Source organism: Cebidichthys violaceus, unplaced genomic scaffold (genome assembly GCF_023349555.1).
Source record: "Cebidichthys violaceus isolate CVI_PGR_0920_01 unplaced genomic scaffold, fCebVio1.0.p SCAF_100, whole genome shotgun sequence".
Lineage (NCBI taxonomy): Eukaryota > Metazoa > Chordata > Actinopteri > Perciformes > Stichaeidae > Cebidichthys > Cebidichthys violaceus.
In genome coordinates, this window is record NW_027176264.1 from 212,352 (window position 1) to 284,440 (window position 72,089).

The 72,089-nt window shown below is 39.4% G+C and overlaps 1 protein-coding gene across 1 annotated transcript; it reads right to left on the reverse strand.

Annotated features, from left to right (window-relative positions):
* Positions 1–18,824: 18,824 nt before the first annotated feature.
* Positions 18,825–60,401, reverse strand: LOC137886380 (chemokine-like protein TAFA-5). Its single transcript, XM_068728841.1, has 4 exons — positions 59,752–60,401; positions 43,182–43,331; positions 32,766–32,893; positions 18,825–21,937 (listed from the first exon to the last, which is right to left on the reverse strand). Exons 1-4 carry the CDS (start codon positions 59,840–59,842, stop codon positions 21,929–21,931), a joined length of 378 nt encoding a protein of 125 aa, XP_068584942.1. The 5' UTR covers positions 59,843–60,401; the 3' UTR covers positions 18,825–21,928.
* Positions 60,402–72,089: the final 11,688 nt, after the last annotated feature.

Here is a 72,089-nt window from a genome sequence, read left to right on the forward strand (position 1 = left end):
CTGAGGTTTGGACTTTTTAATTATTTTCGATTAATAGAGAAATTAATCAGCAGATTAATCCATAATGAAAATAATTATTAGTTGATTGAAAATGAGCTCGGATCACGAGTAAAATCAGTAAAACAACCGAAAAATCCTGTTTTTTTTCCAGAATGCACGAGTAATAATAATCTAATGGTATAATAAATAATAACAGTCACAGGGGACATGTTTCTACTTTTATTACTTTAGGTGCATTTTTCTTATTGTACTTTTGTGGTTTTACTTTCGTAACATTTTCAGTGTACTGAAAGTGTAAAAGGGTATTTTCACAGTAATAGTACTTCTGAATACTTCCTCCAGCACTAGTTTAAGCTCTAAGTTTACCGTCAGACACCTGAACTGTTTGAATCGGTCTCAACGTTTGATAACTTGTGTGCGTCCGTGAAAGCAGATTAATATTGTGCTGCAGATACGTCTGCCTGTGGTGTTAATACATTATATGTGTGTGAATGTAGTGTGTGTGTATATGTGTGTGAATGTAAGTGTGTGTGTGTGTGTGTGTGTGTGTGAGCGACGGCCCCCGCTTATGATCTACTAATGATAAATGGATGGAACGAGCCTGAGGAGCCCTCGATGGGGAGCCAGCCGTGTGAAGTCAAGTGCAAAATTGATATTTGAGGACAGCTGATGCATTGTGGGAGCCAGGTCTGCTCAGTGTCATTGGCTCGGTGTCACGGCGATGCTACACTGACTCTGTCTCTATCACTGCTTCATCCAGAGAGGGAAGTGTCTCTGGGAAAATACTCCCACAGCCGCAGGGAGGATGTCCACAGCGCGGCGGAGAGTTTAGACTTAAGAGTAAAATGACGGAATCGCTGAAGCGACTCAAATTAACGTTTGCATATAGATGACCTGGAAAACCGTTGTAACAGAGGCTTCTCACCCGGAAGATCGAGCTGGAAGCCGACGTGCAGGAGAAGCTACAACGAATAACTGCAGCATTTCTGTTTGAAAATGCAAGTTTTCTGCTCAAGAAGATTAGAAACATATTCCAGACTCTTGTTTTATCGTCATTTAAAGATCATTTTCAGTGTAATCTGATTGCTTTTGTGTTTGTTGAAGCTTTTCTACGAGATGAAATATATTTGTGACATCTGCTGAAACATTACCCGGCAATTTTTGGTTCATATTTATGCTCCAAAGTTATTAAGCGATTGGTCACTGTCAGTGGGTAAAAATGACCAACTATGTCATAATGTTGACTTCAATTCAATTGAATTACACTTGATCGTCATACTTGTGCACAAAGAAACATGATTTAATAAAAAAGTATACAACACAACAACTGTATTGAAACAAGGTTTCCATTTAAGTTGACGGATAACCGAAAACAGAAAAACGTATAAAATATGAATTTCTCCCTCCCGGTTTCTGATTTTTACTTTCAGACAGGAAGTGATTTACAGAGCAGGATGCTGCAGCAGATAAAGAAAACTATACAATTTCAGTTGGACAACAGGAACCATGTCATGTTTCACCCCACAGACCACTTAACATATTTGTTTCAGTTATTAAATCAGAAATAAACACAAAAGTGGTCTTAAAACACACGTCATCATTATGAGAACCTTTTCATCTTGACCTAACAAGTCATAAAAGACGACATAATCAAAACATTAACCATAATCACTGGGCTCGGTATTTTATGATCTGAAATTAGGACATTAGGACAAAATAAGGACACGATTCAGAATTAGTATGGTCAGAATTGCTAATTATTAGATAAGAAGACACAACAAAAATGTATGTAATTATGTATTATGTATGTATTTATGTCCGCAGTGTGACTGTGGTCTTGTGTGTGAATACATCTTCGTATGTATAAACACAAATAAGTAAACGTGAAGTGTTTCTCCTCTGAGGTGAATGATGGCACTAGATTAAACCTGGTTTTGTTGGTTTTTTTTTCTCCAGCTGATAGAATAAGAACACGTTCTCGGTCTGGATCCTTCGCGTTTCCAGCGACACTGAACGATGAAACACAAAACGTTTTATTCATCTCAGGAACCCGCGTCCTTCTGCTCTGTGTGGACTTAAACAACGGAAACCTTGCAGCGCCGGGGCGCTTTTCCTCTCGGGACCAAAGCAGCAACCTGCTGCCTCCCATGGGCGGCCGTGATGGATGGCGTCGGAGAGCAACGGGACACAAATCCCAGGAGGCCGAGCGTCTCTCTCTGCAGGTTAAACAGCACTCAATACAGAGCTGCTCCACAGAAATCATCTCCGACAGTTCAGAGTAAAGTCTGTTTGGACAATGGCAACAACACAGAAACACAATGAAGCATAAAGTAATGAGAGCAAACTTCACGCCTAAAATGACTAAAAACCCTTTTTAAATCTTGAGCATTTTTCCCGCATTCTGGCGACTTTTTATGCACCAATTTATGGTGGAAATGTTTTTATCACGGAATACAATGCAGGGAGGTTCTCAGTCGTCCTTTATGCTTGCAAATATTAATGTTCTCCCTCCTTTTTGTGTGTTTTGTTTACGTTCAATTAAATTGAATAAATTCATGACCCTCTGGACGCTGATAGTTCACACGTGTTTCACCAAGATTTCCGCCCATGTTCAAAACTCTCTGCACATTCAAAACACGTCCCACACATCTGAGGTCTAGAGAGATGCTGCTCTTCATCGGAGGTGGAAAACCGGAACAGAGAGAACTTCTGACCAGGCGTACGTCCCCCCCCCCCCCCCCCGTTGAGAACCGCTACATGCTAAACATCAGCTAGCTTTGTCATTGTGAGCATACTAGCATGCTGGTGTTAGCATTTCGCTCAAACACAGAGCGGCTAGCAGGACCTTTAGTCCCCTAATCTTGTTTATTTTTATTTATCCATTTTGTCTTTTTTTTTGTTGCTTCATCTGTGGAACTACAATAGTTTTATACGTTATTTAACTTCACTGTTGAAATTATAAAATAACTTTTCCACTTCAAAAGATTAAGACATAACTAACAAATTAAAGGCAGAATATACTGAAATTAATGTAAAAACCTGATCGGGCAGAACTCTAAGATCAGCTGTTAAATATAATTAAATAAATAAACCCGGCCGCGATTTGGTTTCACTTCATCAGTTCTTGACAGCGGTTGGACGACCGGCAGCTCACCCACACCTTATTTATTGATGTGGATTTATTTCCATATGTGATGTGACATCAGTTCACATTATCCTACGGTCTGATGAAAGAAACACATTTCCCCTTTTAAAGGCGGACGGACTGAACTGGACTCCTCGCTGACCGGCTGTGAAGACGAGGCGTGAATCATTTATGTTTGCTTCAGGTCCATTAGCACATTTTCACCACTGTATGATCCCGACAGAGAGGATGAAAACAGATGTTAAAGGAGGGAAACCTCACAGAGCTCAATATTTATGGTTTTTACTTCTTTTACTTTCTTAAATGTATCTAATTTTTTCCCTTTTTCTATTCATTGCAGGCTTTTCTTCCTGCTTTCCTTCATTTCTTCCATCATTTTGTTCCTTGTTCCTTTCTCTTTTACTTCATTTCATTTCATTCCTTTAATTTCTTCCTTTCTTTCCGTTATTTCCTGTCATATATTCCTGCCTTCATTCCCTCCTAACTTCCTTTTCCTTCCTTCCTTTAATTTCTTCCTCTTTTCCTTCTACCCTCCCTCATTTGTCCCTCCTTTTCTTCCTTGCTTCCTTTCATTCTTGATTTAATTTTTCTTCCTGTAGTTTCTTCCCTTCTTTTTGTTCTTTGTGGCCTGTTCTTCCTGCCCTCCTTTTCTCTATTCTCTCTCTCCTTCCTTTTCTTTCAGTAATTTGTTCCTCATTTCTTCCATTATTGATATAATTTCTTTCTTTTTCTGTCTTCCTTGATTGTATTTCTTCCTCCTTCATTCCAATCCTTGATTTCTTCCAGTCTTGTATTCATTCATTTCCTTCCTTTTCCCTGGAACTCATCTTTCCTTCCTTCCATTCTTCTTGCCCTTAATAACTATATCTTTGTTTCATTTTACAATTTTGCATTTGTTGCATATTTTCTTTGCTCTTCATTTCTTTTCTTGCTTTAATTCTTCCCTCCTTCCCTTCCTCTCTTGCACTTCTTGCATTGCCTCCTTCCTTCCTTTCCTCCTCCACTGCCCCTCTATCTTCTCTTCCACACTTTCTTCCTTCTATTCCTTCTTTTTCCCCCCTCAAAAATAAAAACAGGTTTAGTATTTTTTGTTTCGAGGGATTTATTGTCTTGAAGTCGTTCATTTGCTTCTGGGACACGCTTGAGTGAAGAGAAGGAAGCAGACAACGAAGTGAAGCAGAGGAGTAAATCTCCTCAGCGCCGACGTCCACTTCAGACTCTCACTGTGTTGGATTCGCGTTTGACGAGTCGCTGTCAGACATGAAAATAAAAGATGCATTCATTCATCACATATTTATAGCAGTTGTAGAGAATATATGTTTCAGTCTGAAACGATATTGTCTTTAGATTTCCCATCTCTTCGATTTATTAAATATTTAGTCACGGCTCAGATCTGCATGCAGCTTTCTTTGCACACCCAGAACGTATTTCATTTCAAAAGAGACAGATCGGTTTGAGTGACATGGAGAAATAGTCCACATAAAGAGAAAGTACTTTTTTACTCTAAACAAACATATTAAGGCCTTTACACACCGAGAGGAGAGAAATAAACAACATCAAAATGCAAAATAATCACCTGCGATTCTGCATCAAAACTAGTCAAACAGCCAGCTATGAAAATTGACAACAGCTGCAGCACTTTTTCAATAAAAGTTTTGAAAAGATTTGTGGTGGCAGAGGACCAACTACCAGGATCAGCGTCTGTTAGTCTGTCTGAGGTAAACTGTTGTACAGCCTAAAGCTATTAGATATTTTATTGAGTTTCCTTTTAGCAAAATGCTCTGAGTGAATTCGAGTTCCCTCTGGTAAACAGTTAAGCTGTGTGTATGTGTCGAGGGCTTTTATTGTGAAAGGTAGGAACAGAGTGAGTCAGCCTTTGTCAAAGTTGAAAGGAGTGATAACGTCTGACGTCTTAGCTCAGACTAAGGTGTTGTTGGACACTACAGCGTTCTTTTCTGTATATGTCTGTTTCCTACGACGTGATTGGTTGATGCTCAAGAATATCTTCCTCGCTCCGTGAAAAATGACGACGCTTTTAAGTCTCGTAATATTCGCTTTCTGTGTGAACTGTGTATTGACGTGCAAAAAACCTCCCGTCCACGGTGTGAAAAGGCCTTTAATTAGTTTTACAGGTGCAGCGAGGTGAAACCTACCTTTAGACTGAGTGAGGCTAGCTGTATCCCTTTGTTTCCAGTCTTTATGCTAAGCTAAGCTAACCGGCTGCTGGCTGTAGCCTTATATTTTACCGTGCATTTATGACAACGGCGTCGTTTTTCTCTCTCACGTTTACAGCAGAAACTTTCTACATGTTAACTGCACCATTTATAGACACAATTCCCCGAAATGCAACCTTGAAATCGTCCAAACTTCAAAATAAAAATCAGCATGTTTGAAAGAAGTTTGGACGACTTGAGTCTTCTTGCTTCTTTGTCCTGTTAGATTTTGTCAGTCAGCTTGAATTTCTTTTGCTCAATAAAAAGTCACTGCAGCAGCTCAACAACCGTGTCCTTTTCCTTCAGTTGTGATGTTGTCAGAGTCCTTCAGGGTGGAAGAGAGAATCTGAATGACACCTGAGGAGATAACTGGAGCTCATCCAGCAGCAGTAAAATGAATCACAGCCTGTTCACACAGTCACATCTGAGAGGAGCAAATCATTCCAGCTGTTATTTGTCTCTGGTGTTTATCGCCGCTGGGCGCCGTTCTCGTCCTCAATCCTACCGCAGGAGAAAAAAGCTGCGTTTTAAAAATCCAGTGATGTCAAAGAAGCTTTAATTAAGAAAAAGGAGACATTCTAAATGTTCAGATGATAGATGTTTCTGGGATCTAATTTAGCACATGGAGGCCAAACTGAGGCGGAAGCAGCTCCGGGGAGACGAGTGTGCGGCTTCATCTGCGGCCTGCTGGGAGTCCTTCGGGCGACTCGCCGCTTGCGTACCTGTCCGCAAGGTGTCATGGCGGCGTGCTGGGACCGCCGCCAATCCTCAGCCGCCTCATCTAACCTTCAACAAACAGCTCTGACCCCGACATTAATCATCCGCCAGGCAGCGTCGGCCCTCCGCTCCCCCGACGCGTCTCGGAGGGACCGACGCGTCGTCCCCGTCTCACCGGCGAACCTGTCGTACTTGTCGTACCTCCCCCTCCCCGGAGCTCGCCTCGTTGGCCCGTTAACGTCGACCCTCCTCGTCCTTCAGGGCTCTTTGACCCGTCCTGTCTCTTTAAGGGGGTCACCAGTTTTTTTCAGACGGATCTGATGATGTCACGAACTGTGTTTTTGTTTTTATTGAAAACTTACTTTTCTTTGACATGGAAGATCAGCAGCCGTGACACATTCAATGATGAATGAAAACAAAACTCTCTGAACTCTGATTGGTTGGCTCTTGTCCTGCACCGTCTCTGCATTCTGGCTACAGAAGAGTCATTTTGAAGTTTTGTTCTTTAGAGGTACTTGTACTTTACTTGATGCAGCTTAAGTTACTTTTCAGATGGCAGTTTTTCAACCCCTTCCTGTCCAGGTAGAACCACGTACCTCCAGATGTGTTGATGTTGAATGTTTGTGATAAACTGAAGGATGAAGTGTTCCTTTATGTGTTGATGTTGAATGTTTGTGATGAACTGAAGGATGAAGTGTTCCTTTATGTGTTGATGTTGAATGTTTATGATAAACTGAAGGATGAAGTGTTCCTTCATGTGTTGATGTTGAATGTTTGTGATAAACTGAAGGATGAAGTGTTCCTTCATGTGTTGATGTTGAATGTTTGTGATAAACTGAAGGATGAAGTGTTCCTTCATGTGTTGATGTTGAATGTTTGTGATAAACTGAAGGATGAAGTGTTTCTTTTATGTGTTGATGTTGAATGTTTGTGATAAACTGAAGGATGAAGTGTTTCTTTATGTGTTGATGTTGAATGTTTGTGATAAACTGAAGGATGAAGTGTTCCTTTATGTGTTGATGTTGAATGTTTGTGATAAACTGAAGGATGAAGTGTTTCTTTTATGTGTTGATGTTGAATGTTTGTGATAAACTGAAGGATGAAGTGTTTCTTTTATGTGTTGATGTTGAATGTTTGTGATAAACTGAAGGATGAAGTGTTCCTTTATGTGTTGATGTTGAATGTTTATGATAAACTGAAGGATGAAGTGTTTCTTTTATGTGTTGACGTTGAATGTTTACCGCCACAAAGCTGAAAACAGGATGTTTGTTCTTTATAGAGATACGTGGTTCTCACAGGACCGAGACGCTACAAACACATGAAGATCTTATAGAATATGATGCATTGATGTAGAATAAAAATGAAAGATAGACATTAATGCAGCATTAATATTAATCCAGAAACATCAGATATAGTAGTGAAACACCGACGGGGAACATTTTACTGCACTATCAATACTTTTACTTCTCATACTTTGTGTAAATTTGGCTAATAATTCATACGTTTACTGAAGTAAGGTTTTGAACACAGGACTCTTATGTGCAGTATTTTCACAGTGTTGTGGTATTTGTACTTTTACTCAAAGGGTAACTTGTTAGGTATTGTCTGAGTGACTAATGGGAATAACAGTTTTTTGAAATGTCTCAGCATTAAAGGAGAACGCTAAACGGACTGCAATGTAATCACTCGGGTCAACTCCTCACCATCAACGTACGTCCACTCACATTGCTTGTTTTCACCACTGACCATTATACTCAGTGTCATCCAAAAAGTTTCCATTTGAAAAGTGTCATTGCTGAATATTTTGATGATTTGAACAACGTGGATGAGACGCGAGGATTCAGAACACAGACACACAATTACAAACAGACCGGATCAAGTAAAGTTAACGGTTTGATTTATCTGTAGGGTTCTTCCTATAATGTAGTCAGACACCTATAATAACGAAATGAGCCTCTCAGTGGCAACAACAAGCACTTTTAGTGGTGGTGCATTGATTGTGGAGAGATATATAGAGATGACAATACGTTGTTTAGAGTCTGCTTGGTCCAGTATTGGACTCCATTCGTCACTTAGACACAAACACATTGGAAAATAGATTAAAAAACAAACAAACAAACAAAGTAATCCTTTCAGTAAAGGATCTGACTATTTCTTCCAATACTGACAAACACACAATAAGAAAGAAAGTGTGAGCGTGTTTCCACATGTTCTGAAGCTCAGTGAGAAGTAGAATCATAAGCAGAACATCCATCAGGTAGTTCAGTCGACGGCTCACTTCCACTCTGGTAATACAAACCAGGTTTTTTTGTTTTTTTTCCTCTGGAAGTCTCCGTGACCTTCCATCCTGCATGTCGGATAGTAACCCCCGCCTCCGGGTGATGGAGGGACGGGTGCAGCGGAAGGTGCAGTAACAGGATTACAGGAGGCGGACGTCTTTGGTTGTGAACCTGGCTGCTTGTTCCAGAACGCCGGACACCAAAACTGATTGATTCACAAGCCGAGCGGAGATTCCTGAATGTCACCTTCCTGTCTGCTTCACCGGACGTCAGGGACTCTGAGAGGGAGGAGACATTTCAAATTTCAATAACTGTAATTTAGTAGTAATAATGTGGAGGTTTGGACAAGAAAATGATAATGTAAGTGAGAACTTGTAGTACATTTAAAATGCAGGACTTTTACCTGTAACAGAAGAGTATTTTAACAGTGTACTACATAATACTATGACTTAAAAACTTGGTCTTGTTTTGTCACAGCATTTCAAATGAATATTTCTTGAAGCAGCACACAGCAGCCACAGTTGGAGTCACTATAGCTGCAGGAGAAGGATTTCAATTTGAGATATACCGAGGATGTCCTAAGGAAGTACTAAGAAACACGACCTTCAATCTTATATTGAATCTTTTTTTCTTTCCTTCTTTCTTCAATTAACAGTCAGGTCAGATCAGGCTTTGCCGCTTTTCTCCAGGTGAATTGACAAACAGATCGTATCAGCTGTCGTTAATTAACGGTAATTCTGTGAATAACTTGACGGCAGGGCATCGGGGGATGAAGGACGGAGTTCACATCCTGTCACAGACCTGCTATTAAATTCATTAACCGTGAGCACAATCTTTTCCTCCAATCAGTTTTTTTTTTTTGGCAGTGGAGAGAGACTAGAGAGGATTTACATGCAGCAAACTGTCCGGCCCGGGAATCGAACCGGTGACTGTTTGAAGGACACACCCATAATTGCTCAGCAATCAGGAGCGATATATTTGGTTTGAAACTACAGTCATGAATAAAAGAAGTTTCAACTTGAGAATTTATTCCATATGGAAGGAAAATTGCTTTTATATATATATATATATATATATATATATATATATATATATATATATATATATATTTATGCACTGTATATGTGTCATATATCAAGCTTCCGTGTATAAGTGTGTGTGTGTGTGTGTGTGTGTGTGTGTGTGTGTGTGTGTGTGTTTGTATACAGTAGGAAAATATGTGCATCACATCCTGCAAACATGAAGCTCCTGAGCTTAAATAATTCAACTAAAAACCTTCCGATACACACACAAACACACACTCACTCACTCATACACACACACACGATACACACACACAGCGACACACAATATATATATATATCTATATATATATATATATATATATATATATATATATATATATATATATGTACTGTGTGTCGTATGAAACACAATTTAAGTTAATGGAAAATGGCATTACTCTGCTGTCAGATGCCTGCATATGTTTGATAAAGTGCATGTGTGTGTGTGTGTGTGTGTGTGTGTGTGTGTGTGTGTGTGTCCCATCATGCTAATGTTACATGTAGGATGAGAGTTTAAGGAGGAAACTGCTGCATTTTTCATGTCTCCTGCATCCATTACGGCTCTCCGCTCTGAGGCCGATGCGACTGATTATCAGCGGCTGATTTTTCTTTTCCCCGCCTACAACTATGTGTTTTACAGAACTGTCACAGATATGCTTTACTTTTTTTTTAACAATCACATCTTGCAGAGTGAAAGACGGAATTAATAAAGACATCTAGAGGAGAAGCAGGGGGAGAATCATTGGACAGTTTCCATTTTTTTTTGTTCATCTTCTTATACCAGGACCAGTCTTCAGGATATTTTACTCTTCTGAGACGTTCAGAGTTGTCGATCAAAGAGTCATAAATTCTTGCTGTGCCTCGGCAGAGGGACACACTGGACTTCAGGTTGGACTAAGCAATGCTTGCAACGTATCCTCGGTTTGTACAATATCTTACAAACACGTGTCAGTTTACGTGCATTGAGTCATTTTCAAAATGAACCTTAGTTCAAGTTAGTTTAGGCTACAAAAGTACTTAGATTTAGGAAACGATCGTGAAATAGTTAGGTTTAGTCAACAAAGATACTTCGGTTCAGGCTACAAAATACTTAGTTAGTTTTAGGCAACACAACTACTTAGTTAAGTTTAGGAATAGATCGTTTGGGTTATTATAACTACGGAAGTGTTGTTACCTAAATACAGAAGTTACGTGACAAATAAAATAAACTCTGACTTCTCGTGTCACGTGGGGCACGAACGGCAGGCTCCTGTGGCACATTCACAGGTGATAAATAAGTTGTAAGGGAGCGACGGTTCCATCTGGCAACAACACTGCGCCTCTTTCTGCCACACAGAATTACAACAAGCAACTTTAGCTAACACGGTTTCACATCACAGCTTCAGTTTCAACTTGGGTTCTGAAGCTCTGCTCAGCTCTCTCTCTCTTTTATTCCTGTGTGTTTTTGCCAAGGTTTTCAAGGACACAAAGTTACTGTACACTACATGTTTGTTTGTGTTCCTGCAGGTTATATGTTCACGTGAAGGACTATGAATATGTATATGACATTTACATTTGATAAGAGGTTCGCTTGCTGAACATTTCAAGGTAAAATTCATCGGGACACAATTCATCAGCTGCTCATCGATTCCAAAAAACGGAAAGAGTCGTTCGTGAACAAACTGCTTAACTGAATTATTTTTTTTGTATTACTTTTTCACGCTGATGATGAATTTGAAAGTCACTCTGACCTTAAAATGTTCTCAGATTCCTTCTTTGATTTGTCACATTTCTCTCTGAGCTCTTTCAGTTTGTCTCCTCATGTTTTTTAATGAACTCACTGGAAGCCTGAATAACACGTACATATGATAGATATTATTATTTACTTGAGTCTAATATAATCTTCAGATTGCCCTGTATTTGGCATTATATTGAATATATTTTTAATTTGCATTATTTGCACCTTATCTTTTACTTTTACATTTCCATTCTCTTTATATACTGCACAACAATTTCCCTCTGTATAGATAAACTCTCATCTTTTAGGTTCATGTTTGTTTTCTGGCAGATGCTGCAACACATGTGGATATTTTTTCTCTTCAGATTGAGCTCATCGAAGATCACATTTTCCCTTTCCTTCTAGACTTTAGGCCTTTTTCAGGCCTGGAGGAATGTTTCACCAGAGATGTATATCAACATTTCTGCAGACATACACAGAGAAAGGTGTTGTGGGTAGATTTGCATGGTCCCAAAGAGCCAACATGTACACCTCACAAAATGTATCTGTGCAAGTAAAATAAAGAAAGAAGTCATACAAACGTTCCCAAACAAGCTGCCTGGAGATGTTTTGTTCCGGCCGTCTACAGTCAAGTTTACACCCAAGAAAAATGGTTCACTTGTACTTTACTGGAACCAAGAATGGCCATGCTAGCATAGTCTTTGTGATATTTCAATATTGAGTTGCGAAAAAATAGATAAATCCTGATAGTTCATGAAGGATATTATTTTTAGTTGAGGCCATCTCTGAGACACAGAATTATCTTTTCATATACCCTTTGTGAACACCTTATTTTGAAAACCTTCATTTATGTCGGTTCTATAGAAAACAAAATCCAAATTTGAAAAGCCAAGATCGTTGAAATAATTTCACGGCCAACATAAGTGTGGTAATACGCATCAAATATCAAGAAGAATTTTAAAGGTCCTTAATTTCCTAAACGAGACTAAGCGTCTCAAGAGCTACTGGCTCCGTGAAGCACTTGAACGCAGCAGTGCTCTGATTTATAGTAGCAACATCCAATTTACTGTTTTAATGTTTAACATCCAAGCTGAGCACATTTGCTAATTAGTTAAGAAAGCACAACTGAGGCTGAGGGATTTTGTTTTGAAGCTATTTAGTCGAGGACTATTTTACATTTTATGACAGCATATTAGGACCATTATAGGTGAAACAAATAAATAAACCACAGAGTCGAGAGAGGACGATAATATTCTGATAATATTCAGTATGAAATTTGATCCCGCAAATCCCGTGGGATCTCATGACATGAATCCAGTTGCCGGGCAAGGAAACTGAGTATTTCCTTATTGCTATATGAAATTGAAGTGTTGAGTAATTTTATTATAGCATCCACCACAGGCAGAACACATGGAAACCTTAAATAGTGGAGCAATGTGGCTCCTTGACAACCCCCCCCCCCCCCCCCCCCCCATTTTTCCGAGATTTAATATACTTTGTTGATTTTTAAAAAACATCCTCTGGGGAACATGAATGTCCGTACAAAATTTAACGCCAATCCATCTAATGGTTGTTGATATAAATCAGTTTGGACCAAAGTGGTGGAGCAGCTCTCGATCATCCAGATTTTCAGATTAAGAGTCTCCACTTTGTGTTTCTCTGACTGAGCTGAGCTGAGTTCTCACACTGAGGAACACTGCAGGACTACAAATGTGAGGACGCACACACACACACACACACACACACACACACACACACACACACACACACACACACACACACACACACACACACACAGCTCTCACAACACGGGTCACATTTTAATGGCATCGTGTCAGTGGGGCTGTCGGGGTTTAATAGAGCTCTGCTGAGCGTTGCCAGGTCTGGTTTAACATTCACAGAGTTTACATCAGGACTGCGAGGCTCCAGATGAAAAACAACTCTAATGTGTTTGTGAAATCTTGTTCGATAAAAATCTAAGTATAAAGTGACAGCACAGAACAATCTTTATTCATTGCAGCGAACACTCAACGGGAAAGGATGATTCTGGTTCATTATAACTCTGGTTTTTATTGGCCTTCCATTATTTCTATCAATCATAATGACACCAAGTTAAAGGCGGTCACACCAGCATTTAAAAAGATTTTAAAAAACAACTGTTAATTTCCATAGAATTTACTTGCAGGGGTGACAAAAATATCTGCACATCTTGGGATTGTTTTGGTGTTGATCTAAATTCCTTCTGACAGAGGAAGATAATGTAAAAAAACAACAACAGACTGTCAGTTTACTGGGATGGGGTTCAACTCCCTGCAGTGTCCTGCTGATTGTATTTGGACTTACATGACAGTCAACAGAACAGTAGTGTCATTTGCTTGAACACTTTGAACACTTTAATTTAACACTGTTTTCATTTTAAGCTCTTCTGTAACTTTAGATTGTAGTGTGAAGCATTCATTGTAACATTTAAGCTGATTCTCATGTAGAAGCTCTGGACTGATCATTTATATTAATGCCCACTGACATGGTTTGAAAACCATTGTTATCTAACTTTTGCTCTCCAAGTATCTTAGTTTGCACATATTTAGATCAGAGAAGTCTTTTTCTCATGGTGTGCCCACGAACCCTTTTAGTACCTTTTAGTAAGTTTTAATCGCTAAGGTCTTTAGATTGTTCTGACCAAATTCTAAGCTGATCAGATTAATTCCCTAAGAGGAGTTAGTACTACAGCACCTGGAAATGGAAAAGAAACACAATATATTCATAAAAAATTAAAAATGGCTGATTTCCGGTTGGGTTTAGAGCATGGACCCCTATACTTTTTTTAAAGTCTACATGTGATACATCTGCATACTAAATGTTATACATCTAGGTGAAACGTACTGCGAGGGCTGCATCTTCAAAATATTGTAGGGGGCGCTATCGAGCCGACTTACCACTCTGAAGCATTAAAATCACATCAGACAAATTGTCTCAAGAGCGTGATTTGATGTTAGCTCATGAAGTAGATTTTGAAGGGCTTTAATTTTGAAATGCTACATCAGAATGTCCTGGTTCCTTATTTCTGGCGACCTTGCTCGAACCATACCCAGCTTCAAACTCATTTTGATCTGAACTACACACCTGTACAGGTTTGTGACTGCATCTTAAACAGTCGTGACGCTATCACAGTGACAACATTCTAGCAAACACCTGGCAAAGTACTTAAAACCGCCTCTGTGGTAGTTTTTGATACAGTCGGCGTCTCCAGGATAACATTCTGCCATGATGACACATACACAGCGTCGCTACCACAGCTGGCAACACATAGACTCTGATCACACCTAAACGTGTCGCAACATATCCATATTCATATCAACCTTTGGTCTGCATTTGTACATTCCTACCATATCTACCGGCATCAAAACTAGGAAGTCAGTGGTACAGTAGCAAAGTCCGCCTCTGGCACTAAAAAGTTGAGAATATTGATACTTATATACATGTCTATAAACAGCACTCTATCCTGTTATATTGCTTTACTACACCATATATCATATTATACTACCTTACACTATATCTCATATCCCATTAAATATCATCACTTAACATTATGGTATTATGTCACTGATCATTTTGCATCATATTCCGTATTATATGTATATTATGCACTTATGAGGGTCATAAACACTTAATCATATATCAGTCTGATGTAGTATGTGAACATAGACTTGCTGACTCTGCTGCTATTAATCACACCGCTGTCACATTAAATTACAATTTTTGTCTCCCTATGGTCATGTGTAGTTTTCTATATTTCAAATTTTCATTTATTTTAGTTTTATACACCTCCTTTCATTCATTTTCTCTATTTATGTTTTTGTTTCTGTCCGTGTGCAGCTGCAAAAGACAAATTTCTGCTCCAGGGATCAATAAAGGTTTATCTTATCTCATCTTATCCTATGGGTTACTGTTACATTTCATCACCATATAAAAGACCTCATGCAAGAACATTTTGGTATTTTTACTTTTTCTCGAACTACTTAAGATTCAGCAAACGCTCAAACGCTTCAGATAACTATGTAAATGACGAGTGTTAAACATGAATTTAGAATTCAGTGAACATTAATTCGAAATTAGCATAATATACGGCTCTATAATAAGGCTAAGCTTTCCTATATTTAAGTCCTGCTTAACAAAACGTAACAACATAACAACATCCCGCAACAACCTAACGCAACAATGTAACACAACAATGTAACACAACAACGCAACGCAAAAACATAACCTAACCATCTAACGTAACAATGTAACATAACAAGGTAATAACAACGTATCGTAACAACATAACAACATACCGCTACAACTACAACGTAACGCTACAACATAACGCTACAACGTAACGCTACAGCGTAACGCTACAGCGTAACGCTGCAGCGTAACGCTGCAACGTAACGCTACAACGTAACGCTACAACGTAACGCTACAACGTAACGCTACAACTTAACGCTACAACTTAACGCTACAACGTAAGGCTACAATGTAATGCTACAATGTAACGCTACAATGTAACGCTACAACGTAACGCTACAACGTAACGCTACAACGTAACGCTACAACGTAACGCTACAACCTGGGTAAATGAATAAAACCTTTTTACATAATGTCACATCACAGTTGTAATAATGCCATGTAATAGTCGAAAAGTCAACGTTTACCTTTGGTTCTACACAGTCCTGTTTGTTCAATCCTCAGTGGACTTTCTTTCTTGCTATACTTGTCATTAAGCCACATAACTTTCAATAACGGTCGCTCCATATACTACATCACCTGCTTCGACCAAATGCAAAAATGTTGACATTCAATGTATCCGTGGTATCCCGAAACATACAATGCCAACATTTTTAAGACTACAGACTCTGGTACCATGAAATATTTCCAAATTAAACCCTATAGACTGATTGTTTGATCTTGATTATTACTACGTTGTTTTATAATGTCATATCCATATTGCTGTAAATTAGAGTGAAGTCTGCAATCTAAGAATACTCTCTGCAGAAAGTAGTCTTGTGGCTCCTTGGGAAGTTTGCAGGAGCAGGGAACTCCGGACATTTGAAACCATATGATTCATATCAAAGAAATGACACAGTTCGTTAAAATTAACCAATCCTTAGGAGCACTTTTCTGGTGATTTCCTGTTCTGAGAGTAAAAAGTGGGCTAATAGTGCTGAGGGAGGGAAGTAGGCCAGGATATAAAGTTAATAAATCGAAAAGTATAATGTAAGAGCAGTGAAGCCTCAGAGAGCTCAGCCTACATTCCGCTTAGTATTTTTAGTTCATCTGAGGTCTGAGAACGGATACATTCAGTCTCTGAATTCAGCAGGAAAACATCTGAAGTCTTCAGTTTGACAGGGAGACGACCTGATTTACATGAGTGTGTTAATGTGTACATCCACAGTAAACCACATCTACACTGTAAATTAGTGAGTAATGATTATCTTTTTGTGACTTGATAATGATGTTTAAATATCTTGTCATGAACTGATTTTGAAAATGTGGCATGGTACGTTCCTGCAAAGCACGGATAAGCTGAATGTGGACCTCACAGAGTCACGAATGTCACGTAGTATAGAAAGTGTCTGTTAGTGAAACGTGATATAATAAATATAACAAGCGATATAGTCCACTAATGGCAGTGTTCATGTGTTTCAGGCAGGAAGAAATTATCTGCAACATAGGTCAACATGTCACAGGACTAACAGGACTCTGTTTACTGATTGGCTGCTGGTACTCTGACCCCAATTCACTGCTGAAAGTTAAACTACCAATTACCTTTAGTTTGGCTGTATTTGGCGGTATTTCGGCCGCAGCTTTCCATAAACATTGCATTGCAGCTTGCTTCATTTCGACTCCTTTCAAGACTTTCATGTGAACAGATTTTTGCTGCACTTACATTTAACACCTTTTATAACTTCACTGGATCGTTCCACTTTCAGTACATGCCACTTCAACCTCATCCAACACCTACACTTAATGAAATGTCATTAACCTGACACTTCAACTCCTTGTATCACTCACACTTGAACTGACATTTCAACTGTCTTCAGCCCTTCGACTGACACTTGACATATGCATTTTGACATCTTAAATTCCCACAGCACTTACATTACAAACTGACACTTCCAACACTCCTTTTACTGCTCTTCCTTTAAATTAAATTTCAACTTCCGTAAACCTTTAGACTTCAGTCCTGGTTGATTGGGTTGTGACGTGGTGACTCATCGAGCACTTGCTTCCCAGTTGCTTGTTTACAATAAAATCCAGCTGAATGCTTTTAATGTGAAGCAGCAGCAGTAGGAAGTCCAGTGAGCATTAGCAGTTACTTAAAACAGCTCTGACTTGACTGTAGGAGAGAGACCACTAACTTGTAATTTATAAAAATATTATATTTAAACCCAACATCTGAATGGCGGACTACGCCACTAACAATGAACACTATTATAAACAGAGGTAATTACTGAATGAATCATTAAATAGCTATACTGAAGAAAAGCTGACCATAAACGGTATTACATTGGGGTTTGATTTCATCTCTACTCGCACATGTTTCCACTGACCTTTAACTCCTTTCAGCCCTTTTAACGTTGATGTTAAAAGGGCTGAATTTTTGCTTATTATTCAAATAGGCTTAATATAATATGAAAATATGAATATTTAGTTTGAAAGTTGAAAGAATCAATACCTCGATTAGCGCTGCTTTCAAATGGATCTTGAGAGGTTTCAAAGTCTGCTGTTTAACTGGTTTACTTATGTTGTTAGAATGTTGTTTTTACCGGAAAAACAATTGACGTTGCCTTGTTCCTTTTCCAAAATGGTAAAGTATTGTAGAAGCAGAGCTTCTGGCACCACTTCTTGTAGTTGCAAGGAGAAAGAAAAAAGTTTGAAGTGGTCAAAACTGCAGCAACACTTGTAGTATACAGAACAACTGTGAGACCTCTGTCGAAAAAAACTTGATCCGCTATATGGATTATGAAAACGCCGTTGACAAATAAGTTCTGACATAACAAACATTTAATTCACATAACTGATCTGCTATATCCGCTTTCAGTGTCTTCTCAAATAAATGTTTATATTGTCTTCGGACAGCATGAAACATGGCCAATACTAGCTGACTTGAAAAAGCTGTTGAAATTCGCCCAATTGAAAGAAATTCCTGAAGACCTCTTTCCATTATTGTCTCATAGATCAGCCAAGGCGAGTTTCTCTGTTTCTGGTTCAACACTCTTCTACTCTGTACGTTTTATTGGCGGATTACAGCCATGTGTTAAGCTTGACCTAAAGCGCCAACATCTGACGAAACTACGCAGCCTACTTTTTCGCTGCAAACCAGTTGATGGAAACACAGTTAATTTGAAAAGTTTGCGTAAAATTTGCTTGACAATTGAATGGAAACATGGCTAATAAAGCCCCAACAATAAGGTTGCTCTGTTCTTCCAAAAATAGTAAAAGGACATCAGAGCAATCAAATCTTCCCATCAATAAAGTCTTGATTACGACCCTTATGAGTTGATCTCATGAACACTGTTCAGACACCTTGATATTTTATACTACTTACCTCCTTTTTGTCTGCCACACAAAATCTGACCGTGGAACAAAACCTTTGAGATGAAACACAGACAAACTTGTGTTTTCTGTTTAATGAAAAATATGGTTCATACTGGCAGAGAAAACAGAGACGGTGAGTTGATCTCCTCTGGCTGATGGAGACTGAAATAAGGCAATGACCTACAGACGCACTGCATTCTGGGATTTGCTAAGCTACAATAACTGAAGAAAAACTCAACGCCACTTTCTCATAAAAAAGATTTATATGTTGTAACTAATGATTTTATTGTTAATTCATTATTTATCAATGCTAATCCCTCCTCCATCAAGACACTTGATTATTCTGCTTGGATCCTTAAATCAGTTCTCTGGCATTCTGTTTATTAATAACTTATTAACATTTACAGCTGCAGACTTAATGCATTATTAGAATCAATTTATGAAGCAATTTATGCAGATTTTACCAAGCCAAAGAGTTTTTTCACTACCTAGCAAAACAAAAGTTTAGGTATTAACAGTTAATTGTGCATTACGAGGCAATAAACCATTAGTTACAACTTATAAAAGCTTTATAAAGGGTGTACTATCAGAAAGTGGTATAAAAACTCTTCTGCGTCAGCAGCAATGTGCTAAATAAATGTTCTCTACAAAGATACAACATATACAATTGTTAAATATAGAACTTTAGGCTTTTGAAAATACACTTAATGCTTCTCTCTCCCCCCCAAACAGACATGACCGCTTGGCTTCTAGTGTGAAATGGTTTGCTTGTTGTTTCATTAAAACTTACCATGCTGATTGCATGTTGTCGACATGTGGCACTGGAGAATGTAAAAGCTGACTGAATGCATAATGTAGTCTGGTGGAGAAGAGACAGAAATCATCTAGAATTCTGCAGTTTTTATAATGAAAAGTGGAAACTTTGCACACTGATACCAACACCTTGGAAATAAATTAAAAGTTGGACATTGACATGTCATCTGTCCATTAGTAGGTGCCAGCCTCGTTTCATTCCCAGGAAGTCTAATACCGACACTTTGTCACGTCCCTGATACCGACGTTGCATGCACTCTATTTAGGGTTTGTATGAAATGTACTGTAAACTTATCCAAGTCACGATTAGATGCTCAGAGCAACTGCTCCGCAAACTAATACATGTAGTTATTGTAACTCAATCACTCACAATCTCTTCCTTAACCTAAAGCCTTAAAAATAAAGTCACTAACCAGAACCACAAAATAATCTTTGGCTTCTCCTCAAAGGAGAACCCTTTTTGGTTCCTGGTTAAACCTTTTGTAAGGGTTTGAGAGACCCTTTCAGAGGGTTCTACCAAGAAACCAGCATAAAGGGTTATACATAGAACTATCTGTGAAAGGTTTCACCCAGAACCCTCTATGATAGGTTCTACAGGCAGTCCTTTGAGGAAACATTGTTAATTGAACCCAGACCACAATCTTTTCCTAAACCTAACCAAGTGGTTTTGTTACCTACATTCTTAATAATAAAGTTGCTAACTAGAACCATATAGGATTCTTTGGCTTGTCCTCATTGGAGAACCATTTTTTTTTACCTGGAACCCTTTCAGAGGGTTCTACCAAGAAACCACCATAAAGGGTTATACCTAGAACTATCTGTGAAAGGTCCAACCCAGAACCCCATATGACAGGTTTTTACAAACAATCCTTCTAGTGTGTAATGGTTCTGTCCAGAACCCTGTCTGAAGTTTCTATCCAGAAGCTTTTACACCTTTCAATGCTGCTAACAAGAAACCACCCAGGGGGTTCTACCAAGAACTTTTTTACTTTCCAAGGGTTTCATTTAGAACCCAACCAGGGGTTCTACCGATACAACTTTTATATTCCAAGGGTTTCATCTAAAATCCACCAAGGGGGTTCTACCAAGAACCCTTCTATTTTCCAAGGGTTTTATCTTGGAAAGAAACCTAAATGACCGGGCTGATAGGGTGCAGCACATCCCACAACAATCATGGTTCACAGTCACAGTTTTTGGTGGTGTGTTGCCTGGATTGTGGGCATTCCCATTGAACAGCAATTCTCTCAACACCCCTTGAAGAACTCTTTTTCCAAAAATGTTTATTTGGGTCAAAAGGGTTCTTAATCAAACTCCTAGTCTCACCAAAAAAACTTGAAAACGTCTTTCTGAAAAAAAAGGTTCTGCAGAAACAAATGGTTCTGGATAGAACTTCAGCCCTTTGAAATCACCATTTCTTAGAAGTGGTTTTGTTTGAATTCACAACATTAACCACGTGTTTACTGCGGCCGTAGCGTAGCATCATAGTTTGACGGGCGGAGCTACCAACCAAGTGGACCAAATGTCAGTATGTGACGAGTTGAGAATGAGAACGGGTTAGAATGGTTGCATTTGATTTACTGTCGATCAATTAACCAACTAATTGTTTCAGCTATACTTTTAAATTGACATATATATTATATATAGTATATAGTAAAACATTCCCTATGAATTGCAGTGTAAAGTATAAAGTGGCATGAAAAGAATACTCAAGTAGAGTACAAGTACCTCAAATTTGTACTTAAGTGCAGTACTTGAGTAAATGACTCTAATCTTTACAAATATTTTCAGCTTTCTGCGCAAGTGCGCAAAGTTTTATGTTCTCACCATAAAAATGGCAGATGTGATTTTTCACCTTCTCCACCCGACTGATGTTCAGCACATGAATGTCTGAGTTTTCCCAACAGAAACATCAACAGCTCTCCTCATACAGATACAGGTTTTTTTCTTTTTTTTTTATCATTAACTCATATACATTTTTACTTTGCTCAGTTAAGTCACTTACTGTATAATATCACAATGTGTTCGTTTCTTTACATAGATATGGTGGTGCGTCTGAAAACGTCTCATCGTCGGCTCTGTTCATCTTTGGTCTGTAAAAACGAAACAGAGTTTTGTGCCAAACAAAAACAAATCCATCCAGCAGCTCGTCATAATCCGCCTTTTTTTTTTTTCAATTCTCCTGGAAAATAAACATTTTATTTCCAGAAAGTCAGGCTGCAGTTTCCTGAAATCGCCCGAGCATAACGCAGGAAGTGACGACGCCCCGCCCCTCGGCTCTGAAGGTGGCTGGTGATTCGTTTGTCAGCGTTGGTGGCGGCGGATGCTCCACTTGGCGGTGAACAGCGATGGACGATGGAAACCAGTCTTTCTCTGGAGAGCGTCTGTCCTCGCCGCCGCTGTCAGGAGACCTGGAGGACACAAATAATAATCCATCAAAACCAGAGTGTCTGCTGGTCAGTCAGATACATGAGCCTGATGAGGTCATTATTGAATATAAACAAATATTTAGATTTTTTTAAATGAAAAAATAAATGCTATATTATATTATTATTATATTGTATATAAACAGTTTTAAAGGTCTAATGTATATCTATAATTTGTATATCTTTAACGAATTATCAAAAGTATAAAAGTGTTTATTATACAGAATTACTCCTTTTAAAGTGTTGTCGCTAAGCATTTTAATGTTGGATACTTTGAATACTACGACTACTACTTTTTTTTGCTGAGGCCAGCGCTTTTTAAAAATTATTATTTGCAATCGGCGTACCGCGTATTTACACTATGCTAACAACGCCAGCAGCATGACGAGGTGTTCGATAACAACACAGCACTTGTCACTGTCACTTTTTACCCAGCCGTGCAATCACAGTTGAGGAGGGGCGGGACAAATACAAAGACATAATCCAATGTGTTTTAATATGAGTATGTTATGGTCTTATTGTCTATGTTATGATGTTGCTTATATTGTTTGTGCTTTGTGGTGTCCTCATGTCTGGAGCACTGAATTTCCCCTGTGTGAGACAATAAAGTTGATTGAGCTGAATGTGATTAAAACAAAGGTACTTGGCGAGATGTTTCCTCTTCCACAAAATCTCATTAGCCACATAGAACGGCAGGTCTATCCTCTCTCCCTATTCAATCCAATACAATGTAATTCAATTTATTCTGTACAGCCCAAAATCACAAATTGGAGGGACTGGTGCTCTTCCTTACCCATGACTTCCATGGCGGTCTGAACAGGTATTGATTCGTTTCAAACGGGTTGATTAAAAACCCTCAACACTCTGTTTGACTCAGCTTCATGTTTTTCTTCCAGCTGGTGTCGACGAGCGTCTCGACTCCGCTGGGCTTCATTAGGGGAGACGAGCCTCACACAGACTTAACAACCACACGGCCCTTCATCTAGTTAAAAGCAGCGGAGCCTCGTTTTAAATCACAAGCAGCGGCTTGAAGAGAAAAAGCTTTCAAAAAATGGTATAAAAGTATACAAATCCCTAATAAGGTGTTTTTGTTTAAGAACTGTGACAAATGCTTGCAGAATAGATTTTCAAAGCAGGAGGTGAGTACTACATACAATTCAGATTATTTTTGGGTGAACATTTTCTCGGAAAACGTGGTCATCTGGAAAACCTCAAGATTAATCATTTTATAGAATAAGGCTGGTGATTTTTCTACATTTTTACGAGAACACCTAAACCAACAAAGTGTTAGTCCGCCTTTCAAAACTGTCGGACTTCCTGTCTGGGGCTCTAAGCTCCAAGACCAAACTTTTGGAGTTTTTTTATGCTGACCTATGCCACACTTTTATTTAGAGTCTGGAGCTCATAGAGTGTGGAGACATGTCCTCCTGAAGACCCCGATTAAAAACATGAAGCTTTGGGGACAAGTTGGGAATCTTCGTTTGTTACTCCTCTGTGGAGGCTGAGCTCTATAGGCTGAGCTCTATAGCTGTAATTGCTTCCAGGTGAGGACTCAGAAGAAGCAGAAGAAACAGGAGAAGCGGCACCTCTGAGCCGCTCCCCCCCCTGAATTATTCATTTCCATCCTGTTCGACAGCAGATGGAATCCTAAAAGAGCCAGAGGAGTCAGACAAGGACGAGCCGGATTACACTGAGAACTCATACATCACGCTGGAAACAGCATCAACATTCAGACCGGCCCCTAAACGCTCCGCACACAGCTGATTAAACATGGAGGCGAAGGTGTGTTCGGAGCATTCCTGCAGAGGAGGTAACACGGCTGCTGTGATACACTCGGCTCAGTCCGACCAGAGTGAACACTAAACACAAGATAAAACACTGCTGGTGGAAGTTTTCATTCTCGTTCTGGAGGACACAACAGGTACAACGTTTGATCCTGCAGCATCCCACAATATGTTGCGCATTTGTTACTCTTTCCCCCCCGAGGCATTCGGGTGACATGACGTTTGGAAACTTCATCTTTCCAGTTAGAACAGGAAATCATAAAATATGTGGTCCTTGTTAACTTCAAATGTCTCATTATCATCATGTCTCAGAGGTGAAGGTATCATCTTGTCTGTTTAGCAGCTAATGAGTGGTGCAGATTCGACAAAAAATAATTATTTTATTAAAAAGAGCTAACAACTACAGGCTAATTTACAACATACTGGGAAAACCCTGGGAAAGTTAGTCTGCGAGCATCTGTCAGAATGCTTCAACAAAAATACCTTGTAGGGCCTTTTTGTCAGCCCAGATCATCTGTTTTTATCTTTCACAATAAAAGCCCTGTAGACACTGTGTGACTGTTTACCAGAAGAAACAAAAAATTCAGAGACTTATCAAACTTATCTCTTTATTAATAATTGGTTTACCCATTCAAGATAATATAAGTGGACGTGGAGATAGCAGTTAAAGATGATCAGCAACATTCATTTATGCACAAAATTGCAGGAAGGAACACTTCATCCTTCAGTTTATCACAAACCTTTAACATCAACACATCTGGAGATACGTGGTTTTCACCTGGACAGGAAGGGGATGAAAAACTTTCATCTGAAAAGAAACTAAAGCCGTCAGACAAATGTAGTAAAAAATACAATATTTACCTCTGAGATGTAGTGGAAGAGACGTATTAAGTACCTTGAAGTACAGTACTTGAGGAAACGTACTGACTGAGAACATCATTGCTTTGAAGTAAAGTGACAAGAAAACAGAATATGTAATGACACCAAACTGTGAACTGAGGTTTCAGTAAAACTTAAGAGTTTCTATCTGAGCAGAAAGGTGAAAACAAGCAGCTGCAATCTGTCTTGTTCTAAAAAAAAAAGAAAATGTACAGGATATTCAGTCTCTGTGTTCACATTCAAAGTAAATAGTTGTCCTTCTCTCCAAGGAGAATTGGATTTCTGTCTGATTGAGCAGAGTGTGATTTGTTCCTCAGTCTTTTCTCTCTCAGTGTGACCGAAAAATAAATTCAAAGTACCTCTGCAGGTTTCAAGCAGACAGGAGGCTTCAACACACAAACACACTTCAACATAGGATCCAGACAGGAAAAGTCACACACTTTGTTCAAGGACGGTTATGTTGTAGGAAAAAACAAACCAAAAAAAACCTCCAGTGAGGCGATGCAGCGTGACACAAATGAGTTCTGCTTTCTGCTGCGACGCCTGATTACACCTCCGCAACGGCAAATTACATCCTCGCTCCACAGCCTGTAATGATCATGTACGCACGTTAGAAATGAAATGTTCAGCGCTTTCCGCTGAAAAGCTCAAAGAGAGGAACAGCTGTGTGCAGGTCCGACTTCTTCGACCCCCACCTGAAAGCACCTCCGTCCTTCCCGACTCATGTGGTTCAAACTCTCAAAACTTTCTTTTAAATTATAGTGAAGGGTCCAAAGACACCAAATCTGTCAAGAGACAGGATTTATTGCAGGTTTAACTGCTTTAAAGTTGATAAAAACATTTTTCCGCACTCTGTTTTTGGCTACTTGAGAAAGAAGTTGTGAACATTTACATATTATCGGCTTTTCATTTGTCATTAGGAGGCTTTGTGTTTTGGTCTGCCTGTCAAATATTCTCTCTCTTTTAGCTCCATTTTTGGTCTCCACCAACTCCTGAGGGAAATATATGTCTCTTTAGCTGCTAAATGCTTCACTATTTTTTACCAGTTAGTCTCTGACTGTGTTTGTCTGCTGTTTGCTGCTGAGCAGGTAGTGTACAGTTGATTTTTACAGCTTTATCTGTTCTGAAAACAACACTATGAGAGCGGTGAGAGTGAAACCAGCACAGTAAAGAACAAATAAGGATTTTTTTTACTCCTAAACCATTAAAGTATTCTATTTCACAAAACAACAGATTCAGTTTTTACACTTTGTTTTTTGTGCAGATTAAACAAACAACATATAACGTGTTAATTCTCAAGCTTCGGAGGCGCTGGTAGGCAGATTTCAACCCAGTCACCCGGAAAAAACGGTTAGCGTTAAACATTTCTGCAAACCACAGATACATTGAATGTGGACATTTTTGCAGTCAATCAGAGCAGGTGACGTAGTATATCAAGCGACCATTTTTGAAAGTTATGTGGTATAATAAAGAGTTAAACACGCAAGAAAGTCCACCGAAGGAGACGGGATCAAACAAACACAGGACTTTCACCCAGGAGAATACTGTTTGTGTCCCGTGTGAAACCAAAAGTTACGTAATGTTATGCAAGAGAGCCTGCTTAGTGTGGTTCTTATTTATTAACGCTAGCTATATTGCTAAGGTTGTTGTTTTATCTTTTTTCGAAACTTGAACCAATCGCTTCATACATTTCACCATGTGGCATTGTGCATGACTTTTCATTCAGAAACTTCGATATTCAACGACATTATTTGCAGAAACGTACAATGACAACATCTTTTTCTGGCGACTTGCTTTTCACAGAGCCGGGCTGACACAATGTGACCAACACAAATCTGCAGCCAGAAGCAGAATGCGACGGGTGGGAATAAAGCATGAAACGCCAGTTAGGAGGCTGTGATGCACAGAATTAATGAGTCCCAGAGTCTCACCGATCTTTGCCGCAAACAATAAAACACTTGGACATTTTCACGGTCAGGAAAATACCAGAGTGCGAAAATGAACCACTACGTGTCAGAACAAAAAAAATAGAAATACAACGTTCAGAGATAAGGCTAAATTGATACACAACCACAAAGATGTATATGGCTGTCAAACGCCACACTGTCCTAATATGAAATGTGGTCTTCTGTTAAAGAAAGACATAAAAAGGATTATTCAGATCATATCAAAAGTCTTGAAGCACTACAGAGGGATCGTAACATACACAACATCATAAATTCCTCCATTCTTTATTGTTTCCATGACAAACAAAAGCAGAAAAAAAGGAATATAGATAACATAAATAATTCAGAAGTTGTTGGATTCCATCTGTTTGCCTTGATGACGACCCAGAAACATGTACTTCATCATCTAAAAAGAAAACATTGGAATAATAATGATAAACAATATTTTTCATAAACATTGGTCCATGATGTCCCTAAACTAAAACAACACCTTACTAAACAACCAATCTTCCTCCATTATTGGATCCTTAGATCTCTTCCTCAAACATCAGCACTGTTTAGACAGTTTGCTATAGTCAACATCTTGTCTTTGCATGTCGACGTTCTTGAACTTCAGGAGCAGAAGCTCCACAAATCCACTGGTTGCAACAATTCCACTGAAATGAAGTGATCTCGGACCAACGTTATAGTTAAATACTACGAAGAAATAAAATCAGAAATGAGCTTCATCTTGTTGTTGGTTACACATCAGTTTAAATCACATTACTGCTCTACAACCACCTTCAGTTAACAGAGGTGTGTGTGTGTGTGTGTGTGTTATCTGCTGTTTCCATGATAAACACTGCAGCTTGGAGTAAACTGGAAAGCAGGCGGCCTTGTTTCAAACATAATTGTTTTATGATGAATTACGGCCGGTGAAGATAAACAATGAGCGGCGTTACTATTTATTTCACCCTCAAAGCGAAGAAAAAGCAGGCTGGAAATCATCTCGTTAATATTCCATAGCGGCGGCTTTTTAAAATATTAGATCGAGCTCTGAACTCCTTTTTCAATATTCTTGGAGCCGATAGATGTTTAAAAAGCCTCCTGAGAAATAAAAGTCCTGCTCTGAAGCACACGGGTGAGTTTTCAGGTGAACAGACGTCAGCTTCTCCACAGCTAACATGCAAGTGTGTTATTTCTGCCTCCACTGTAAGAGCTGCTCCACCTGGAGGTTACAGCTCACCAACTAAACTATACTGTACGCAAAAACCCGCGACACCCCGACTGTACGAAGCTCTGATCGAGATTTCGTACCGTGACTCCTGTCTTTGGTTAGAATTTGGCAACAAGAGTACTTTGGCTAAGCTGAGGGAAAGATTGTGGTTTTCGGTGCTGCCTGTGCCTTAAACATGACCATAAAAGAAAGGATTAACAATGCTGTGGTCACTACGAGCAGATAGTGAATTGGGAGATCAGATATTTTGGCGGGAAACACAATAGCAATACAATGCTAAAGAACAATGAACTGCTATAACTAAAGTTAATGCTTTTCTATCACTTATGAAAGAATGATCCATTTCCATGCTGTGTTTGAGTATGACCTCCTGATTTTCTATATGTTATTATTTCATATTTTTATATTTTATTTATATATTTTTTATATATTCCTAGTAAAGCATTTCCATATGCATGTTTGGTATCAATGTTTCAAATTAGTTGTATATAGACGTATTTTCTTACGGACTCAAACACGGTAAATATTGTGGAACATTTTGGACTACATTTCAGACGCTGTCTGAATTTGGATACAGACTGTCGACCTTCGTCCGGTACGGACCAGAATCCCACCGTGGAAAGAGAGTTTCCCTTTAAGAGGAAGGTGGGAGAAGATCTTTTCATCAGACCATAAAGGATCCACAGAACCTTTATGATCCAAAAGCCTCGCCATCAGGCTGCAGAGACGTCTGACTCTGTGAAGGAGCAACATCCAAACTCATTATATACCACTAATTAAATCCTCTACACTTTCTGTAGGTCCCCGTAAGCCTGTAAAACCTCCTCAGGGCCAATTGAACATCGTTTGTTCCTGCTTTCTGAGCTTTAATGAACGCTCGCTGCTCTCCTCGTGTAAACACAGTGGAGTTTCACGTCGGTCCGCCCACTCAGCGCTGCATCTCTGTAATTTAATTTGCCTCACCGCGAGGCAATCAGATCTGCTGTCCTTCATTAGCAGAGGGAGCTTGTTGGTGTGCGGCGCTCCCTTTTTGTTGAAATAAAAAATAAAAAAAAGGCGATTTTTCTGGAGCCGGAGGCGGCAGACGCAACAACGAGCCGCCATCTTCCAGCCAAATGAAGACGAACGATGAGAGAGAGAGTCGTTGTTGAGTTTCAGAGACGTTCATTGAGCTCAGAGAGGATGAAGCAACTTCTCCCATCATCCTCTGCTTCCAGTTGTCGGGATCACAGTCAAGTGTGTAGAGAAAATCCCCATCCATTGATGATATAATACTATTATTTAGCTGATTATTTACACCTGAAAGGCTCCTAACTGACATTAAAATAATGATCATTTCAGTATTATTTATTTATGATTTATTCCTCGTACATATCTATCATCCTAACCATTAACCATTAAACTGTTTATATTTTTTTAGCAATTTTAGCAATTTCCTTCTGGATGAATAAAGTTCCATCTTATCATAAAAAAGGGTTTTAATCATCGATGCATGAAGGCTCTGTTAATTAATTATTTTTCTTAAAAAGTTATGTCTAGTTTACAGAATGCTCGTCAAATCTGTCCAAAGTCCATCACACAACCCCAAACGTATTGCTGTTAATTGCTCCCTTTAATGTTACTTAACATCTGGGTAGTGAACAATTTCTACAGGCTGCAATATGGAAAATCTCCATAGATGAACGGAATATTTGAGTCCGGGATCCAAAGAAAGACATGAATGCGCCTATGGATGTCCTGAAGTGTTGCAGCTGAGGCTACACAATTTACAGAATATTAATTGCTATTACGATTTTGGCATCCCCAAAATTCACTCTGCTGTTCCGCTCATAGAAACCTCCGCTATGTATCTAATCAAGCGCTTCCCAAACTAACAGCCAGCCACCAGGGGGGGATAATCCAGATGTTTTGGATTCATTTTTTTGGGGAGCTGTCATGCCGCTGTGCGCGCACCCTAAATCGTGTTAATGTTAAATCTTTCCTGAATGGTGCAGCGGCATAGTAGAAGAGTAATTACTTGTTTTACTAAAACTGAATTTAAGAAGAAGAAGAATCTTTAATTAGTTAGCAGGAATGTAGCACAACATGGAAGTGAATGCTCTGTTTATCTGAATGTATAAGTGCAATAAAAACATTTTGTCCCTAAAATCAATGAATAATCGTTATCTCAATATTCAAAATAAACACGCATATTGTTTTGTCCATAATGGTGCAGCTCTATAGTTGCAGCCGTGTGTGTTTGAGAGGCGACGCTCCAACGATCTGACCTGGCGAGCAGCTCCTCGCTCCGCCGTCCACCTTTTAAAACTACGAGTCCCCCACCGGAGGAGAAGCTCTTCAGACGAGGCAGCAGAGAGAGGAGGGAGGGAGGGTTTTTTTTTTTGTTGAGTCGGCAGCTTGACAGACTTCATTATTCAGAGAACGGATCCACTCAACCAACCAGAACTCAGAGAGGAGAGAGTGAGCCGGGGAACTATGGCTCTGACATGCAGACGGCGAGTTGCAGTTTTACTGCTGTAATCTGATTCCTCAAATGTCATATGAGACGTGATTTCGTGGGGATTCGCAAAAAAAAGGATTTCTCCTGGAGAAAGACCAAAAAAAAAGGGCACGGAAAAATACTTGAATATTAAAAGCTCCAGGAAAATAGTTTCATCAACCGCTGTTTCGAAGCTGAAAGATGAACCGCGAAGCTGAAGTAAAGAATAAAAGTAAATTACCGCGGCTCGGTTTACAGGTGAGCTTTTTGATCAGCGTGCACGTGAACAGACGCTGCTGCAGAAAACAGAAGAACTCTCACAACTGAAGCCACCTGCAGGTTTTCAAAGGACAGCAATCAGACAATCAGCCTTTATGGACAAACAGAGAACGACAGAGAACTGAGAGAAGACGAGGGGCCGCGTCTCCAAAAATCAACTGGTCTTGAATGGGGTTCGGTTGGTGCGGTGATGAAGAGGCTTTTGAAAACTACTCCACTTCAATCGGCCGCTGTGAAGAGTGACAGACGGAGAAGAGGGTGCTCGTGGGTAACAATTATTCAATCAACAAACACAAACGGGCGGTGATTTTTAATAACGGCCAGCGGCGTCCTCGTTAGAGGATGTTTTTTTATGATCTTATTAGAAGCTCTTATGATTAGATCTTTGATTGGAACCAAACACACAGAGGGAGGAGGGACTCTGACAAACAGCACATTTGTTCTTTTCTTCTTATTTGTCACATTGTCCTTTAATAATATTTCTGTCTTTTACAAAATACAATCTGCACACCTGTCTTCTTCAAAAAGACCGTGGAGCAATTTTACTCCTTATCTTTTAATATTTAATACTTCATGTTTACCTTATTGCAATTCTAATACTGGTCTTTCTGTCTACTAGAGATAACATTAGCTTAACTTCAAGTTTGTCTTAAAACAATAATCAGCAGCCCGTTTGTTCGTCGTACATTAAAAGAGTTAAGCTTGGTGAAATCATTTCTCCTGGTTTCATGCTGACTATTAACAGATCCTTTTTCTGACGTGTTTTATTTCAACGGCCAGAAGAAGTGAGTTTGAGTGGGTTTACATGTGCAGTATCCTGCTTGTGATCAGGTTTTTGGAGCCCCTATCAAGATTTCAGAAACCTGGACTAATCTTTATCCTGCATAACCTTTATTTCTACCAGGAGAACTCTGATGGCAGCGGTGGTTAGTCAACTTATCCTAATTCAACGTCTTTCATAATATCTACATATAACTTACCCCTCGTTTTTTGTGCGTTTTCCTTTTTTTAAATAAACTTAATTTTTTGCAGGAAACTACTTGGTTAGGTTTAGGAAAAGGTCATGTTTTGCGTTAAACTAAGTCCTGAAGTTAAGTGACCAATAAATCAACATTGTTTTTTTGTTTCACACACATCATGAACATTGTGTCCTGAGTGAAACACCAGTTTTTATTTGACCCATCAACCTCAACGCCCTGTTTGGGTTTTTGAGGTCTTACTTCCTGGTTCGTAAGACAACACGCAAATTGACGTAGTGAGATATCTAAAAATTACAGCGCATTCATTTTTGTAGGTATAGCTGAGCAGCCTGGGGTAGTGGAAGTACTTTTTTCTCATAGATCCTCCTCTGCCAAGCTTTATTTATCTATAGAGAAATAGCAAAAACAACAAAAAAGTTGGCCGACATACATATCGCTTCGCTGTTGTAGAGAATAATGGACAGCGCTTTTTGTTGTGTATGTGTAGCTGCTGCTTGGCACTGAAACAAGGTGGAGATAGATGAAGAGAGTCACAGTTTCTTTGCCTGCTTGCTTTTTTTTTTTAGTGGTTGTAAATAGAGTTTAAATTTTCCTTGTTTTCCTAGCAATCTATTTATTCACTCAAAATAAGGGGGAGTGATTGAAAGTACGAGTTATTTTGCAGTATTTTTAAGGAGCTGTTATAAAACGAGTCACTCAAATCAAGCAATCTGATTGGTTCACAGCCGTTATATAGTCCCCACATACTACTGCAAATCATTTTTGCCCTTTTAGTATCACTACGCACCTGAGAATGAGATGGTAAAAGATGCGTGTTTCACAAAGTTGACCAGGACATGCAAACAAGCATGATCGCGGCAGAAACACGTAAAACCACACCTGATCTCGACACCAGAGACACTTTGATCGCTAAGTGGCCACAAGTGTGAAACTTCTCTCCAGAACTCGTGGCAACCAAAACTCAGAGACTGGAGAAAGTGGAGCAACGTCATCCTCGCCGCGCCGAGCGACACACCTCCGCCTCACAAATAGAGGCAAACCTTTGATAACAAGCAGATATCAAAGTCATACGACTTGGCTGTGATATAATCGACCTGTCATCATCTACTGCTTAAATATTCAAACCCAAATAGGTTCCATCTCATGATGTATTGCCACATAAACAGAGGACGTCAAGGTTTGAGATGGTAGTGTCACTTGCTCAATGTGATGCGATGCATACGGGATACCATCACGCATTCTGTTCTCACCGTGGTGGTCTTGACTCGGCCTCCCGGTTGCGTGCAGGTCCAGCCCGACTGATTGACCAGGAGATTGCAACCTTCGTCGTCCAGACACGGCGACATCTCGCACCACTGTCGAGTCCACACGATACGAACTGGAGGAGGAGGACGAGAGAGTTCATTTGTTTCATCATCGTGTTTCATTCCCCACAATTAATGTCTTTACAATCCACTTTTTACACAGATTTATGCATCATTCATGGATATTTGTAAGCATATATATTCAATAAGTAATTAATGTTCCTGTGGGATGTGAGGTCAGTTATACACACACGATGATTAACTTCAGGGAGGAGAAAGAAAGTATCACAAAGTATTGTGGGACACTTTCTATAAAATGAAATATTTTGGGAGTAAACTACATTAGAAAAAGGTTGTAATACTTGGTAAGAGGAATGTTTTACTATATTCCATTGTATTTACTTTAAAGCATCATACAGTCAATTCTTATAAAAGCACAGCAAACGTACACATTTTTCGTGTAAACATACAACTTTTCTTAAAATTACAACTTTTTTTTGTTCAAAATATTCCATCTTTATTCTTTAAATCTCCAAAGGAAAGCAAACACAGAGAACCAAACAAAACTCAGTCCAACATCAGAGGACTGATTCTGTTTACTGTACACACCTCCTCTTCATCACATTCAGCTATTTATAAAGAAATAGGACATTCTCACAACCACATTTGCATATCGTGGCTCCCTGATTAGCCCACTGAGAGAGGGGAGGGGGTGATGAAGAGGAGGAAGACGTCCTTCTGTTTGAGGGGTTTAATTGAGCAGGAAACACAAAATAAACAGAATCACAGGATGTTCAGTGGGGTAAGAGGCTGAGATAACCTCACTTTTAGTTCTTAAAACTACATCCTACGTTTCCCATAATGCAACCTGATATCGTCTTTTCATCAGACCATCATCAGTTAGTCGTATGTTGTGACTCTAACGTATGACACACAATCAAATTAAGAGTATGCAACTGCTTTATTCAGCAGAATGTGGAACAATCTGTCAGCAATTACCAGTATGTGCATCTCATTAAAGATGGCTGCTGGTCCCAGAGGGGAAAAAGATACACAACGGAGAACATAAAGTGATGTTCCTCCTTATGAAGGAAGCTTCAAACAGAACAACATGAATCAGAGAAACAAATGCATGTGATTAATGAAGCTACTGAGATCGGTCTTCTCATTAGATTATCATAATTGACATAATGAAAATTAACTCACAGTAACTCATAAAGATGAGCTTGGTTTGTTGACCATTGTGCAAAACAGATTGAATTCAAAAGTTAATAATGTAAAAAAAAAAAATCTGTTAATCAAGACTTATTAAGAGATTTCCACACATTTGACATGAATCATTATTTTAGCACAAAAGCTGCAAGAAGAGAAAATTTAGCCAAGTGTTTGCACATGTATGCATATTTTAATAAAAAGTAGCCTCACATGACGCAACATAACGCAACGCAGCGCAAACACATAGCGAGGCAACACATTGCGACGTAAAGCATTATGATGCAACACGCCGTTATGCATCACAACGCGACGTAACGCAATGCGACGTAACACAACACGACGTAACGCAACATAACACTTTGTGACACATTGTAACGCAACACATCGCAACGCAACACATCGCAACGCAACACATTGCAACGCAACGCAACGCAAGACATCGTAACGCAACACATCGTAACGCAACACATCGTAACGCAACACATCGTAACGTAACACATCGTAACGTAACACATCGTAACGTAACACATCATAACGCAACACATTGTAACATAACACATTGTAACATAACACATTGTAACGTAACACACTGTAACGTAACACACTGTAACATAACACATTGTAACATAACAAATTGTAATGTAACACATTGTAATATAACACATTGTAACATAACACGTTGTAACGTAACACGTTGTAACGTAACACATTGTGACACATCGTAACATATCGTGACATAATGTAACAGTGTTACACAGCGTAACATAACACATTGTTATCAAATGCAATGCCATAACGCAATATGCCATAATGCAACACTGCCGTAAACAACACAATTCAACACATGCCAACGCGTGCCACTACACTGTATGATAAAGCAATGTAACACTGGGTAACATAACAATGTAACATAACCCAACACACGACGGCAAAGTGCTGTCTGACATGAGTCCAGTCAACCTTTACCTATATAGCACATTTTATACTCACTGTGCTTTTAAATAAAGTAACATTACAATACACACCCAATGCAAAGTGCAAGTGCAGAATAAATACGCCATTCGACAGGTATTAGTGAAGTAAATCTCACAATGTACAAGACACTCGCACACCTGCCACACACTAAGAGCTTAGTCATAGACTGCAGCGAAAGGTTATGATTTGAACCCGCTTCATGTTCATAATACATCACATAACATAACATCTGTGGAAAGCCACACATACACAGTCTGAATGTCCATCAGCGTCGGCTGATCCCGTGTCTCGCCTCGCTCTTTCATTTGAAAATGAACTCTTCACTCTGAGGGCTTTCCTACTGTTTGGGCGACACTTTAACGACCCAACCAGACTAGCTTTCATTCCCGGCACTAAATTACCCTCTGCGAGCCCGGGGAAAGATGAAGAAAATGAGAGTCTGCACAGGCCTGTAATACATAACCAGGTAATCAGTTCTCCCTTTGGAGCAGCAGAGCAGTGGTGTGATTGTGATAGCCCGTTAGCCCCCAATTATCAAACCAATTTCCTATTGAACAGGAGCAGCTCCTCTCATCCGTGATACTTAATTAAATTCTCACATTGCTCAAACCTTTATCATGACGGAGAGAGAGAGAGAGATCCTCCAGGGTGAGGAAATTCTTCAACTGCTACTTTTATGTAAGGGTCATTCTTAGAATCGTAAGATTTTAAATTACAAACGACATAAAAGGTCGTGTTAAAGGAATATTCCAACATTCAGGTATATCCAGAGCCAGATAAGAAGATGGATATCAGCTTCATCTCTGTACGTTCAGCGCAGTGATAGCTCCAGGACGTGTTTAGCCGAGCTTAGCAGCAGTTTTAATTTGTTGCTGTTGTCTGGTGGCATTGAGGAGAAAATATTGTTTTACTCACGTCGTCACATAACACTGAGCTCTAAAAGGAGCGATAAATAAGCGTGTTCACCCGGTTGTCATGTTACCGTCGCTGCTGACTGGAGTTGGAGCTGATCAACACCTTTTGACTACTGCAGAGTCATTTGTCCTGGACGATGGTTGCCTTTTCCCAGTAAAGACAAGAGTCAGATTTTAGAGGGGTTTTTTTTGTCCAGTGGGAAAGGGGCTTAACACGAAGGTAACTGGACTTTCTTAGCTATATTGTTCTTGTCCCTCGTGGGAAACATTATCCATCAAGCACCAGGCATCATTGACGTAAACACAGAGTTCGCCACCTCTTGTCCAGGTGGCAACCTCTGGTGAAGCCAGTGCGGAAGTGCCTTAATTAAACTTGCATTCTCTTTACTGGCCAAAATCCAAGATCCAAAACTCCAGTGTCCCTCCTGCTCCGTGTCGTCCGGCTCAGGCTTGTCTCTTATGGACACACGTCCTCACCTGCCTCCCTGTGGCTCAGCGGTGCAGCACTGAGCGCGCTCAGATTTTACCCCCCTTGAGACTCACCGAAAAGGTGTCGGAGGGCATAGCGGCGGGAAACGGCAGCACCCCGTCTGTTCCTGAGAGGAACGACGTGTAATCACAGCTTCTCCGTCTTCCTGCTGAGAACGAGGACCGTTTGTTTATTCATCTCTTTCCTCTAGTGTCCCGGGACGCCACCGCTGAGTGAGCACGCCAAGCGCCTCTCTCCACAACGCCATTACCTCAGCGGCGTCTTATCAGACGGCTCACTGTGAGGCTGTAAATGCTGCTGTTTCCTGAAATCAGCTGGAACCGTTCGGGTGGAACGTATCAAGGCACACAGAGGATCTGATAAAAACGTATTTAATATCCAAGGTCACAGTCAGTGACTGTTGATATAAATTGCAGGTACAAAAGTTTGACTGTGTCCAGTCAGATGTCTGAGAGAACAACTCATACTGTCTAAATGGTCTTTCATGCTTTTATGTTGTAGAAAGTTCTCTTTACTAATAGACGTTAGATACTGATAGAACGGTTCAACCAGACTGACATCTGAAAGAGACAAAGATCCTCTGAGCAACAGCTGAATAAGAAGAGAATAAATTCAACCTGGAAGCTTAGATTTAAACAGGGACAGCTTCCAGTTTCAGTGTCGAGAGTTTCACAATAAAAGCAGCCTGGAACAAGCTGTAATGAACAGACACCGTGTTGCTTCATCAAAGCTCTTCTTCAAACTTCACCATAAACAGCAGAAGGTTAGTCTAGAGTTATCTCTACTGGAATGTCAGCTGAACTAATCACAGTTTAAACCTCGTCAATCAGAGACACTCACTCAATATTTAGAGTTCAATAACGATCGTCCAATTTATCCAAGCATCTAAGCATCCTGTTGCGCGCCTGTGAATTGAATTGCACCCCAACCCGAGAATTAAAAAGGCCATCGGGCTTTGACCCCGGTAACGCCGTGCACCTAAACAACGGAACGAGTTTGCTAATATTGTCTTCATGAGAGATGAGGAACAAACATTCTCACTTCAAGGATTTTACTTTTTTTCTAAATGAAAACGGCTACAAAATGTGTAACAATCACGTCGAATAAATTACAGCAATAGTCATAAAAAAATGAATTTGGTCATATGTAGGACTATAAACAAAGGAATAAATAAAGAGACTGTTGCCTGTTTCATCTTATTAAAAAATAACAGACCTGGTTTTATTCAGACTGTCTATTGATCTCCTCCGCCGCATTAAAGTACACGCACACACACACACACACACACACACACACACACACACACACACACACACACACACACACTATATACAACAAACAGCATTGTCTGAGAATAACTCACAATCCCTATCCGATTACCATTTCTCATTTCACGGGATTTTTTGGGGTATTGCATATATTTAAAAAACAAACAAAAGGAAAACAACAATATACTCTGATTTGGGACGTTGATTACCATGGCAACAACATTTCTAAGCATTTGTTTCAGTCTTTGTGGGAACATTGAGTAAATGGAAGTTAAAATCTTCTTCTTCTGGAGCCAAATCTGTTTCAAATGTGAATAATGTGGTTCTCATTGAAGGAAAGAAGAAAAACATCTACAATCAAAAGCTGATTAGTACACGGTAGTGTAAGCTATATGTGATTTTACTTTTCATATGTATACTATTGTTATTATTACATTCAGGTAACGCTTCCTTTGTTTGTGGATCCATAAAAAAAAAAAAGAAAGAAAAAAAACCTGAAGAAGCAGGTGTTGAGTGTAGAAAAGAGTCAGAAACTTTCACGGTAACAAACGTTGTGTCGTGGAGACGCAGTGGATTAATCTCAGGTATCAGTGAACACCTGAACACCTGCGAGTGCTGCATCACTGCGCTGATTAATGAGCGGCCGCAACGCAGATCAATCCGCCGCCGCCGCCGCCGCTCAGCGCAGTTCATTTATCCGAAAAGAGAGGCGGCCATTTTGTAATCGCTTCATTCATCAAAGACGGCGTCCAGGAGGAGGGACGCTGCTTCGCTCCCCCGAGAGGAACGGACGAAAAGAGGCGAAGGACAAACAGATGGAAGCAAATAAAAACTGTGTTACAGTCGGAACAGGAAGTGGCTACAGAAACCATTATTCCTGTTTTAAAGAACAGACATAAAATCATCCTTTTTATTCTCCTTTATCCTGCTTTTATTTTACCTTCCCCCCTTTTAATCAACTTTACTTATTTTACAAAATGTTGGTCCTTTACTTGTCCTCTTTGTCCTCTCCTTAGAGTCTGTTTTACTGCAGTAGTTTTACTGCAGTGTCGGTAGAAGTATACCGCATTGTAAAAAATTACGTGTTCTTCATTATAACTTAATCATTAAAATACAGCTTTCACAGGAGGATATGTATCTTAAATTAATGAGATAAAGGTCTTGTTAGATACGCATCTCACAATCACAAAGACGCAATAATGATGTCATAATTACAAGACAAACATGTCCTGATTAAAAGATAACGAGGTCATAAACATGAGCTCTTCATGGAATCGTTTCCTCATAATTCCTAAATAGTTGTCTCAGATTTCATTATCACAAAATAAAAGTTAATGTAATTATGTGACACATATGATAATGAAATATGCAAAGATACATCACGCCTAATTATGAATATAATAATTATGAAGTCATGAATACGAGGGGAAAAAAGTATTTTTCTATTTCGGTGAAAGAATATTTACTGCCTCTGCAATATTCTTTCACATTTTCACATTTCCAACGTATTTTCTTTTTCTCTCTTCTGTCCCTGAACACACCACCGTCTCTCTGCCCTTTTCAGTTCGTCTCCACCTGATGAGAAACAAAACAGGTCTCGTCTCTTGTTTGTTTGTTTGTTTGTTTCACTACACAAGCTCTGAGCTTTGTGGCCCATTTTTATTAATGTCTAAAACCAAACAGCAGCAGGTTATGTTCTGACATCTTTTCATTGTACTGCTCAGAGGAGGTGAACAGAAAGCATCTGTGGTCATGTTTCAGGATTCAGGTCCAACTTAGAGACTTTGTAAACCAGAGTCAACAACATTGTTTTTTCCACACTGATAACGCTTCTATCGCTGCAAACATGTTTGTTTCTTCTGGATCATTACTCCCCTCGGTGTGACTACCTGTGATGCATGCTGGGATTATCCCTCCACACGGGAACCAGGACTCAGACTAAATTCAGCCGAGCCGGAGCTTTGAAACGAGAAGCGACCGCAGTCCGATCGGTCGGAGCTCCTTCTGGTGGGTTTCAGCAGCAGAACGACAGAAAGCAAAGCGAGCGGCACAAACCTCAGAAACAAAATGACAGAAATACCAACGGCGTGCAGCCGAAAGGTCACGGAGAGCCAAACGGAGCGGCTGCTGAGGTCTGAGTTTTATTGAAGACTTTCTGAAAGTCCCGCACTCCAAAAATATCTCAAAAGCTGGTTTTAAAGAGGTAAAAACTTCATCACAGAGGTGATGCAGATCTTGAAAATACTTATATGCTACACATACCTACAAAGTATAATTAAAATAAAATACAAGAAAATAAAAATTAAATAAAGGATAAAGGCTGTAATGCATTAATAAACACGTGTTACACTGTTCCAAATTTCAAGCAATTAATACATTTTGCAGAAAGAAGTATTTTGTGACTTTCACTCGTAATGTGAGCTGAGTCTGTTACGTACCAGCAATAATTGCGACAAATGATATTATTGTCATTTGAAGATTATGTTATGTCACTGATATGATAATAAAATGGCTTGATAATGCACTCTCAGGCTCTGTTAGCAAAAATGTGCAACGTCTGCGCAATGTCCAAGTCTTATAATGGTGGGGAAAAATCAGCTGTTTAATTCTGGCCTCATGTTGGCTAAAGTGTTAAAACTAAAACAAACAACAACGAGGTCAGCAAAAATGATCAAGGTAAGGTCCATAAATATCGTACAATACGTGGAAAACGTAAAAGCGATCGAGGTCACGTCCATCTATCGTACGATAAATCGTACGGTAATTATCGTGAGTGGCCTATTTGTGATATTGCAGAATATTGTTCTGAATACTTCTTCTTATACTGTGTACATGATGCTAATGATCCTGAACCTTCTTTATATTTTTGTCATGTATATTTTTGGTTCTGTTTATTGATATTTCTCTGCTTGCACCTTTATTGGTATTTCATGTTTGCCCTCTTTCCTACCTTGTACTGCAACTGCTGCACAACAATTTCCATCTGGATGAATAAAGTTCCATCTCGTCTGACAGATCCTGTGACACTGTTGTTTTGTTTCCGCTCCTTTGACTCGTCTTGTGTCCCCTTGGATTGAATAACATGTTTATTTCACCTGAAATACACTAGTTTGTCTCCCCAAAACACTGAAGAGACTTTTGACTTCATGCTACCTGAGATTGCAACAGAAAACACAAACTGACATAAATACCAACACGCAGCTCTGTAAAGGTCACAGAGAGACTCAGGTAAAGTTTGCACAGAGATACAAGTCTTCCTGCTGGACAGTTACAATGATTTGCATGAACATTTTTCTTCATCTAAAAATAAAGCCGCATTTTTCCGCTTCTCGGCTGTTAAAAGTTTTGTTTCTGTCAACCAGCTCCAGAGTTTATCGTCTAACGTCTCTTGGCTCCTGGTCATCCATTGCTATGAGGAAGTCACTAAGAGGTTTTTTTTCGAAAAATAAACAGGAAGCTGCTGATGAGTCTCTGAGCTCTGAAAACAGGTTGCAGCGATCAGCAGCATCGAGTCTGAAAATATCCTCCCGGAGCAGCAGAGCACGTTCAAACAGCTCTGATCACCGACAGCTAACCAGTTCAGCTCCAACATCTGTCCCCAACATCTTGACGAGCTACAGGCACAAACGGTGTCTCAGCAGATCCACCAATAAATAATATGAATATAAATGGTTTAAAGGGTTTTAAACAGTTAAAGGGGTAGTTTGGATGTTTTGAAGTGGGGTTGTTTGAGGTACTTATCCATAGTCAGTGTATTATCTATAGAAGATGGCGGAAAAGCAGACAGGTACTGTGTACAACAGTCAATATCATTTAAAATGTACACTATATTTATACTATTTTTGCCAGTTTACCTTACCGTGAGACAGTAATCCATCTATGGTCTCGCCAAAGCCACCAGACTGCAATGAAAAAAACTGTATTTTTACCTCGTAGAACACGGGTTGGGCTGATCTATCGCTTCCTTGATCCGTTAGTTCGGATTCACCAACGTCAGGTGGACGGTTGAGTGCAAGTGGACATATGTGCCAAATTTGAAGAAATTTCCTCAACGTGTTCCTGAGAATGTGACGGATGTGAGGTCATGGTAACCTTCACCAGTAAAAATTGGCATTCCTGAGATTCATGAGAATGGACCGGAAGGATGGACGGACGGACGACCTGAAAATGTAGTGACTTCAGCGACGGCTGGCGCTGCTGCATAAAAATCCACCTTCCAACGTCTCCAAAGCTGCCTGACAACATGTTGTAACCCAAAGCTGTATCCATCCTGTAGGTTGACCGAAAAGTTTGGACAGAACCAAAAGCGGTTCATTTAACAAGATAAAGTATTTTTCTGCTGATTCCGTGAAAAGAATCTTCGTTAAATCTTGCTGAAAATGATATTTTTAGGACGGTTTCTCCTCACTGTAATAGTCCTAAAGGAAATCAATGCTGATGCGAGGAAAAATCTATCATCTGAGGACAAATCTGAGAAAGAAAACATGTGAAGTTCTTTTTCGACTGGAGCTTAATAGGAGGAGAAAGCAGCAGGAGAGACTGCAGAGGTTCAGCTAAACAACTGTCCCACAGTCTCTGGAAATCACCATGAGAGCCTGTAAAAATCCCTGCAGAGCAGAACGAGTCCCTCCAGCTGTTGTCGTTGTCTCCAGATGGCGGTCACCGAAACAGAAAGAGAGAGGAGGAGACAGCCGCTGATGAAATGCAATGCAACTCTGGGCTGTCCCCCATCTGGGCTTTGACTTTCTGAACCTCGCGGTCCAGATGAAGAGATTTAAAGGATTTAGAGGGGAAGCTGCTGTGTAAATTTCCTTCATGACAAAAGTTTAGCCTAAAGAGAAGATTCTGCAGACTTGCAATATCTTAACTCACTAAAATCCCTCAAAATACGCTTAATCAATTCTTAATTTCCCCCGAAACACACACCAAACACTTAAGGGGAGTCATGACAGGGAAATAATAATGTAACATTTGAATTTAATATCATGATGAAACTTACTCAGTTAATTAGTCACTCCATAATCAGAAAATATCGCCCTCAGCCATTAAAAAAACATTTTTTTCTCCATGTTTTAAGGAATAAAACGTTGTATAAATCAGGCAATGAAGGATTCATGAACAAACCCCTCAGTAAAAAACCTTTAGAATATAGAGAGGAATGAAACTGGAACGTTTTGGTGTATGTAAGAGCTACTGAAGTGGAGATTTCTGGATCATAGTCTGAGAATAAACTCATTTAGAGAAAACAGCTTTAGAGATATGTAATTTTTATGTAAGTCGCCCCCTGATGGTCATTAGCAAGAATGCAGGTTTAAGGAACTTCCGCATTCACTTTTAAGACCCAGAGGTTGCCGCATGTTTCTAACCAACAGTCAACATTGTTCCCTAACCATGACAAAGAAGCAATTTTAACCCAAACCAGCCGTGAGACATTATGTCGTACATGGACAAAACTAGATATTTAGTCATTCATTTGAATGGATAGTTGTCTGCGTCTTACCGTCGACGCAGGCCGGTCTGGCTCGCGTCGTCCCGGCGATCTGTCCCTTCTTGCAGGCGCAGCGGGCCGTCTGTCGGGCGATGGTCCTCCTCGGCTGGCTGCTGTCTCGGTCCAGTGTGACGATCTCACAGGTCCCCGCCGCCAGCTGACCTGAGGAAGGAACGCAAGTCCATCAAGTAAACAAACATTTGAAGTGTTTTTGTTTTGATGACAAAAGTTCTACATTCACTCACAAAACATTTTGTAAATTGCAATGCTTCCTTTTATTTGATTTTGTTTGCAGCGGCTGCAGTGTTGTTACAGGTGGTGAGTAATACAGACTAGATCAGAGAATATAATCCATGGAAATAACACTAGAGTAGAACGGATATTCCCATTCAAATCGACGTTGCAGGATGGTCACAGCGGCGTCCATTTTTTTGTGTGCTGTTGCCATTGCGACCGTCGGATAAACTAAAGTCACGGACTCATTTTGCCGTGACGACTAAAACGAGCAGTGAAGTCACGAAGCGTAAATTGCTCAACTTGATCAACTCAGTGTTTCATCCAGACACTCTTTTCACTGCATAGGAAAGCACATCGCTATAACCAGATGAGTGACAACTTTGTTCTGCAACCAGAGTAACACTCTAACCAGTGTAGCATTAAAGCACGGTGGAATTAGCAAGCTACAGCAGGCTAGTTAGCTAGCTTCCTAACTCCACCGTGCTTTACTGCTACACTGGTTACAACAAAGGAGCTGAACAGGTTGCTGGCCAGCTGCAGCGCTGGATCTAACTCCCCGTCGCTCTGGAGAAAGACAAGCTAGTCACCTGACCAACTGACCAATGTCTGTTGTACAAAAGTTCATCATTTGCTGAATCACTGCTCACTTGAATTTATTATCTGGCAATGATGGCATTTCCAAAATAAAGGCGTATCTTGCCATTAGCAGGTTTTTAAAACAAATACGATTTTCCTGCTGTTTTTTTTTAACAGACCGAGTCTTTTATTTTGTTAACTGCTTCATTAGTGTCACAAGTGATGAACTGCTGCAGTTTGAAACCAGTTCACAGACTGACTGGAAGTTCAATATTGTTTATTCTATTTCTTCTATTTATTCTACAGAATTCGGTTCTGTTCACCAAACGATCATTGCTGCAAAGTGGTTGATTCTGAGTTTGGGTAAACACATTTTCTGTCTGCAGTCTCTGCCTCCACTAGCTGACACATTACTATTAAAGGCTGCAACTCTCCTGTGATAAAAGTTATAAAAGTGAGACAGGAAGAAGAATCCCTCTTCAATTCTGCTGCTGCGACGCTGAACAAGCTTTAAATTACCAGTTGGGTGTTTTGACTGACGGCTGCTTAACGTCTGAATCGACTCGCGGCTGATTGTTTCCTGTCAGTCAGTCTGTCACTCATCCAACATTTTTACAGAAATGATACCACAGCAGCCATAGAAACAGAATCCTGCTCTCTGATTGGCTGACAGGCCTCTGTTAAGGGAAGACACCTCAGGTGAAATACTGAAAACGTCCTCAGTTGATTACTTACATTAAGACCATTTTTTCTATCACAACTTTTCTGAAATTGTAAGTTTAAATATGCAAATGAGGCATTCTCATATCAAATATGTGCTAAATTGCATACATTAGTACAGGAATCTGAATATTGATACAGCCAGGTTCATGTTGTTGATATATACAGGGAATTTTGGGTATCACTCCGTAAATCCCAAAATAGTGACTAAAATTGCATTTTGGATGTTTTCTCTCCACTAGTCTGAAAGAAGACATGCTACACAACCTAAATAACCCAAACTCTCAAAATTGACCAATGCATGAAAAATAATGTTTGTGCCTGCAGTGTCTTGCAGTTGTATGTGTACCTCTAACATTCTTTAAATCAGAACCCAAGTTTTATTAAACTGCAGCAAACTATAACAGCAATAACACTGTGTACAGACATGCCTCATCAAAGACGTGTGGAACCACGGCAATGATCTAAATCTTTACAAGGAACTTTAACATCATCAGGGTCTTTTAATACCTCTTAAACTTAATGAAGGACAGCTAAAAATATCCTCAGTGACTCTGAAACCTCTTCCAAGACTGCTAACAGCTTTTCATGGAACTCTACAACCTCATCCGGGAAATCTGAAGCCTCCACAAGAACCTCTTCATGGGCATTAACACCCGGCCAAACAAGCCAACATTTAGTTCTTACTCTGGTACGGTTTGTCTGGGCAGTTGGGAACACAGTAATTGTACTCTGGTGGTCCAAAACAACCAGTCTGAGACCACTTGCAAGAAGTGGACTTGGACTGTTTCCAGGTGAACACTAATGCGCTTTGATTACACACTTTGATTATGCTTTACAAAAACTTCAACAGCAATATTTCAAAGCCTCCGACCTTTTTATGAAAGTGGCAGCTCTCGAGGTTGAAAAGACAAATTTGCTCCCTCGTACACGCGCCTCAGCAAATTAATTGTTTGAATGGGCTGCTTTAATTTGTGAACAGTGAAAGCAAATCAGACAAAATAGAAAATGAACCAGAAGTATCAATGTCACCCTGATTTGGACTAGCCAAACTGACAATGGCTTGGGGAAATCCCTAAAAGGACTTCACAAACCTCCATCTCTGGCACCTTCTGAGGGAAGCCTGGAACCTTTTCAATGCCTCTTTAACCTCCTCGAGGACAGCTAAAGCCTCCTCAAGGACCACTGAAACCTCTTCAAAGACAGCTAAAACATTTGCCATGAATGATAATGCCTTTTCATGACCTTTCTACCCCTGTAGTCTCTTCAAGACTTCTTAAAACTCCTCAAGAATAGCTTGAACCTCCTCCAGGACCTCCACACCAGAACACCTGAAAAATGCCTCAATCTATTCAATAGTTGATAGAGTTATTTTAGTGGGGACCAAAATGGTTTGAAGAATAACTTTGGACTCGGAACTAACGCTAGACATCTGGTTCTATTTCTGCCATTAAAATGAACTAAAGATTCCATAAATTAATGGAATTATTGAAGTCTGAAGGTATCGATAATAAAAACTCTCAGCTGAGGCAGAGGATGGATGATGTAGGGGTGAATGTTGGGTGAATCAGAGGGGACAGAAGCTGTATTTGGTCTCTGTGGGGACGGCAGAAGCCCCCCCTGCATGCTGATGAGCTGTCATCAATAGAGCCATGGACCGTCCCCCTCTTCAGAAAGGACCAGGACCTCAGAGTCAGGAGAACAGAGGGAGCAGTTCTTCAGAAAGACGGAGGGCAGCGGGGGTCAGAGCGGGAAAAACAACATCAACAACAGCTCGTTTAGTCTCAGAAGCACAAAACTACTAAAAGGGTTCAACAGACTTCCATGAAGCAGTGATGTGGATAGAGACACTTGAGAGACCACTACGACCTGCAAGTTGACAGTCACATGATAACAAGGATGTGACCAATGGCATTGAAAGTCATTGGAGAAGCTGACCAGACAACTGCCCAGGCAACTCAAGAAATAATTTCCCAGCAAAGAGAAAAGTAGAGTATGTTTTGTTATTAAACAACCAACAAAAGTGATCCCTTTAGGTTTTACATACAAGGCAACACCTTTATGCGATTCAAATATCATTACTGTAATTAAATGTACAAAAGGACACTTTTTTCTTAAACTTTTTGTCCATTGACAATTCCAATTAATTTTATTTGAATAAGATGAACATGTCAGCACCATAGACCACTGTTTTAGTCAGCGCCAGACAGCAACCTCCTGTTCTACCGTGTGAAGCCAATGCAAGTGTCTTCAAACCTGCATTCTCTCTAATGTCCATCAGGGGGCGACTCCTCTGGTTGTATAGAAGTCTGTGAGAAAATGACTCTCTTGATTTATTACATCAGTAAACATTGTAAACAGGCTCAGCATGCATCATCTTATATATTGATGTGCATGCAGAGATTTGTGTTGAAAAACCTGTTGACATACAGATTTCCAAATGCATAAAACTATTTTAGCACTAACTGGATAATACTCTAATGATATCATATATAGTAGAACAACAGTCACAGGGGACATTTTTGTTACATTATGTACTTCTACTAAGTAACATTTTCAATGCAGTATCATGGTGTATTGTAACAATGTTTGTGTTAGAACTCTTAAACTCTTAACTGTGCTTCACTGCTGTAATGGACTTTTAAAAGGTCTTCCCCAAAAGTAGTATTTTTGGAAACTGGAAGTTCTTTAAAATCTTTCATTCATTAAATCTTTTCTTCATAAGAAAAGAAACTCTTGTCTAAAGCTTTCTAAGAGGATGCTTATGACACAGGTTTTCTGTTGAGTATAAAATTGTTATTTTGCGGTTTTAAAGACCACTCTGTCCTTCAGCTGTTTAAAAGAAAAAAAACTGTTCTGTCATTTCTGCAGCTGCAGCTTTTTGAAGTCCTGAAAAGCTTCAACTGTCAGCCGGAAACATGATGCATTGTAGCAGCGGCAGCAGCACTCGGGAGCTGAGAGATGTTTGATGTGGCGAGCAGCGTTTCGCTGTCAGTGGCGTCTGTGTGAACCATGAATGAAGACACAGGGTTGTCGTTTCTATCGGCTCAGAGTCATCGCTGCTGTCCGCCAGGTGAGTTATCGTTCATGATGTCTGTGAGACGACGAGTATTTTGTTCATCTACTTCTTTATGCGGAAAATTACATCAAAACAACGTATACAAACACCAAATGTCCTGTAAAACCAGTTGGAGTCATACTGCTGTAGGACATAAGTGGGCTCCAGTTTAAAGGATTCGATTAGCAGTAACTCTATGACATGAAATCTAAATTTAACAATTTGAAGTTTTAAAAGCCGTGAAATGTTACTTTACTAAGTATTGTATTTAAGTGCAAAGTACCGTATTTAAGATGCTACTTTCTACGTCTACTTTATTACAACTGAGTAAATGTACTTTTTACTTCACTACATTTGTCTGACAGCTTTAGTTATTTTTCAGATGACAGTTTTTCATCCCCTTCCTGTTCAGGTAAAAACACGTATGTCCAGATGTGTTGATGGTGAATGTTAGTGATAAACTGAAGGATCAAGTGTTCCTTTATGTGTTGAATGTTTGTGATAAACTGAAGGATGAAGTGTTCCTATATGTGTCGATGTTGAATGTTTGTGATAAACTGAATGATGAAGTGTTCCTTTATGTGTTGAATGTTTGTGATTAACTGAAGGATGAAGTGTTCCTTTATGTGTTGAATGTTTGTGATAAACTGAAGGATGAAGTGTTCCTTTATGTGTTGATGTTGAATGTTTGTGATAAACTGAAGGATGAAGTGTTCCTTTATGTGTTAAGAAAATCCTCCTACTTCTTCAGCTAAATAAACTCTTTAAAAAGCCTCTTGGATCAGAAAATGTATCACAAAGATGAAAACAGGGCTGTTTTTCTTTTTAGAGATACAGTATATGTGTGTCAGTACTGATTTCCCCAGCTGTCAGCTGATCGGGAAAAAGCCTGCGAACCAGTTCCCAATCCGATAACAGAAATATTTACTTTGACATCCCACAAGTGACTTCTCAATGACAAAATATCCTTAATATTCACTCCAGCTTGGTTTCAAAACGCCTCACCCACAGTTGGAAAAGTTAAGACAGCAAAGGAGTCTTAAAAAGGTCCTAAAAACTAGAGTTTCTGGCCGACAGTAGGCTCATTCGAGATGAACTGCGCCTCGCTTGGAAAGTGGATCAGGCAGCAGTCGGACAGGTTCCAGCAGCCTTCAAAGAATATACAGGAAGTCAGAGAAATATTCAGATCCTGTCAGATCCATCTGTCGGCTGCCTGCTTGAAATAACTTAGAAAACGTTGTAGCCCCAGGGCCCACGGTCCTTCAATGCGGCCTACATGTGGATGATGCCAGAGCAAGTCGGGATCAAGTCAAGACAAATTCAATCCCATTGTGCGCCGATCACCGGTGATTCATTCTGCCAAGGCCTAGCTTATCTCAAACGAGCCTCACATCTGCTAAAATGAGATGTGCATTAAGTCGTGGAGGGATCAGAATAACCTGCAATTCCCCATCTCTCCTCTTAACCCTAAAGAAAGGGCGTCGTCATGCTCTGATTGGCCAAGGGGATAAAACGCACCAAGCTGCTCTCTGTTCTTAGGTAGCAGCCGGTCACCCACAGGTGATCTGAATAAACCTCCAATCAACTCAGGAGAACTGTGCCGTTCAGGAAAATTATTTGGGAAAATGGAAAAGACAGCAAGTACCAAAGAACAAAAGATTGCACGTGGTTCTCACAGGACTACAACTCCACAAACATACAATGATCTTACAGAGTATGATGCATTGCTGTCCAACAGGATATAAAAGGAGTTACAATGCAACATACACATAAATCTAGTCGTAATATTAATCCAGAAACAGATATAATAAAACACTAACAGGGAACATTTCACTGCACAATGAGTACTTTTACTTTTCATACTTTAAGTACATTTTGCCTCAAGATTCTGAATTTATGACTTTTACTTGTAGTTGCGTATTTTCACAGCTTGCTATTACTACTTTTACTTCAGTGAAAGATGTGAAAAAAACACTAACAGTGTTGCGATCTCTCTGTTGAGACTCTCTGCAGTTTTAATGAAGCTCATAATTACATCTGACAGCCTCCATTAACACGACTTCTGCTCTCTGTCTGATGTGTCCTCCCCCTCCTCTCAGCCTCGAGGCTACATGGAAGCTGATAAACTCTCTCATCTCTGTCTGAGAGCTGCTGTCATGATGATTACCTCCTTTTCCTCCTCCTCCTCCTCCTCTTCATCCCTGTATACATACAGACAGTCAGACCTCTGTGAGCTCAGCACTTTCATGTTTAAAGGCTCAAAGGTCACAGTGGAAAGTGTTAGAGCTTCACATCGGACGACAGCTACACGACATCCACAGAGGACACTTTAACCTTCATTCCCTTGAATGTTATCATATCTGACACAAAGGTCGAAGGTCGGACAGGATGGACGCTAACACACACACACACACACACACACACACACACACACACAGACACACACAACCAGCGGTGGAAGACTGACCTCTACAGTGAGGACAGTATGAGAGTATTTGATGAAAGACTAAAGTCGTTATTCAACTTCCAGAAATAACATGAATATTCAAAAACTTTGAGCTAGATAGAAACACAATGAGGAAGTGATAATAATCGATTATAATCTTGTTTGATATTCATCCCACAATATCTGAACACTGCAACTAAAAGCATGATTAACATTGCAACATCTCCTCATACAACGCTTCGCAAGATAGCTGACGAAAAGTTACTCCTTCGAAAGACCAGCAACACGTGTCACTTTCTGCTCGTCACATGAATACCATCTTTTCAAAATAAACTTCTGTCTTCACGTGAAACAACTTGGTTATGTTTAGGAAACAAACATGCTTGGTTAGTTTTGGGAAAAGATCGTCGTTTTGGTTAAAATAACTACGGAAGTGAAGTTACTGAAGTACGCAAGTTACGTGACAAATAAATCAACTTATCATTTTACAGAACGAACTGCGGTCCACTGGCTGAAAGATCCATGTTTGTTGGACAAATCCACCGCCTCACCCGCCCGTCCTGTGTGGACTTTTGTAGTCTTCATGATTATGTGGATAAGATACAAAATTATTTTGAGGGATATTTACGAATTACGGCGCATTCTTCATAGGTATAGCTACGAATGCTGGATGAGACCAGTCTGATTATGTTTATATAGGAAAGATGGTGGTCTTGGTTAAAATGTGATAAGTCAACAATGACACAAAGCGTTAGACGTCCTTACTTTGTTAAATAACACAAAACAGTTTGACGTTTTGGGAAATAAGCCTATTACTCTCCCGCAGACAGAGACATTCCACCACTGTAATTACGTCACCAAACATCTAGAACCAAATATTCTGCTGTGATGATTAATCAGAGGAGGATCAAAGTTTAAATCAAAAGGACCAGCATCACAGATTCGCCCTTTTCTATTTCAAAGATCCTGAACTCTCGGAGCAGCTGAGGTCCGAGAAGCCCTGGAGCTTTTCTGCAGTAATTGGGATTCAGTCTGCATGTCGATGATGTAAGAGACGCCGCTCGCTAACAGGTATCCCATGGTAACCACAGACGGTAACAGCAGAGACGGCAGCGGCGGCAGGCCCCTGTTTGCTCGTTAGCTGCAGCTCATCACCGACCACCTTTAATTCTCCATCTGCTGCAGCGCACCGGGGGGAAAATGTTCTCGTCTCCGTCGGTCTGAGCAGTGCATGCTGGGAGAAGACGAGTGAACAGCACATTTGCTGTAAACATGATTGAAGAGACAACTGCGTTAAATATAATAATAATAATAATAATAATATAATAAGAAAAGAAACAACTGAAGGAAATCTAACAACTGAGGCTTGATGCAGCACATTGAAACTTAACTGTTGGACGTCTTAAATGGAGAAAAAAGCTGCATCAGCTCAAAGGAAACTGTAAAAAGGCTGCAGGAGTTTAATCACTTATTCTGAACCAGCGTATCCCAACACATTTGGTGGGGTGGATCAGTGGGCCGTCCTTCAACCACAAGGTTGATGGTTCAATCCCAGACTACTGTACGCATGTTGAAACATGCTTGAGTAAGACACTGAACCCCAAGAGTTAAAGTCCTGCATTCAAAATCTTACTTAAGAAAGTAGAAGTAGCCTGCTCTTCATTCAGAATGGTCCAATTCTGAATAATATCATATTTTTTAGGTTATAAGTATTGATACATTAATGTGTTCATCATTTTTAATGTTGAAATACTGCTAGGTAGCTTAATCTATAATAATAGATCCTATTAATGTGTTAATTCTTTTTCTAATTAATTGTAAATAATTAAGCAGTAGGAGAATTTCCTCAACCCAAAAGAAACACACCATTTCATGTTCATCACAAACAGTGTAGTTTTCACTGCATAGGAAGGGTATGAAAATAATAAAAGTGTAAAGTAACTACAGCTGTTGAATGAATTAAGTCAACAGTACAATATTTCCTTAAAAATGGTGGAAATACTCAAGTCAAAGTACCTTTAAACAGTACTTAAGTACAGTCAATTTACTTAGTTACATTCCACCACTGGTAGTTTTTGACAGATATATACCTGCTCCTAATAACCCCATGCCTTTTTCTCTAGTATCATACTCAACAAATTTAAAGTTTCCAGGGTGACACAGAAACTCTGCAGCAGCTTCGACCTCTGGTTTTCTTCCTCTCTGTTCAGAGCTATTATCACACTTTTCAGATGAAGGTCACATGATTTATCGTCCTATTAAAATAAGACAAATAAAAAACATGCCTCCTCTATCATGGTAAGAGTGGATGTTGTGACCCTGTAACATCACGACAGAAGATGCTGGAACTCCAAGTTCATCAGTCGCTGGAGCCGAGCAGGATAAACATAAAAAATGTTCACAGTAACCTTTCTGTTTCCATCACGTTTTGTTTGTCTGCATCATGGACTCTTTCAGTAATAACCCGGTGAAATTATGCAAAACTAAACAATATGGTGTTTTTAACTATTGTATAATGAGTAGTATATTGTTTTAAGCATTGTGTAATACGGATACGTGTTGTGTATTGATGATTGGCTATTGCTGATACACATTGGATATTGCTGATAAGCATTGTGTAATACTGATAAGTATTGTATAATGTTGATAATTATTGCATGTTGTTAAGTATTTTACGCTGTTGATAAGTATTGTAAATTGTTGATAAGTGTTGTATATTGTTAAGTATTGTATATTGTTGAAGAGTATTGTATGTAGTTGATAAGTATTGTTTATTGTTAATGTATATTGTATATTGTTGACGAGTATTGCATGTTGTTGATAAGTATTGTAAATTGTTAATATATAGTGTATATTGTTGAAGAGAATTGTATGTAGTTGATAAATATTGTTTATTGTTAATACATAGTGTATATTGTTGAAGAGTATTGTATGTAGTTGAAAAGTGTTGTTTATTGTTGATATATATTGTATATTGTTGATGAGTATTGTATGTAGTTGATAAGTATTGTTTATTGTTAATACATAGTGTATATTGTTGAAGAGTATTGTATGTAGTTAATAAGTATTGTTTATTGTTAATATATAGTGTATATTGTTGAAGAGTATTGTATGTAGTTGAAAAGTGTTGTTTATTGTTGATATATATTGTATATTGTTGATGAGTATTGTATGTGGTTGATAAGTATTGTTTATTGTTAATACATAGTGTATATTGTTGAAGAGTATTGTATGTAGTTGATAAGTATTGTTTATTGTTAATACATAGTGTATATTGTTGAAGAGTATTGTATGTAGTTGATAAGTGTTGTTTATTGTTGATATATATTGTATATTGTTGAAGAGTATTGTATGTGGTTGATAAGTAATGTTTATTGTTGATAAGTATTGTATATTGTTGAAGAGTATTGTATAATAGTGTTGATGAGTATTGTATGTAGTATGTATTGTTGATACGTAATAAGTAGGATTGATAATTATTGTTTATTGTTGACAAGTATTTTCTATTGTGTATTGCTGATACATTGAGTATCTATCCAACTATCCATCTATCTGGGATTGTTAGTTACGTGTAATGATTGAGAGGATTATGGTATTATTACATTAAGTTGTGTGATGCTCACATCCTCACCTCACTATGTTTAGTATTATGCATTCACATCCAGTTTTGAAACCAGTGGCACCACATTTAGCTTGGAGTTCATTTGCAGCCAAATTCCCTGAAGACGACGTGCAGCACATTGCAAATAAAGTGGTGTAATAAAAAGTAATGTGATGTATTGAGCAGCAGTGAAATTTTAACGATTGTATTGAAGGTTGTGAGGACATGAATGTGTATCATAAACTGTAACTTCAAACTTCTCTTAAAATAAATCACAAATTGAATGTATTTCAGCTTAAAAACAAAACGCTATTTGTCACATTAATGCTGACAGGTGGACCCAAATGCAGAAGCAACAGGAGGTGTAGAAAAATAATAATTCATTGCCAGACTCGGAACACGAAGAGCAGAGATGAGCAGCCAAGCAATGGCTGCAAACGCAGAGATACAATGACCACGACAGCTGACAAGAAACAACGGGAAGCACACAGGTATATGCGAGTGTAACTAATCACAAGAACAAGAAACAGCTGGAGAAGGCAGGCGCATAAAGAGGGAAACACAATGATTGGCTAACAATAGTGACAACAAGGGCAGAGCAATCAACACTAATACAAGACAGGTGTGGTAGAAAATAGGCGCGAAAAAGACAAAAGCAGGAAGTAAAACAAGACATGACACATGAACAGAAGGATTTAAAAAGACAGAGACCCTGAATAAGCAAACTCTAGGTCCATGACACATCAATATTTACCTCAACTTTCTTGTACAGCAGCAGATATTTCTTTTATATTTTCTTTTTTTCTAATAAATACCTAAATTGTGTTCAAATTAGTTTTTTTTTAAGAATGTGAAAATAATTCTGAAGGCGTTTCAGTTTCCTGCCAACAGTCAGGTTTAGTGTTAAAGGATGGAACATACATCTTATTGTATGACTAAAACAAAAGACAAGTCATCTGAACTTCTCAGGCTTCGTAAACTTTAGTTTGGAAAGTGCAGTTTTTCCACCAGCAAAGATATATCTCATTACCTTCATAAAAATATCTACCACACAGATAATGTCTTATATATTTCTTTATATCTTGTATGACATTATTATTATCATCATTTCTTTTTTTTTACAGCAGTGAACTTGCTGTGATGTCTTCCCGCCTGCAGGGATTAATCTCTGCAGTAAAACTCTTGCACATTTATTTGACTCTGTGATTCGGCTGAACAGATGAAACACAAAGTCTCGCTCACATTACTGAATAATGAAATTACAGTGCGTTGTTTTTCTCTGCTCGGGCCACCGTTTTCTCAATCACGGCTGACATGTAATCTCTTCCTGAATGAGGGGAGGAAGATAAACAGATTGATATGAGCTTTTATTATCCATCATCGTATTTTAATAAATCCCCTGCAAATTGAAAATAAGAACAACAATCACAGAGCAAGAAAACTGGAGTGACTGTTTGCCCTGAGAGTGAAGACAGAGGAATAATGATGAGGCTGAAATTGGTTTTGACGTGATGCGGAGGCTGTTTACTGATCCTCTGATGGCGGTGAATGAGTCTCTGCAGCAGCACGCAAATCCAACAAAAAGACCCCGAAGCCGTTTTGAAACGGAAACCACCGCAAGGTCTTTAAAGCCATTACTGTTGAGCATGTTAACATGATGACTGAGAGCAGCTTTAAAGACAGGAAGTGGCACCGACACAGAAAGGTCGACGGTCAGACTGTGCTTTTCATTCGGCTCGTTCTGCTTCCTCCTCGTCCTCCGGCCCGTGACCCAGAAATCAATCGAGGGCCGCCATCATGGAGGATGTTCTTCGGAGGAGACGAGGAAATACGTTTTTACCAAGCAGGTAACATGATTGATCAGCTGATCTGAGTTGCTGCCGCGGAAATTGCAATATTATTATTATTTGCGAAAAATAGACTAACTGACTGGCTAAATGTATTCACTCAAATATATATATATATATAGATTTCTTATTATGAAGAATTGTTTGGCCTTTTACTTTTGGTAATTACTTACATTCAATTACTATCTTTCTACTATTGTTAAATATTACTTTATATGTATTCTAATTACTATTATTTACTACAATTATTACTTTTCTATTTATTTTCCATAAACTTGGATGACGTCACACAGCCGTCTTCAATCAAGAAAACATAAAATAATGCACTCATGAAGTTGTGATTGGGCCAATCCCTGTGATGCAAATCATCATAACCGAGAGGAATGTTGGACTAAAATACTAAACGCCAAGTAAGAATTTTGACACTAATTTATTTATTACATCTCTGAATTTAATTATGATTTGTTTCTGACTTTTTGAAGATAAAGCAAAGAGTTCATTGCTGTAGTTCCTGACTCTGACGCTGCAGAGACTCTTATTCTGAAGTCTGTCGGCGTCACAGCGGGCACAATGTGATTTCATTTTTTTTTTTAAACAAACTTTGGTTTCATGCTCACTGTTGAACCACTCGCTGACGTTCCCCCTCCAGATGAATTTATTCAAATCCAATTACACCCTCTGCCGCGTTTTGCTCCGTTAATTTATGTTTGTGTTTTGGTTTTTTTTCCTTCTCAGCTGCTGATCTTCTCTTTCATTCACTGTGTTCATAATTCCCATGAATATACGCTTGACTTAATGGAGCATTGAGAATTAATTTGGACTCTGAAGGCTCCTTAGATAAGCTTTTCCACACCGCAGGCACAACAGTGTATCTGCTGCATAATAGGCTATTTTCCAGGATCTAAATGAGCCTCATGAGCAGGCAGAGAAAAAGAAAAGAGAAACTCAGTAAACAGAGAGCGTGTGGGAATTAAGTTTAGTCTGCGGTTCGTGCTCATTAAAGCTTTTCACACTGAGATGATCAATGAAGAAGAGACGACAGCAGACACACCCACTAAAACAGATTATTTATGTTCTTTAAGAGACGCGCACTGTATTTCCCAGTACAGATGTTAAATTGCCAGTATGTGCAGCAGAAATATGATGAAGCAATGTTCCGCCTTAATAAAGAGAGAAAAACATACTGATCTGATACCTCATCCCTCTTCAAAATAAGAGTCTCTGCAGCGTGACCTGATCCTGCTCAGCTGAGTCAGTTTGAGCTCTGATTGTTGCATTTCAATGAGCAGCTGTTGGATTTTTACAATTTATTTTCTTCTTCTTGCAGCAGCACAGATGATCTGAAACATCTTCGTATGCAGAGTTTCTGCTTTAGACTCTTAAAGGGAAATCACTGTTGAAAAACTGATTTCTACGATGTGACAACACTATGGTTACGATTTGGTTTGGTTTTGGGTTGACATTGCTACTTTGCAAAGCTTAGGGGACCTTTGTCATCGTGGTTACAATAATAAACATGTGGTCACGGATATATGGAACAATCGTGGTCACGATTATAAGAAAAGTATGTTGACTGTTGCTGGGAAACAGGAAATAAAGAGCGGTCTCAGGTGTGCTCCCGTCATAATTACTACGGCCACTACAGGGCTTTATCGCTTTTACGTTCCCATACAAATAAACTGCATTGTCAATTACATTTCGAGGGAAACGTATTTTGGATTACGGTCTGGTCTGGATTAAGTTTTTGACGTATCGTGAACACGTTTCTAATCAAAGTCTGTGGAGGAGGAGCTCGGGTCGGACAAACACACACAGGACTTTCACCCAGGAGACCGCTGTTTGTGTTGCATGTTCTCGCGTGTAAGTCAGCGTTGACTTATTATATTTATCGTCAGTAACTTAAATAACACAACAAACATTTATTTTAAGGCAAGCCATGTTTGTACTAAACATATAATTGTGTTGTCTAAACTTTACCGATTAGATTTGTCGCGGTTTTGTTTCAATTTACAACATTAACTACGTGATTAAAAACTGTTAAAATGTAATCTGGGGGAAATAGATTTCTCTCACGAGTAAACAATTCAGCTAATAAAACATTAAATAATAATAATATATTTTATTTATATAGTGCTTTAAAATGGTACTCAAAGGCACTTTACATGGTAAAAACAGAAACGATAAAAGCAACTACCATCTAAACAGAAGATATGACAAAACAGTAAGGAACAATACAAACACATACATAACTAGCTTCACAGCTTAAAAGCAGATTTAAATTTAAATGAATATTATAATCCCTAGTATGTGTTAAGATCCAGAAAAAAATGTATCCTGCATTTCCTGAGTATGTATAAATACTCTAATTAAAGAAGTTATATTATTTTAGATGGTTGATGGATGTTATAATGCGTGAAGTCTCGACCATGCTATTTTAATTGATTTTAAGGTAGATGACAGTGTGTAGAGTTGCCATCTCCAGGAAGTTCCATGTGGAGTTGGCAAAACTATTTTTCTGATTTTAAGTGTTTTTAAAAATGATACATTATACATACAGATTTTTGTGGGTTTAAGCTTGTTAAAAATGTATTTACTCCATATTATTTTAAAAGCCAACTGCTGTATGTTTTCATTGCACTACATCAACCTGTGAAAGCAGATACATTTCTCCTGAAAAGGGTTTCAGACTTCAGCTATTGCTCAACAAAGCATTTTCAGATTATCCTGCATGGATGCACACTACAAATTCCTTCTCAGAAAATGTTCTGTTCACCAGAAAGAGTCACATGAAATTGACGGAAGGGAAACTGAACCTTGTTATTTGCAGATACCACCCACATTTGAACGATACAAAGCCGTTTGAAGTTTCCCTTAAAGTAAAATGTCTGAACACTTCATCCACCAATGCTAGTCAGGCAAAACAAAACGTATCCAAAGGGGGTGAAGCTAAGGAGGCAAAACGTCTGGTGGGTAAACAGGTAAAGTCAAACAGGCAGGACAGATGACTGGAGAGCGAAGCACAATAGACAATCTGTCAAAGCGAGGGACGGAGGTGGACTGTGCACCACAGGGCTGATGGGGAAAGTGGGAACAGGTGTGCAGGTAAGTGGAAGGATGGTTCAGGTGATCGAGAACGGAGGAGAGTTTGTAGAAAAGCAGGTATTCACTAATTATCAGGTCATTTCTTATGTTCTTGGGTTGTGAAGAGTTACAGAGTTGTTTTTTTTATTCTCTGGTGTCAAATTTTTTTTTCTGTTTTGTATGATTGTAAAAAGACATTTCAAGAATACATTGTATAGAGTAAACAATGAATCGAGATATGGAAAATTATATCTGCTAATTAATTTAATCTTATCTAATCTAATGAAATAATTGACAATTATTTCAGTTGCCAATTGACAACAGAAATGCATCAAGTGTCAATCAAATATCAAATCTATGCATTATAATTAATTTGCAGTGTGTGTGTGTATGTGTGTGTGTGTGTGTGTGTGTGTGTGTGTGTGTGTGTGTGTGTGTGTGTGTGTGTGTGTGTGTGTGTGTGTGCGCACGGTGAGAGAGAGAGAGAGAGAGAGAGAGAGTCAGGTAGAGAGAGGTAGCGTTTCCTCTCTCCATCATTTGTCTCTAATCTTTCTGGATTCTTCTGGTAAAAACCAGCGGACCTACGCTGGAGCTCAGCCTGCTTCCTGAGTTCCTGAGTTCCTGAGTTCGGTTCTCCATCTCCTGCCTTTTATTACCTTCTCATCCGCTGACGTAGTCTGCTTTAACCCAGTTTGCCCGCTGAACACCAACATCATCTGAATAAAACACTGATTTTAACACATTTTTTGTGACCTGTTGAGGCATTTTGGACACTCGGTTTGACCTCACATACGCACACACACAGTAGTGTTTTCATGACTTGTGGGGACATTACATTGAGTTACATTTCATTACCCTAACCTTAAACCAAGTCCTCGCCCTAAGATATAATGGGTTTGTCCCCATAAGGACGGCAAGTCCCCACAATGTCACTGTGTGAACAGATGTATGTCCTCATAAAACGGGTAACACACGCCCACACACATGAAGTCTGTGACCGGACTACAGAGCCGTACCTTCTCTCAGGACCTGGTTGTGGAGGATCAGGAGCAGCAGGAAGCAGACCGCAGAGGCAGTCAGAGCCCAGGCCAGCCGGAGGAGCTGCATGAGTGAGAGCCGCGAGCCGCACGGGGAACCAGAAAGTCCAAACTATGATTATCCGCAGGCTGGTGCCTCCTCAATGCGCCACATCCATCCCGGTCCGACCCAGAGGAGGACGGAGACCAGAGACGGGTGACATCTCCCGGATGTAAAACCACGCACGAGCCAAATCCACAGTGGAGGAGATTTTAAGCAGGAGTAAGAATTTTTTGTTGTTTTCCCGGACTCTCCGGGTGAGGCTGCCGGGTCCGCGCCGCGCTCCCGGGCGCGTCACGGTGCGCAGCGGTGGCCGGTAGCAGCAGCAGATGCCCGGGGTGATCCCCTCCACGACACCATGTTCATCAAATACCAAAATCTGCTCCGGATATGAAGTTTCCCAGTTTCCTCGACTCCAACTTACAGCTCTCTGTGCGTCGGATCCACCGGGAGTCTCCGTCCGCTCGTCCGCGTAAATCCCCCCAGAAGTGGAAAAACCGACACCGGGCCCGACTGGAGCCGCTCTGCGGGCATGTTGCACTTTTCCGATCCGGGTATGTTGCCCCGCGGGTCGGCTGGTCGGTGCCCGGCTGCCCGGTTGGGAAAAGCGGAGGAGGGAGAGGAGCAGGAGAAGAAGATGCAGCTGCTGCCTCTGGGTCTGATGATCCGCTGTGATCTGCAGCGTCTCTCTCTCTCTCTCTCTCTCTCTCTCTCTCTCTCTCTCTCTCTCTCTCTCTCACACACACACACACACACACACACACACACACACACACACACACACACACACTCTCTCCCTCTCTCCCTCACTCTCTGACGTCACGCCAGTTTCAATAACGCTTCTCAAATCCATCCACCTGCTGTAAAAGACACCGGGACTGATGCAGTAGGCTACCGCAGGGGCAGAAGACCGGAATCTGGGGGTCACTGAAAGGGGCACCCTGGAGTTTGTGTGTGTTTTTTTGGTGCTTCTTATAAATGTTCTCTGAGCTGGAATTAGTTGATTCTTATTTATTGGATTGTTTTTAAATATCAATATTATTTATGCTTCATGACTCAGTCAATCAAGTATTGTTAAGAATACATTTTGTGTTGCCAGATTGTGAAAACGACCTGACACATATTTATTTATTATCGACTGATTTACACTTAAAACTGCGAACCTGATGGCTTAATGAGTATTCAACATGTATATCAGGGATTTTATTAACAACCTGGTAACCAAAAATAATCTTTTTAATTTTCTCGATTAATCTTAAACATCTCTATTAAACATCAGCAAAGAGTGGAGATCCATCGAATGTATTCCCATTATCTTTTTAATCGTCTGATTTCCAGAAATATTTCATTGACATGTTGCTCATGTAAAGCATTTTGTTACTTTGTTCTGAAAAGTGCTGTATGAAAACAATTTATTGTAATTATTATAGATTTCTTGTTTTGTCTGAGCAACGGTCCAAAACCTCCCATAACCTCACTTAATAAGACAAAGAAAAGAAGCTAATTATCTGGTTTCAGAAAGAACATTGCAGATTCATTGTATGTTGATTGACTAATCATTGCACTTCGGTGGTGGAGTTTAACTACATTTACTCAAGTACTGTACATGAGTACAAATTTTAGATACTTGAGTATTTTCAATTTGTGTATTTGCTACTTATAGCCTACTGAAGAAAAAGAGCTCAGTACTGCTTCTGGATATGGATGGATGGATAGAGATAAATCCTCCTTTATGAGAATGTTTCTGTTGCTGTTGAAGGAAACTGTAGAACCTCAGTTGTTGGCGAGCAGCCGTGACAACATGAATTATTGCAGTAATCCACCAGCCAACGACTATTTTTATGTTTTCCCTGAACTGAAGACGTTGCTGGGATCCAACTCTGCAATCTGCTTCTCTTTACATTCTGCTCTAATTACTGAGTTTGTTTTCTTCCATGCTGGAGTAAATTATTCATAGTTCCTATAGAAGCTGAAGCTGCTCATGATACAAACATGTACTTTTAAAAATATTGAGTACGTATCATGTGTTAAACTTGGAATAAGTCAAAGTAAATATCTGCACTTTTCAAAACATGTTCATGTTCAAATGTTCATTAGTGGAAGATATTGTGGATTTTCCGAGACAGCCTAATTGTTCTTTATTTCTAGTTATGAGAAAATAAGAGTTATATATACTATTTGGAGTCTGAACAAACTGACTTATTGATGATGAATTTATATATTGATATATCTGAAAACATATCAAACACAGTATATTCATATTTCTATTATTTTAAAATATCCTTTTATTTACCTTAATTAAATAAATATATGAATGTGTTTTTTTACCTTCAAATATTATTTTTATAATGCATAATTTAACCGACTGCATATTTAAATAATAATTGCATTAAATGTATGAATTAATTAACTGCTTTTAACTGAACACTGTAAAAAGTATATTATTTCAGTGGCACACACTTGAAGTTTATATCACCATGTATTTAGAATATTGGACTGTATTGATATATGTTGTTTATCAATATATTTATTTATTTGCCAACCAGTTGCAGCATTTCGTTAATCAGCTGATTGTTTCCTGCTGAGCGATGAGGCATTCAGGGTCAGACCTCTCTGTCTCTCCCTCCTCTCTCCATCACGGTGTGTTTACATGCACTCTGACTTCTAAGTGCTCTGCTGTCGCTCACACAAACAAAGGTCACCTGCCCGCCCCCTGACCTGTCAATCAACCTGCTGAGACGAGGATGATACTGCCTCTATGTGTGTGTGTGTGTGTGTGTGTGTGTGTGTGTGTGTGTGTGTGCTCCTGTGATTATTTGTGAGGACCATGTTATAGTCCTTAAAAGTGAGGACATTGTTAAAAAGTGAGGTCAGTTTAGAGCCCGGCAACAATTATTTTATCGCAGATTTTTTTTAATGCAATACACACCGTTGATGGCAGCAAATCACTCAAACAAACGGTAGAGGGAGGCTTTGGCAGACTACGTTGGATGCAGCGTGTGGAGAAGTATAGATAGACAAAAGCAAGACAAGCTAACAAATGCCACAGAGAAGTGGATAGATACAAACTGCAGGACGACTAGTATTGTGGAAGATGTCGGTCTGAGGAACGTTCTTAGGATCACAACGAATGACGGCACGTATGATCGTCCCTCGAGACGCACCGTCACAAGAAGAACACACGAGTTGTATGAAAAGAGGACTACAAAAGCGACGGCGTTACAACGTGCACCAGCTGTTGCTCTCACTGGAGACTACTGGACATCGCTGGGTAACTATAATCACCTCGGAGTTACAGTGCATTATATTGATGAACAGTGGGAGCTGCATTCACATGCTCTGACTGTCATGAAAACAGATGACAGACATTTTGCTGAAATGTGTGCGGAGCATTTTATTCATGTTGCACAGCAGTGGAACGTTTCAAATAAATTCAGCACACTGAGCACAGATAGTGAAGAAATATAACTGCTACTGTGTAAAGGGAACACTGCTGTTAAAAAAACATGTGATTTGTTTAAAGTGTTTGGAAACCAAATGTTATTGCACTTTTGTTCATTTAAAATATAAGTGTGCAATACACTACTTTTGAGTTCATTATTGAACTTTACGCATAACAATGCGATTAATCGCAGAAAATCATGCGATTAATCGCAATTACAAATTGTAATCGTTGCCCAGCACTAATATTAACAATAAATGAATAATTACTAATTTCATATCTGATAAATCAATAACTACTAACAATATATACAAGTACAGATTTTAAACTATCAGTTGATTAATCGATTAGCCAGTTGATTGATAGAAATTTGTAATTTTTCATGCAAAAACATTTCAGGGTTCCAGATTTTCAAATGTAAAGATTTTCTACCTTTGCTTTTAATAATGGTAATAATTAGTAAAAAATGTTGGTTTGAAAACAATCATTGTGATGCCTTTTAAAATGATTTTTAATCAATCGTTTAATGGGGGAAATAATCAGCAGATCAATCCATAAAGCAAATAATTAGTATGTATTCATTTGAAATGAGCTCCTAATTATATAATAAACAATAGTAAAGCACTCACAGGAGACATTTTTCTACTTTTAATAGAATAAGTTCAGTTTCGTGATTATACTTAAATACATTAACTTAAGTAATATTTTCAGTGCTTTTGCATGTCATTTTTGATTTGACATGTAAGTGTAGTGTTTTCACCAGTGTGGTATTAGTACTTTTACTTAAATAAAGGATCTAAACACCTTTTCAGTAGAAAGATGTTCTGTAAGAACATCAAAGTGAAAAGAACCTGGAAACATTCCTTTATAAAACATTTTGTCCTCCGTGTTCAGTGTTTATAGATGAACGATGGGAGATGAAACAGTTGGCCGTTGATGGAGACGTTTGATGATGACAGCAGCAGCTGATAGTCTCTCCTCTCTGAATGATCTCATCCAGCCGATTGATCGTTCAGGTTACGTTAAGACTCTTATCGAAGCTCTCAGTGGCTCTCGTCTGTCAGATAGACTCCACCTGCCCTCCTGCTCTGACAGGGATCTGTCTCCGTCAGGTCGCGCTCTCTGGGCCTCTGGCGGCGATGATTATTGCTGATGTTTTGCTGCCATTGATTAGCTTTCCACAGAGTCGTCAGTCAGCGGCCGGAGGTGTCGTATGAGACGAGTCTGTAGAGAGCGAGATCAACACAAGCGCTGTCAGGACTCATCTGGTCTCTGCAACAGGAAATGAAATCTGTCTCTTTGAAAGAATTCAATTTCAGATTTCGCTCTGAAATGAACACCTGACGCATAGCTGTGACCCGGTGGTAGAAAGTATTATTTACTCAAGTACTTAACTCCAACCACAGCAAAGTTACAATCCTGTCTCCTACAAAGAATACCTTCCCACACAACTAAACTGTACTTTCAATTACATTTTGAGGGAAACCGGGGGAAAGAAAATACAGAACTACTGTGTTAGGTTTTGTAAAAAGAAAACCATCACGGTTTAGCTTATTAAAACTACTTAAAAATGTAAACAAAATGAAAAATCAACAAAAGTATTTGGTTTTGTTCAGGTACAAAAAGTAGTTGGTTATGCTCAGGCAACAAAAGTACTTGGTTTTGTTCAAGCAACGAAAGCACTCGACTATGTTCAGGCAACAAAAGTGTTTGGTTTTGTTCAGGCAATAAAAGTACTTGGTTTTGTTCAGGCAACAAAAGTACTCGGCTATGTTCAGGCAACAAAAGTATTTGGTTTTGTTCAGGCAACAAAAGTACTCGGCTATGTTCAGGCAACAAAAGTATTTGGTTATGTTTAGGCAGCAAAAGTACTCTGTTCACACAGGACATGAACAGCAGTATTCTGGGTGAAAGATGTGTGTTTTTTGACACATCCAAGGACTCTCTTCCAATGTGGACATTTGTGGACTCATATGAAATACACTTGTAATTCGTGAATAGTAACCATAATCCAATAAGCAAAATAAGGTTCCATGGAAACCTAAATCACAATGCAGTTTTTTCTGTTGTATGGGAGCATAATTATTTGGAGACAGAGCTGCAGTATTTTGTGGCTGTTTGCAGCATAAACACTGATGTTGTTTTTTATTTTGCATGAACGTAGAAAAGTGTGTTGTCATCTTCTGGTGAAGAATAAAGTGTGAATCCCATTAAAAGCCCTCAGAGGTGGGTGTTTGTGTTTGTTTCATGGAAATCAGATGTGTGCTTCGCCTTCCAAACCCCTCCAGACTGTGTGTTACGGTGATTTTCAGCAGGCGTGAAGAAAGCAGAGGATACACTTCAGTCAGCATGAAACACATGCAAATTCACAAACACAAATCTGCACACAATCAACAAGGAGGACGCAGCTGGCTCCGAAAACGAGGAGCGATTCTCCTGAAGACTCTTCTTCTCTGATTCAGTGCTGAGGATCAGTTTCTCTGTTTGCTTTTTTGAGTGTTTGGGTTTTATTTTGTATTCCTCCAGGAGCCAAATTAACACAGCAGCAGGGACGGATTCACTCTGTTGTACTTGGTAATGTTTTTAAGCTTTGGAGAGCAAGCAGAAGGGTAAGGAACCCAAGTGACGGACAAAAGCCAATTGACTGGTGCAGTTAGATGATTTATCAAACGAAAGGCTGACAAACTGTCAAGTCCAAGATGGGCAAACAAAACTCCGTACATGAGGAAAGACGTACAGACGAAGAGCAAAGGAACGGGGCTGGTGTCAGTAGTGAGTGACTGATGGGGAAGTGGGAACAGGCGAGCAGGAGGTCTGCAGACTGCTAACGAGGGACAAGTGAAACCAATCAGGGAAATTAGAATTGGAGGGAAAACTCACAAAGGTTGGAAGTGAAGGAAAGTAAGTGACAGAATAAAACAGGAAACCTGAACAAGAATAATTGACATGAAAGCAGGCGGCATCGTCAGCCAATGTTGAAGTGTCTTAAACCTGCATTCTCTCTAGTGTCCATCAGGGGGCGACTCCTCTGGTTGTATAGAAGTCTAGTCTAAAATGACTCTACTTCTCTCTTGATTTATTCCCTCAGTAAACATTGTAAACATGAGGTTATGGTCTCAATCTCTAGTTTACAGTCTTCTTCAATACAGCATGATGTTCATTTAGTACATTATGCTCCATTTAGAGTCAAACAGACCATAAAGCAGGGGATGCTTTAGGGCGGGGCTACACGGTGATTGACAGGTCACCGTACCACTGTATCACTCCTTCGCAGTCCAACTATGGTCACTTCCGTTTGATGGTTGCAAAAAAACCCAAGATGGCATAATGGAGTAAAAGCAGAAAGTAACGTGAAATGGAAATACTTAAGGGAAGTACAAGTAGTTCAAAAACTGTACAGTACTTTGTAAAAGTACTTTGTTAGCCAAATAGAGTCGGCTAAAGTGTTGGTCAAAGTTTTCGTTCTAAAAGTAAAAATAAAAAAACACTGGTTGAGTCGACTCTTTCACTTCATATCCTGTAATTAAGCAGTATATTGTGTAACTGCATTTGTGTGTGTGTGTGTGTGTGTGTTTGTGTTTGTGTGTCTGTGTGTGTGTGTGTGTGTGTGTGTGTGTGTGTGTGTGTGTGTGTGTGTGTGTGTGTGTGTGTGTGTGAAATACGAGTGTCCGACAGCAGCAGCCTGCACACAGCAGCAGTAAAAACTTAAGTATCAGTAATTAAACGCGACACATTTTATCACCGTGTGAGTTTGTGAATCACTGCAGAACACTGATTATCTGCAACTCACACCCAGACTAAATGTTCAATGAATTATACTATTTTATTTATTTATATATATATATATATATATATATATATATATATATATATATATATATATATATATATATATATATATATATATATATATATATATATATATATATATATATATATATATATATATATATATATATATATATATAAGCCAGTGGTGGTTCCGGTCCATTTAAACCACAAGGGCCAAACTGGGACCAACTGCTCTTTTCAGGGGGCCAGTAAAAAAGCAAGACCATCTGTCTGTTACTAAACAGTGGCTACAGCTAGCAATCAATTTATTCACCATATTTGCATTTTAAAAATCAGTCCCTTCAAGGTAGGTTCAACATGTAGTAACCTGTGGTTATTTGTACATTTTAAGGAGTTTTACACTTCTATCTATTTTACTTACGGTGAAAGTTTTACTTTTGATATTTTCAGGGATTGTTGTCACTTATAGTGTACCAGATTTAACTGAAAACATGCAGACGATCTTTGCTGACAAGGTTTGCTGAATCATATTTAGCATGTAGGTGGAAGTCATATGATCAACTGTTGACAAAAGCATAAAAGCATTTTTTTTTTTTTTTTTTTTTAAATGCATGTCAAGCTAGCCGGCTTGCTAAGCTAGCTGTTGACCACCTGAGCTCTCTTGGACTTCCATGTTTCCTCCTCGTAAGTTGATGTTAGACATTCAGACAACTTGAAATAAAGGGAGCCGGGAGGGACAAAAGACATTTAAATGTTCTTTGTTCTGCAGAGGGAGACACACCTGGAGGAGATCTGCACTCTACTGAGAGCACTTTTCACATTTAGGCTTTGTTTAATTTGGGATGCTTGGATGCTGATTTTGAGGGTTCAAGAATCTCATTTGGGCTTCTTCATACAGGTGTGTTTGTGATTTATTCAGATGATCAAACATAAACATGAGTTCCCAAATCATCTTATTATTTGAACAGAATTTGAAGAATTTTCAGAGAGAACGTAGTCTCAGATTGTTCTTTCCACTTTCATCTCTTTTGTTCTGTAGTTTTTATCATTCGGTGTATCCATTGAAGACGTACTAACCAACAAAGTTAAGATCAGCCTTTAAAACAGAACGTTTTATTCTCTCGACCTTTCTGTTTCCTGCACAGCTTCACACTTGCAGAGAGACGTAACCGTGCGTGGAGCGATTCGTCTCGAGTTCCGCCTGCGGTAAAAATGAGTGATGGATTTTTTAACAAACCGTCTTAAAAACAAGCAGAGACAATTCAGAGAGCCATCTCTCCAGCAGATATTGCAGCTGTAAAACAACTCGGAACAGCGTCTGAGAACGAAGGCCGGTTCTTCAGCCGGCGGAGAGAAAGAGAGCCGAAATAAGTTTAATGTCCCAATAAAAAAAGAGGAGGAATGAAGTGAATGAAACTGGCCTCGGGTCAGCAGTGAGCACATTTCATCCAAATTCAATCTGAAATTCTGAGAGTCATTGCCATGCAGAGCACAGAGTTTCTCAAGGCGACGCATGAATAAGAGAATATCTGAGAGACCTGGACTTAAACTTCTCTCTTCATCTCACACTCAGTGTTTCTCTCAAGTCCATCAGGGAAATGTGCAGAAATTAGAAATATAATCTCTTTGGTTTGTTTTCAATCCGTCACCCACAAAATTAAAACATGGCATACTGGATCAGAGGCATTCATATGATAATAATAACAATAATAATATTACCATTTGCACTCCAAATTAAACTACATATCTCCATTTTTATCAACAAAAAATAACCAAACAGTCTGGATCCATTCAACCCTGTTGAAGAGTAATCACATTCATATCCAGCTAATTTTCAGTAGAATTTTCAGTGATTTTAAAATATATTTATTCATTTATTTTAAATGAGGAAATGTTTTTTTTATTCCCTCATCTGGCACAGCTGTGAAATATGTAATTTTCTATGTTGATGAGACGACATATTTCCCAAAAAAATGTGCACACTTTTTTGCTAGTTTGCCACTGGTTAAGCTACGGCTGCCTCCCTCTGTTTTAGCGTACCTGTGTTCCTTCAGAGGTCGATGGATGTGTTTCAGGAGAGTTTATCTCCCAGGTTTTAGGTGAACACGCCTACATTCTATAAAGTCTGAAGCGGCTCCATAGACAGTGAATGGGAACCTGAATTTGTTTGTTTTATTCTATTGTAGTGTTCTCGAGCTGTAGCGTAATACTTGAGTTTCAAGCACTCTAGTTTTAGATTTGGGAGAGAGTTGTTCAGGTGAAACCATTTTATTCTAATCTTTTATTCTATTATTATGTTTTTATTTTGTTAACTGCTTCAAGTTTACTGCTTGTTTCATTTGTATCCTACAGTATGTAAAGCATCTTTGTGATAAAACTGTCTTAGTCAAAATAACATTTATGAATTTGAAAATGGGCGCACTTCCCGTTTTAACCTCCGAGCTGAGAGGAAGCCCTTCCCCCTTTCTCCTGACCCCGCCCCCTGCTGCGTCCCTCCTTATCACCTAATGGCCACATTATTCAGCCGGCGTCTCTAAAGGCTCCTCTGGATTTATGGTCCGGCTTTAAGTCAGAGGTAGAGCAGCACATTAGGTAGATCAGAGTGGCCTGTGTGGAAATATTACGCTCACTTTACTGCACAAGAAGAGAATTAATTAAAGGGAACACAGCGGTGATACATCACCAGGCCGTCATTTCATTTTCCACCGCACACACACACACACACACACACACACACACACACACACACACACACACACACACACACACACACACACACACACACACACACACACACACACACACACACACACACGCCACAGTATCAGTAATACTTAAAGTCATCTTCACTGCAGAACAACAAGCTTTCAGATCGCGGGCTTTATATTTCCATACACTCCTGATGCCTTTGTGAAATATACGAGACAAGATTGATGCTGTTATGCACAAAGAGTTGGAAATAAGCTTCATTATAGAATGATTCACTACAAAAAAAAGTACAATAACATCACATGTTGATGCCAGATAGTTCAGGAAAAATTGGCTGCAACTGACAATTATTTAAATGATTGATTAATGCGTTAATTAGCGTTGGTAAAATGACCCATCACATTTAGCAAAAGCCAAAATTTTAATTTTTTAAGTGCTTATTTTGTTGAACGAAGACTCAAAAAACCCAAATATACTTACTGTATATGAACAGAAGATGAAGAAGATCATCAAATACTCACAATAAGCTGAAACCAACTATTAATTGTACCTAAATAGTGAACTTAAACAATGAATAAATGATCTAAATAGTTGCCGGTTAAAATCCTGTTGATTGAGTTTTTACTAAATGACTACACAGCTGAAATGTATTTGTGCTCTCAGGTGAAACAGGGGTTGCTTGAAGTTTCTACTAATGGGACTAGTTGGCGAGCTAACATGCTAACATGCTAACACCAGCCACAGAAACCAAAGCAGAGCTCAGGTTTGTTCGGATTTGACATTTTTGGAAGGAAGAGGAATCTTACGGATGTCAGATTTATTGAAGCGTCACACTCACACTTGTCACAAACCCCCTTTATCGCCTACCTTTGTTCGTCCCAGGTGGGGTTCGGTTCGTGGTCTCTTGAGCATCCTTCACCACCGAACCGTCTTCAACACTGGCAAACACAAACAACCAGGCAGAGAGAAAGAACATCAGACTGAAGGAGGAATCTGCGGAAAATCAAAACTCATCTGCAGAGATTCAAAGTGAAACACGTTCACCTTTTAGCAAATTTCTGTTATACAAAAAAAACAACGGAATTGTTCGGCATGAGCGTCCAACCAAGAAACAAGTAGATTTGATAATCGGATATATAGTTGTACAGGATCATCTGAGCACTTTTCTGGCGCCATTATTGTCAGGTTTCTCCCTTCACAGTTAAAAATCTCACAACTTCTGGATCCGTCATGACATCATCTTTCATGACGTTGTCCTCTGAACATCACATGTAAACACTGTGTTTGTGAGAACTCATTAGTGTCCTTAAGTCCTGGTAGGTCACCTTAACATGAAGCGGGTTTCTAACTCTGAGGTAGTGGGGATCTAAACCGTTCTGCACCTTTAAATGTTTCCTTTTATAGTAATGAACTTCATTTTTATTACATCTTTAAAAGCAACGCTACAAAGTGCTTTACACAGCAGCATTACATAAAACCCAGCAAACAACAGTACAGAGATGTGAGATCTTTGTGAGGTTATTGCTGCATTTTTTTTGCTTTCATGTGTTCACAGTGGGAGCTGACCAGTAACAGCTGCAGCTGCTGCTGGAGGCAGTTTAAGGGTCAGTGCTTCGCTCTGAAGATTATCACCTCGACAGAGAAGAGAGCGAGAACGAACGGTAAACTTTGCCTTCTGTTTGAAACGGGGACGAGTTAATCCATGCTGACATTTATCCTGATATCTTATTACAGCGCAAATCTGAGTTCAGGGGGAAAGTTTGGAGGAAACTTTTTTTTTCTTCATATTTAGATAATCCACTTCCCTACAAGCAGAGCACGATTCAGCTCACACAGCTCCCCGAATCGGATCCACACAGAGCCGAAGCTCCAGGCGTTTACTGTCATGAAATATCATTAAACACCGCAGACATTATTTGGTTTTGTTCAGCAGTCCGGACTCACAGAAAGACGGAGGTTTCGGTCGGACTAATCCTCTCTGCACAGGAAGAGAAGGAAGCAGGTTTTCAGCAGAGATCTTTCATGGTTCACATGAGTCAAAAACTGCATCGCAGCTGCTGACACGTTCTACCCTCCCAAGACAGCTTCTACGCAGCGTGTTTCCACCAAACGAAAGAAAAGAAATGTACAAAACATGTTTGGTTCTTACAATATATTTTTCACATTAGATCAATATATTTTTCACGATATAATGACATTCTTTTCATTATTACACAACAAATTATTACATTTTAACAAGAGACATGTTTTATCATAACAACATATAATTTCAGAGAGCGTTCAATATCCTATTAATCAAAAGTACAAAAGTATTAGCATCAAAATGACTTGTGT

What these genes read in the sequence shown, in the direction of transcription:
- LOC137886380 (XM_068728841.1), bottom strand. Translation starts at nt 59,842, where the DNA reads ATGCAGCTCCTCCGGCTGGCCTGGGCTCTGACTGCCTCTGCGGTCTGC. An exon ending in CAACCAGGTCCTGAGAGAAG is followed by an intron (nt 43,332 to 59,751) that starts GTACGGCTCTGT and finishes TTCCTTCCTCAG; the next exon opens with GTCAGCTGGCGGCGGGGACC. An exon ending in CAGACCGGCCTGCGTCGACG is followed by an intron (nt 32,894 to 43,181) that starts GTAAGACGCAGA and finishes CTCCTCCTCCAG; the next exon opens with TTCGTATCGTGTGGACTCGA.